The 55468-nt window shown below is 38.0% G+C and overlaps 2 protein-coding genes across 2 annotated transcripts; both read left to right on the top strand.

The window, feature by feature from the left end:
- The first annotated feature begins 821 nt into the window (after positions 1–821).
- Positions 822–27470, top strand: CSRP1 (cysteine and glycine rich protein 1). Its single transcript, XM_070941588.1, has 6 exons — positions 822–966; positions 15386–15498; positions 22718–22886; positions 23756–23885; positions 24888–24981; positions 25620–27470. Exons 2-6 carry the CDS (start codon positions 15387–15389, stop codon positions 25694–25696), a joined length of 582 nt encoding a protein of 193 aa, XP_070797689.1. The 5' UTR covers positions 822–966; position 15386; the 3' UTR covers positions 25697–27470.
- A 7857-nt stretch (positions 27471–35327) lies between these two features.
- Positions 35328–38806, top strand: PHLDA3 (pleckstrin homology like domain family A member 3). Its single transcript, XM_070939884.1, has 2 exons — positions 35328–35798; positions 38658–38806. The coding sequence occupies exons 1-2, from the start codon at positions 35435–35437 to the stop codon at positions 38804–38806; spliced, it is 513 nt and encodes a 170-aa protein (XP_070795985.1). The 5' UTR covers positions 35328–35434.
- Positions 38807–55468: the final 16662 nt, after the last annotated feature.

The raw sequence follows: 55468 nt of genomic DNA, 5'->3' as shown, positions 1-55468 counted from the left end.
GTACTACCCCATTTCTGACAAATGGCAGTCCAATCTCTTGAAAGTCTCCAGTGATGAAGCTCCCACAACTTCTGAAGGCAACTTCTGTTCCGTGGGTTGATTGTTCTCACTGTTTAGTTTAGTTTATTTGATTTGTATACCGCCCTACTCCCGAAGGACTCAGGGCGGTGAACAGCCACAAGATAAAAACACATAAGTGCAAAATTTTAAAACAGAATAAAACCGAATTAAACAATTTGGCCGAAGACAGATTTAAAAACACCCCAATAAAATTAAAAACAAAATTTGTGTTTTAAAAAGGAAAAAGGGAAAAATTAGGCCAGGCCAGTCAGAAAATTTCTCCTTATTTCTAGGTTGAATCTCTCCTTGATCAGTTTCCATCTGTTATGCCTTATCTGGCCTTTGGGTGCTTTGGAAAATAGCTTGACTCCTTCCTCTCTGTGGCAGCCCCTCAAATATTGGAAGGCTGCTATCATGTCTCTCCTGGTCCTTCTCTTCACTAGACTAGCCTACCTAGTTACTGCCCTACCCTAGCAGCAGAGAGTTGTAGTTTAGCAATTCAAGAAAGCCACAGGTTCCCCACCCCTTTTCAGCTTCTCCGACAAGCGCAGCTACCACTGGAAAGTCCTTTTAGGTAAAGAGGCGCGTTCTGAGGAACCGTTTTTGAAGAGGCAGCAAGCCCCGCCTCGTTGCTCGCCAGCCCGCTTCGATTGTTGCTTCAGGAAAACACCGGAGGCCCTTGTGATGACATCAGCCCGTTTGTGGTGTTGAGTGCAAAAAAAAAAAGGGGTCAACCCTAACCCAACCCGGCCCTCCCTTTCGAGCCTCTTCGGGCTGGCTGTGGGCGCTGCTCGGAGACCCGCCTTCTCCCAGGGAGAACAAAACAACCCTCTGCAGATTTCTGTGCCACGCCAGCTCGGGTGCCCAGAAACAGGACGTCGGAGCGACCAACGCCAGCTTAGCCAGGTAAGGCTCGTCCTTTTGCCAGCTCTATTAAACGGGATCAGTCTCAGCTGGGAGCGATCCGTGCAAAAGGAGCGCCGCCAATCTCCTCCTGCTCCCTTTGCCCGATTTAGGAAAATCCCCATTTGAACGCGCCAGGCCACTTGCGCGACTTTCACAAGTTTACCCGCCCTGTTTAAAAACAAAACAAAACCGGGGAGTTAAGTTACTGTTAGATTTTCGCTTCCACACCCCTTGAAAAGAGTTATTTTGCTGCGTGCCTCATCAGACGCCCTGCTTTATTTTAAAAAAAGAAAAATTGACCCTCTGCAGCAAAAGCCCCGACGAACCCGGTTGACTCTTATCTTAATATAGAGGGTGCCTGAACCGCAAATTTATTCTAGTTACAGTATTTCCTGTTTCCCCCTCTCTAAGCATATGACTCCAGATATTGGCAACATTTTGCAGTCCAGTGAAGTAATAGTGTAGGGTGCGTTTCCTACATGTGTTTGCCTTTGTATTTACCACTGTTGGATGTCATGCCTCTGTTCAACAAAGAATACAAGTTCCCTGGAGCCTTTCTTGATATATAGAGATAACTGGACAGAGTTGGGAAGGCTGTTTGTTACTAGCATTCTTAAATGAGAAGAATGTTACAAGCACTCCATACTTTGGGTGATCAGAGTCTGTGCACTTTACTTCCTTCCTGGTGCTTGAGATTTATGGGAATTGCACTCCCGACACAGTTGGAAGATGTCAGGTTGGGGAAGGGCACTAGAGTATGTCCTAAAATCATTGATTGAGTTGTAAGAGACAACATAGTTTGTTTGCATTTGGCTAACCTGTATTGTGAGATTTTATTGTAGTTGTAAACTGTAGTTTGCTTCATCTGTGTGATCTAGGCTACCATGGCTTCATCGATAAACCATGACTAAAAATACTGGCATAGGGTGAGAGGCACATTTGACTATTTAATTGGTCGGCACCAGCTAACTTTCTCTTGCTGAACTCTGTTTAATGCAGTAACTTACAAATAAAAAAGATGTTTGAGAAGATTATTCTATCAAAGGAGAAAATAATCAGCTATCTGCCCTGTAGTCCAAAGATTCCAAGGCCAAACTTCTTTTATTTGAGAATTTATTTATGTTCAAATGAAATCTGTACTGTATAGTATTTTAGTAGAACCCAACCTACTTACACTATTCTAGATGAGATTTTCACACTGTCATGAAAAAATAGTCTTTGCTAGTTTTTAAGGTATAAAACAGTCTAATAAAATTTTAATCACCTCAGGTGTTAGGGTTTTTGGTAAAATCCTGGATCTTCATAACACAAAAATATCTTCTGTTCTTTAACAAAATGCCTTAAGGTTATTATTTCTAGTACTTTAATTACAAATTGTCAGTCTGACTGATGACTTGATTCGAGCTGACAGACAACCTTAGAATCATCCTTTCAGAACTGCAGAATATGCTGCACACCCACTGAATGCTGGCTTAAGCACTGAGGATATTTAGTCTGTGATTGCGTCTCCATTTCTCTGACTTTCAAGGTGAATGCACCCTGTGGGTTGAGTCCATATCTCATTAAAGATATGATAAAAACTCCTTTCACTGAAGTAGAACTATATTTTTATGTGAGAAAGAAGAGAATATTAGGAACTGGGGGAAAGTGGAAATAGCCTACAAAGATAGCAATGTGCCATGCTGTTTTTTAAATAAATAAATAAATAAATGGAAATGCTAGTGTAAATTGCACTTTGCACTTAACTCCAGCCCCTATATTTATAATGCATTACGATCATTTACATTTTATAGTTTTTCTAACCCTCCGCTTTGTTTTACGATGCATAAATGATACGAAGTCCAAAATCATGAGACTCAAATTTTTATCAGAAATGAGACTTAAGTGCTAATTTCTAGTTTTGTATATTATGCTAACTTGGCTTACAAGTCATAATAGCTAAGCAAGCAACAATATAATTTAGCCTGCTATATAAACTTTGTCAATGTGTTCACACATTTTGATAAACCATGGATTGTTTTAACCATAATTCATTGAATAAGCCATAAATGGGACCATCAGCATTGCAGGCTAACTCTGCCGACTGCCAAGCAGTTCGACCTTGACCGGCTCACGGTTGACTCAGCTTTCCATCCTTCTGAGGTAGGTAACATGAGGACCCAGATTGTAGGGAGCAATATGCTGACTCTGTAAACTGCTTAGAGAGGGCTGTAAAGCTCTGTGAAGCGGTATATAAGTCTAAGTGCTATTGCTATTATGCCTGTCGGGAAAGGTCCTAATTGCAATACTGCTGTATAGTAATAGTGTCAACTTACTTGGTCTAGTGCAGTACTTCTTAAGAATTTGACTCATCTATAATGCTAAAGGATGTCCATTTATGGTAAAGAATTCTGTTACTCAATAGTCTTATCAGTGACTGTTTCCTCTGCATTAGAGTAAACTTTGAAGCTTGCTAAGAGCAACAGACTGTAAACTTTAACATGTTGACATAACAACCAAAGAAAACAGTTTTGCTTCTGATTGTGTTACATGGATTTCATTTCTTTTTTAATATTTAAATGATAGCTGTGTTTGTGCACAATTTTGTCTGACAGAATGAAGAGGCTACCTGAAATTAGATGGCAAATCTCTGACAGGATTGACATGTGCTCTCCTATACTTATTTGAGTTTTGTTGAATTGGCTGGTTTCACGCAGTAGACTAAGCTGTAAACTATGGTTTCAATGCACAATGATTATATTCACACAAAAAATTAAGTCAAAATCAAACATTTCATTTCCTGTTATAGTATCCTTTCAATATCAGTTTCTCATCTGTACCATGAAAACATTAATTATATGTCTTTTTGTGAAGGAGACCAGAATAGAAGTGTGAGGAAGCAAATTTAGATGCTTCTTAAATGAGAAGTACTAACTAATAATCTGCCTCAACATATGGCAACATCTGTTTAATTTTCTGAGTTTAGAAGTTAACCCATATGATACTTGGATGGGATATTATCAAGGAATTGCAGGGCTATAGGTTAGACTCAAAACTTGAATATAAGCTAGAATAAGGCAATGGTAAAGCGTTTTTGTATTGCTTTTAAAAAAACCCTATATGAATGTGTCTGAAGTCTTCAGGAACAGAACTGGATTCCAAAGTAATTGGCTTTTATTAGCAATTTAAAAGTAACACAATCCAGCAATTCCTATTTATTCCCAAAAGATGTAAAATGAATTTCTAATTTTCTCCACAACTGCAATAGAATAAAACGTTGCATTTGCCTACACCAAAAAAAACAATAAAGCAAATATTCCCTATATAGTGGGGAACATAGCTTATTTAGTCCAGACCTAGATTTCCCTTATATGTGAGTTAGCATGTTTCTAATCTTAAATGAGGTAAAAGTAGAATATACCATGAGTCAAACAATCCCTGGTGATTACATGAACCACACCCATGTACTTTTCTTAGTAATAATGTGGAGGGTTTTTTTGCCCTATTGCTTCCTTTCTTCATTTAGTCTAATCTCTCTGAAACCAGAGATTTCCTTGGCTTTCTCCAAAGAAGTACTAAACTCCCCAATATTAAATTTCTTGTACTGAGATTTATCTTCTTTCTTATTCATACTTCTCTGGTATTGCAATATCTACGGCTACTAGTTCTCATCTTCTCAGAAAACAACTTGAGTATAAGCAGCTAAAACTTTAGAAATGTTTTTTCTAAAAGATGAAAAAGAAAAAGATGGATAGGCTGCAGATAGTGTATCTTTAGAAGTACAACAAAGAACTCTTTCTGAGTGCTTAAACAGTATGATTGTCACAAGGCTACCAATTTTTACATAATCTCATTCTGATCATTTTTGTTTCCCCAATTTGTATTCTCTCTAACTGTAAACTGTTTCCTCCTGGTTTGCTTTTAGCTCACTGGCTGCAGATTTGGCCCATGGGTCCTGAGTTTGACATCCCTGTATTAGTCTAAAAAAATTGGGTTACTAACAGTCTAATACAGGGATGTCAAACTCAGGACCCATCTGGCCCATGGGGCTGACTTGGAAACAGTGAAGGTGTAGCCCATGGCGCCTCTGCCAGCAAAAATGGAGCTTGGGAGGGTCATGTGCGGCCCTCCCAAGCTCCATTTTCACTGGCAGAGGGTTGCAGCAGGCTGTCACAGCCGAAAATGGAGCTTGGGAGCCCATTTTCATTGGGAGAGCACTCTGGGCTGCCATAGGTGCCCCCAACACAAGTGACGTTGAGCTTGCCACCCTCACCCTGGCCACACCCATCCCGGGCCCCCAAGGTCAAACACAAGCCTAATGCGGCTTTCAATGAAATCGAGTTTGACACCCCTGGTCTAGTAGAATAACAAACTTGTTTCATCACGAGATGTTGTATCATTTTGCCTTGCCTCTAAGCCACCTTGAGCATCCCACAATGGAAAGATGGAATATACAATAAGTCAGTGGGTAAGTAGTCACCGTGGTACAATAGTTAATATGATTGACTTGTACGAGAGGAATCCAGATTCACGTCCATCCTCAACCATGGAAGGGCAATGGGTGACTTTTGGTCAGTTACCTTTCTCAGCCCAAGCTACATCTCATTGTGGTAGAGGTAAAGAGACGGAGGGAACACTCTGTACACTACCTTATGCTTTTGAACAAAAGGCAGGTCATAAATATAAATAAAACTGATACAGATTACATGGACAACTAAGTGGACCAATAGGATCCTTAATAAAACACAATGGTATTACTATTTTTATGTAGGTGTAGTCAAACAATTTTATTCTCATAACAGAATAATAATTGAATATAACGCAGTAAATAAAACTTTCTGCATGGGATGGAGTAATCAAAAACTTGCATGGTCTCAAATGGAACAGATACATGATTGTCCTTCAGAAAAATATATTTGCCACCAATTTTATGTTAACATTTGTACAGGTAATTACAGCCATTCATTTAGTGACCATTCGAAGTTACAACAGTGCTGTATAAAGTGACTTGCAACTGGTCTTCACATTTTCAACTGTTCTAATGTCCCTACAGTCACCAGATCAAAATCTGGGTGCTTGGCAACCAGCATGTATTTACAATGGTTGCAGCACCATGGAGTTGTGTGATCAGCATTTGCAATTTTCTCGACAGACTTCTGATAAGGAAAGTCAATGGAAGAAGCCAGATTTGCTTAATATCTGAAGCAAAAAAAAAAAAAAAAAGATTGTAAAATCAGGCACAATTCACTTAATAAGTGATGGAAGTTCCACTGAAATTGTAATAATAACTCAAGAACTATCTCTAAATCATTTTGCTAATAAATATACATGCCCACTTCAGATAAGTAATTTTATGTAGAGCACAGAAAAGCAGTAAGAAATAATATGCCAAAATATGCCAACAATATTAATGGCACGAGATAAGAAATAGCTGTATCATTCCTTTTTTTTTCTGTCCATCCACTCTTCCTTCATACATTTATTCTACAACCGTATCCTCATTTTAGGACTAAGTCAACTCAACTTGGAGTTCTTTTATAAAAGTCTTCCACTTTTGTATGAAATCCACATTCATTCAAAATCCATCCTTGATTCCAGCTTTCCTTTTTTAAAACCACCTATACTTCTTAACTAACATATTGGCGTTTTACATTTCTCTTGACATGTTCAGTTCTCCCTTCCGTATATAAGAAGTACTCTTATATACCAACATTTTTGCTTCTTGCAATTACTTTCATTTTCGTAACAGACTATGCAGTGTCTTTCTACCAGCATTTGCACATTTTAAAATTTCTCCACTCGGTTCCTTTATTTTTAGCAAAAATTATATTAAGAGGCAAAAAAATCATCTATTTGCTCTACCTTTTTGACATTTATGTAGATCCTGCGATTGCATGCTCCATTTTCCTTATCAAACACAAGTATTTTTGGTCCTTGATGCACTAATTTTCATTTTTAAAAATAATTTTATGAAAAGTTTTAATTACAATAGCAAAAGATAATACAAAATGAAAAAAAGGGGATAAAATGTGCAAGAAAACAAAAAGAAAAAATAGAAGAAAAAATTCTAAGAAAGCGACTTTCCTATTCTTGTCACATCAAATGTAAACAATTGTATTATCTTTTCACCTCCTCTTAATTAGCAAATATAATCATAGCTCAAATCTGACCTACAGGCAAATCTAATTTATAGTGTCTTCTCCAATCCAGAGTCAGCAAGAAGTCCAAGGAGAGTCCTAAATTAATATTAAAAAATGCAGAGCTCATCATTCCATATTTCAACTCTTAACTTGTCATTGTACATCATGTATACAATGAAATTGGTTATAAACAAATCCACATTTAGAAGACATCAAGTGGTCCCAGTACCCTAGTATAAACAAAAGGTGGTAATTTAACATGACCAAAAGGGATAATATCTTCTTTAAAGAGAACAAGCTCACAAAGATTTCTTACTTTAAGTGCAAAGACAATTAGATACTAAGACAATGTAGATGCTGTCAGAGTAAGATATATGAAATGGATGTTGAGATAAAGGCTTAAAACACTATGTTAACTGTAAATAAATCCAATACATAATATTTTTCCAGTCTTAGATGTCAGCAAATTCAAAAAGAACATGCCTCATTTTAATCCTGATCAAATAAATCAACTCTGTTCATTTCTATTGCGTAAACAAACTTGCTCTTTTGCATAAATAAACTTACTCCTTAATCCATCCAAATGATCCTTATCTCAAATTTCTTTGAAACTTTTAAAAGCCTCTTTTGTCGATCTAATATGAAGAAATTATTCCAATTACTCTGGAATTGACATTTTTATTTATTTTTAAAACCTCATCTCATTTTTTTGTAGGTCTAATAACAAATTATTTATGTCATCAGATTTAATTGTAAATCCTTTTTTTATAACTGCTTCATCTGAGAAATGACTGTTCTTAAGAACAAACAACAAGACCGATATCAATGATTCAAGATCCCAATGCAATTCCTCAAAAATGTCTCTGAATGCCCTTATAAGTTACTTATCTTGTTATGTCTTTTGTTATGTCTCCAATATGAAAATACTTCCCCCCACAATAATACATTCTTTAGAATTAATTTCCAGCCTTAAACTCAAAATCAATATTCCAATGTTTATAGAGCCCTTAATCTGTTCGGCCAAAACCTTGTGAGGATTGAAGGCACTCACTCAGTATCTCTAGCCTTATCAGTTTGAAGATGTCCAACTTCCTTAAAGCAGTTAATAGTCAATTTCCAAAGGTGGTTAGCAAAGGAAGTATGAACTTAAGTGTCCTTTGGAAGGTTGCAGTTGCAACTGGAGCAAGTATGACAAATCCCTTGGCTTCCAGTTCTGATACCCTCCAGGGACTATTGCCTTGCAGTCTCCTTGTACTCTTTGATTTCCTACAGAGGTGGGGTGGTGTTTTTTTGCCCACTTAGTAAATACTGATTAAAAATCTGAATAGGAAATAAGTACTAATACTATGGATAACTGTGTAAACTTAAATGTTTAAAATAGTGTAGGAAGTTAGCACCCATCCCTCTCCTAGGAAAATGAAATATTCTAGTAAATATTAAAAAGGAAGAATATTATATTTTCCCTAAAGGAAAAGCATGTTTCTAAAGACAAACTCAGAGCCTCAGCTCCCTGTCCCCCCCCCCCCACAACAGATATTTTGGTGCCAACCTATCTACAAGACAAAGGTTGGGCCAGCTTATCTACAACACAAAAGACATGGCCCTAAGGACATGATAGAATTAGCCCTCACTCAAGAGCCAAACCAGGACAAAGCCATTAAGCCATAATAGGAATTGCCCAAAGCCCCTTCATTACATCATCACCCAGCAAGATTCAACCAGATCTGGGGCTCAAGACAACCTACAAAGTTACCCCTGCATAGCCCCATGGGAGTCTGAGAACCAATCAGAGTACATTCCTTACACAGGAACAGGAAGTTCCAAGGCGGGGCCCAAGAGAAGATATAAATAGCTCTCATTCATGTGCTCTTTTTGCTCAGGACCTCAAAACTTGTGGTCCTGTCCACCATTAAACCATCTTTCCAAGCAGTCTCCATGTTTCCAGTGTCTTTCTTCCCACTTGGACCTGAATCCAGATGGACATTTCTTCCAACAATAACATTACCTAAAAGTTACAAAAGAACCTAAATGGGAAAATATTTGAATTTTGGTTCAGGTCTGCTATCTGAAAAAGATCAATAAATGAATCTCTAAAAATGACAGAATGATAGTTGCCTTTTATTCCAAAGAATGATTTCACTTTTGTAATGATCCTGAAGCACTTCAATTGCTTTCTTTAAATTCTTTTAATAGGCACTACCTGTAGAAGAGGAATTGCTTCAGGTATCTGAGTCATTAGGCAGGAATATTACAATCTGAAAACTGTCACTTACTAGGAGAGGAAGTATTTTGAATATTTTAAAAGTATAAAACCAAGGATATTTAATAATTAAAAAGTAAAAAGCCAAGCCACCTAGAGTAGCCCCACGGCAAAATAGGTGGCAAATAAATTTTAACAAATAAATAAGGTAAATGCTCGATTACAGTATATATTGTTGATTGGGATTATGTATAAAATGCCATGGTGTGTGTATAAAAGAATAATCGTATTTGTGCTGTTTTTATTTTTTTGGGTTGTGAACCATCCAGAATTATTTTTAAGATGGATGATCGTATAAATGTCATATTTATAATAATTTCAGAGGAAATTGTTCACTAAACATCTATGCTTTCAGAATAAATATTTAGAAAACTGAAGGTATTTCTGTTTGATTACGCTGATTGTTGTTTATAGTAAAACATCTGATTTGATTAATGAGTTCAACATTTCATTGGGGCTTGACTGGAGTTATTATTATGTAGATACACTTTTTTACTACATAGAGAAAATATTCCCATTAGTCAAGTTTTAGGAAAATATTTAGATTGTGTGCTTTGCCAATATTTCCTGCACTTCTATTCTCAGTATTTGTTCCATATAGAATTTTATCAGTGACCTTTTTTTCATGAAATACAACAGATGACAACCAAAGTCCAACAACCAGATTACTATGCATTTAATCAGGATATTTTACTAATCTTCTCATCCCATCTTACTTTGTGTGCCCCAGAACTGCTATGATGAGTTTCTCATCAAGTTCTCCAATTGGTGTGACCAACCTTTTCAGGAAGTGATTCTTGGTGGTGGACAATCTTAAAAAAATGAAAAACAAAATGCAATAACAAAATAAAAATAAAATAAAATAAAATAAAATACACAATAGCTAAAGGGATTGTCACTATCTATCTTTGTGAACACAACCAAGAGACCGGACCTTCATATACTCAAGCCCAGCACATAACCAAGTATTAAGGGCCTTACAAAAGGCCAGCAGTGTTGGAGTCTTTCTAATCTCTGGAAGGAAATTGTTTCAATTATACACCATTTGATAAATGCTTTTATCTCTTTAACCTCTAAATTTTAGGCCAGTTTTCCTGTATTTTATTCATATCTAACATAATTATCAACTACATTTCCATCTAAAACTCCTCATTGTATTTTCTTGTAAGAGTACAACTGAAGCATGTTAAGGTAGTTTGATCTTATAAACAGAATGAACGAGGATCTAATAGCAAAACATGTAAGGAATAAGTGAATGGGTTGAGAAGAAAAGAAAGATAGGAAAAGTAGTGGTTGAGTAAGGTTAATGAGATTCTCACCAAGAGAAATGTGGTTTAAAGAGAAGACCTGAGATGGACCTGATGGAAGCAAGGATGATTTGCAGGGATTGAAATATATGGAGAGGGGTAGTGAAGAAAGATGGTATAAACTCAGTTTAGGCATATTTGTTTTTATTTACCTCATATCTTAGTTGCTTGAGCATACTGTTTTTTGTTTATTCCTTTCATGCACTTGGCATAATATAGCATGATGAATATATATAGTATACACACTGCTGAAAATAATTTTGATTTGTATTTAATATGTGAGTCATTAATAATCACTTTGTATTCATGTCTAGCGAAACTGAGTCTTCACATGTCTACTATTTTTCATGTTCATTGCATTTTTGAAGAGGTATAGTGTTGGATCAATTTTCTTATAAATAGATTAATCTGGTTAAAGTGAACCCCTCGGTATAAATGAGATTTGACTAGCAGAAATTATTTATCATGACGCCAGAAATAAGGATTGAGTGGGTTCAGTCCATCGCTTTCTGAGATTGGGATTATGCTGTTTCAGCTGATAGCTATCTGTACAACCTTGTCTGGATTCAAAAGCTAAGCAAATTGCGCCTTGTTAAGACTTGGATGATAAATCATTAGAGAATATCAGAACTGTAAACCAGGCAAGGAAGTTGGAAAAAAATCCAAAACAAGGCAAAGGCAAACTATTTACATTTTGTTGGCAATAAAATGATACGGATGTTTTTTTTAAACAACATTGGAGTCACTAATCTTATTACATTCCCAAAAAATATGTTTGGGTTAAATCTAAAGCTTTATCTTAGCAGCCCTGATCAAATCTGTTAAGTAAAAGTACTGATCCAAGTGTTCAGCTTCTTTAATAGTTTTTTTTTAAAGATTTATTAACCCCAAAGCTACAGAGGAGAGAGTCGTATTCATTTTGTACTCATTTGGCTTGGCACAATCAACACTTTCTCTTCTGTGGATGAAACACATACTTAAAGTTCCTTGATTCTGAAATATTCGTTGAAAATACTTCATTTTCCAGATCATCACTCTAATTCTGCTCTCTCAGCAGGGCTTATTCACGTCCATACTTTTATTTTTGTTCTGAGAGAGGCTGAAATAATTAAGTTATAGTGCAGACAATATTTTGCATTCAGAATCCATTCTTTCTAATTTCCATCTATTCTAAAGGATCTCTGAGTGTTACTGGAATTGGTTTGAGACCAAATCAAACAAGGCATAGTAGGCTAAATAGGTGAACAGATTAAGGCAGTTTCCTGTGAGCCTTTATTTTAATTAATAACTTGTAAATATATATGACTAAATATAATTAGACTGTAACCTCCAGAGTATTTGATTTGATTTCCCTTCATTCTCTAGTATCTTACCGGAAAATTGAATTATATTAGCTTATTAATATCCTTTCATTTTTCTATCTGCATTAAAATAATCTGAATTGGCATTAATCAGAACTTTGGCTTTTATATAACAATGGCCTCATTAGAAATAAAACCAAAGCCATGTGAAGATTACAAACTGGCATTAGACACAGCCAGTGCATTTTGGCCAGTGAATTTTTTGTTCAGGCTGATAGTATCTTGCAGTTTGAAAGCTTTCTCCGGATGTATCTTAATTTCATGCATTCTTTCATGCTTCATATTCTCTTCATATTTCATGGCAGTACTATATTAATTCAGATATTAATGGTAACTCTAGTTCTAACAAATACGTATTTGATCTGACATTCAAGGCAACTTCTATTTTTCTGTAGTTTTCTCCTCTCCCTCTCTCTCCTCCCCCCCCCCCCCTCTCTCTCTCTCTCTCTTTCTCTCTAGATATATATATATATATATATATATATATATATATATATATATATATATATATATATGTTTTTCTTTTAGCCAGGTTTTTCCTACGTAACCAAGATTTTTCTACAGCCCTATGCTGTGTAGTATAAACAGTAGTTTATACACTGCTCAAACAACTAAAGGGAACACAAAACTACTGTATGTAACGAACAAAGTATTTAATAAGGCTATTTCATTCATTCGGATCTCGGATGTCTTCTGCTTGTGTTCCCTTTATTTTTTTGAGCAGTGTATATATTTGATATATATATATCATATATATATATATATATATAATCAGAGAGCGAGTATGAGTATGCACACGTGTGTGTGTGTGTGTGTGTGTGTGTGTGTGTGTGTGTGTGTGTGTATACGTATACACACAGAAAAATAGAACTTAAAATAAAATTAGAATATAAAATATTTCTAATCTTATTTTGGAATAACCAAAACCTTTGAATCCTATTGTAATTCGTAACATGCTATTTTTTGGTGGCATGAAAATCAGAGTTCCTTTTTATGAAGGTGATAGCAGGTAGATGAAATAAACTTGAATTCTAGTGTAAAAACCTTCCCTCATCACAGTTTTATTACAATCCAGACATCTTTTGATCAAACCTTGAAAGTATTAGGAGGCATTCCAGGTTATCAGGAAGTAGTTCAATTAGTTTCAAATCCAGAAGAAGACATGTTGAAAAATATATCTCTCATGAGAAGCTACTGAAAATTATTCTTGATCCTGTCTTTCTGATCTCTAGTCATTCTCTGTCAAGATCACATGGAGATTTCTCTGCCAAGGCTACCCACGAGATTTGTTTTATATGTATTGCTTGGTTGCACATTGAAACAGTTCTTTAGGGACACTCCTGCCTGTTGAAAGAAGGGGCTAGCCTCTTTCCTGGCCTGCTTCCCTAGCCTGGGGGGGGGGGGGGAGGGAGGGAGGGAGGGGAAAACCACTGGAGCCCGTCGGCTGTATTTCCTTTTAAGGCAATCTGTAGGAATCCAAGGTAATCTAATGATTTGGCTGAGAGGAACACAAAACACAGCTAGTTTGCAGGATGTTGAGGAAAGGCAGCTGTGGAAAAATAAACAACAGGTTTTGTTTTTAGGTTTCATTTTATACACATCTTTCTCTTTGGACAAACCATAGTTATCTAGTAGTTTGGGAGTAGATGGTCCCGATATTTACAAGATAACTATATTTTCCTCTAATATCACAGCATTTCTTTCTTCTTCTTAACACAGTTCAAGGTATCCATATCAAAAGGAAAATCTTTTGATAAGGATGGACTTCAGACTTCACTTCCTTGTACCACAGACACTGGTACTTCACAGGCAGGCCTAAAGGGGAATTCTGTTTGGAGAAGGTTTTGGAAAGAAACTTGCAGATCTGCCTTGTTTTTATGAGATAGGAAGTCAGGCTTTGCTAAAATTTGTTATTTCAAGTTATAGGAGACCTTTCTTTCTTGTGTATCTGGTCTTTTCCTTACTCAAACCCCTTTTAAACTTGCCATGTATGCCTAGAGATGCTATGTTTATTTATTTTTTCTTTGTCTATTTGGTTACATTAGCACCGCTCTTCAAAAAGCTTCTCTACGTGCCTTTTTTGTTGTTATTGTTAGGGTACTATAATGATGGGTGAGGCTTTGTTTAAGTTTCCTTCTTACACAACTATTAAAAGGTACAGGATGAACAATAGGTTCCTTCCTTATATGAGCTTAGTTCAACATGGGGTGAGGTAGCATCAGGGGGCTGATCACATCCGGTTATATATCTCAGCTCTCTGCCAAACAGGAGATGGAGTAGAAGTGCTGAACCAGTGCTTGAAGGCTGTTAAGGTCTGATAGAAAAGAACAGATTTGGTTTGAATGCCTCCAAATCAGTATAGCTTGGGTCCATGGGCCAGATGTTTCTGGAGTAGTACGATCTTTGGCTCTATACTCCCCCACTTAAAAGTCATGCACAACTTGGGAATCTTCCTGCACTTGAAGCTTCTGCTCAAGGAGCAGATAGAAGCTGTAATTAACAGGGCTCTTGCATAATTACTTCTGCTCCATTAACTGGATCAGGAAGCCATTTTTGCAGTCATTCATACCATAATCACCTCCTGTTTGAATTACTGTATAGTAATACATTCCATGCATATAGCTGCATGGAACTGCCCTTGAAAACCATTCAAAAGCTACACCTGGTATAAAATATGTATGAATGCCCAGACAGCAATGTATGTCTCCCATTTACTCAGTTGATCCCACTATTGTAGAATCTATATTGATTGCCAGTTGGCTTCCAGGTATGATTCAAGGTGGTGGTTGTCACCTTTGTGACCCTACATGGCTCTGAACATGTTTATCTGTGGGGTTGCCTCCTCTTCCTCCGATATTCATCTAACTATCTAATCAGATCAAAAGATTCAATTCCCCCCAGACATCTATCTGAAAACGCCATTGGATATTGCCCCTATGCATTGGCATTCCCTCCCTAGGAGGATCCATTCTGCTTATTACCTCCTGGTTTCAGGAGATGTTTGGCTTTGGTCTCTAGCCCAGGACAAAGCATGTTCTGAATGTTGGAATACAGTGGTAGACACATTGGTTGGTTTTTGTTGGTTTTTTATCCTTATTGTGTATAAATTTTCATTTCCCCCCCCAGTGGGATTATTTATTTTTATTTAAACATTTTTTAAATGATGATTGTTATCTACACAGAGCTGTAGTAAATACCTGAATTCTATGTGGTTTTGTTTAAAAGGCCATTTGGGTAATTTCTCAGTAGAAAGATTTTAACTGGTTGACCCTAAAGCTGTTTCATCAATACAGACAGTTAAATTATATTTGCTTAAGTCCTTCTTGGTTTATTTTTGAATAGTTACATTTATCTCATTTATTTTCTTTACAGGATGCCAAACTGGGGTGGAGGCAAGAAGTGTGGCGTATGCCAGAAAACAGTGTATTTTGCAGAGGAAGTACAATGTGAAGGCAACAGTTTCCACAAATCCTGCTTTTTGTGCAGTGAGTATTCAAGTCCAAAGTTTTATGTCAAGATTTTGTTTTGTTTTTTTACCACATCAATACGCTGTACCCAACTTACTCTTACCAGAATTGTATATCAACAGATTTCTTCAGCTGCCAGTGAAGAGTAAGTTGACCATGGGTTTTGTGCTGTTCCATCACAGAGCAATCTTTGTTTTAATTTACTGCAAAATCAGTTGGAAGAAAAAAATGGAAGGAAAGCTGATGAAAAATATATTTTTTTATCAGCATATTTTCACCAAAAGCATTTATAGTTACATAGCTCTTATCTAATGTATTGCTTTACCTTAAAATTCTTAGATTCTGAATTTAAGGATTGTTAGATTCCTTGGACATTGATGGGTTGAAATAGAACAAACTGATCTATTTTCATAGGAAGGTAAAATACAAATCTTAAATAGTATAGCAACAAAGGAAGAAAAGAGAAAAAAATAGTTAAAGACTATAAGTAATAACCCATAGTAACCCATGTACTATATATATTACAATTGGTACATAAAAGTAATTTTTCAGCATGGAAGTACTTAATCACTTTTTCCATTGTGTTAATAAAAAGCTAGGTCAAAGGCTAAGAATGAATGTTTCTTCAATACAGTATTTTAAAATCCAGAGAAATCGTTTCTAACTATTCAAAATTATCTTCTTTGGCTCTACTCCAATCTCTATTAGTCCAAACTTCTTCCTAAGTCAATAAAATTATTTTCCAAAACCAAGCCTTTGTCCTGCTGGGATTAATGGAAAAACATTAATTTTGCTAAATTAATGCTTTTTCCAGCAGCACATTTAACTTTTGGCTAAAAGAAAAACCAACCCCAGCCAAGTTATCAGAGGAGTCAAGTAATAACTTTTTATCTGTGCACATATTGCCTTTTCCCTTAAAAAAAAAATCACCCATATTCCACAAAGTAAGTCAAAATATAAGCCCCTGGCAAAGTTTAAAATCTGGAAAATTAACCTCTCTGTTACAATTTAAATAGAGAAAACCTATAGATCTGTTTAGTTTTACTTAGGAAAAAAAGCACATTCATTTCAGCATATACGTTCATAGGATGGAAGAATTTATAACAAATGTTTTCTGAATTATAAGCATGATTGAGACTGGCTGAAAGAGCAGAGGAAAAGACATATGAAATCTATAGACATCATCATTAAACAATGATATTCAAAAAGCAGTTCTGAAGACAGTTCAAACTTTGTGTGTACAACAGCTACAATGGGTTTACTTGTCACTCTAAGCCAACATTAGTTACCGTATTTTTCGGACTATTAAGACCCACCGGAGTATAAGACACACCTTAGTTTTTGGGGAGGAAAATAAGAAAAAAGCTGATTGGAGGTGGATTGGCCTCCCAGAATACCCCCAATCAGCTGTTTCCAGAGGTGAACTTTAGCAACAGCTTTGTTGGTTGTGAGCTCTGTGCCTTGCTTTTTTTCCCAGCCTCTGAAACCTCCATTTCAGAGGCTGGGCAGGGCTACATTCGGTGTATAAGACACCCCCAAATCTTCAGTGGGAAAAAGGTGCATCTTATGCCCCCCAAAATACAGTAAGTCACATTATAACTTACCATGATGTATAAACCCTACTTCTGTGTGCATGTGCATTGAAACACATGGTCTAATCTTCAGGTGGGGATGGTGTTCCAGTGAGGAGAGGTAGCAATAGAAAAGGCACAATTCTTGTGTTCCATTGGATAAGATTTTTAATAGTTGCAACCAAGAGCATGTCCCTCTGTTTCACCCATTGAAGCAAGTAGAGAACTTTGAGAGATGTGAATGTATAATGAACCTGAGGGAATACAAGTAGCCAGACCCGCCATGCCAAGTGGTCACACATGTCCCCTCTCTCTGGTCCCTTCCCCTTTATAAATACATAAATAAATGTTATTGCTCTTGTTCTCTAACTCTAATGCAAGCAGAAACGGACAATTCTTACTAGAAGATCAAACTGATCAGTTGCAGCTAGGGCTTTTGGAATTAATGAAAGATTATATAACAGTCAGTTGAAGTTGTATATATTACATTACATTGTAATTTCTGGCCAGGAAGTTTCTGACTAAAGAAAACAGAGAACCGCCTATTTAGGTCAAATGTTGATCCCTCCTTGCCTTTCCATGGGAAAAACAAATTAGAAAGCTCTACTTCCTACGGAATGCCCAGATTTCAAATTAAGAGTTTTACAACTAGTTTTAGATATCCAAGTCTGTTGTCAGATTAAAGATTCATTACCGGTAGTTGTCTGAAACAAAACAAAACAACAAAAATTCTAATGATTCACACAAGAAGGATAAAGGGGAAGGCTGGTTAGTTTCATTCACTAGTTAGAGGAACATATTTTTGTTGACACACTCTTGCGATTCAATTTTGTTGACATACTCTTGCTAAATTACAAGTTTTGATAACACAAAAGCTTGATTTATTGAAAGATACATCACAGCAATCATAAGTGGGAACCAGTGAGCTAAATAGATCACTCCTTGGTCTTGTGTAGAATCACAGCCTAAATAATTTTGCATCCTATTTACTGCTAGCAAATATATTTCAATTGTTACATATAGATTTTTTTTCATTTATTCTGTGTAAAATTATTTCACATTAGCCTCTGATCTCCCTACTGTAGATATTATTGTGATTTTGATCTACTCAACAGTGAACTTATAGATTGTATATCTCCACAGCCACCTCCCTCCCCCAGTGAAGCTGGGAATCTGACATACAGCCTCTGCAGCCAGCTGATGTTTAGATTTTAATAAAAAGCTTTTTGTTCTTATTCACAGCCCCATTATTGCATCCAGAGTTGGTTTGAATTCATGCCAGTCAACTGACCTTTTGTTTTTGCCTTAGGAATCTCATGTATCCTAAGACTTGTTTTGCTTGTTGCATAAGCTAAATGGTAGCTGGTAGGAGGAAATATAACGAATAGTATGCATGACCTGGAATTCCCTCAAAACATTAAAAGGATTGATCTCGTTAAGGTTGACCTGTCACAATAGCTGGAAGCCATGTTTTTCCCAGAAGTGGATAATCGTAATTACCATTGTAGCAAAGATACTGCTCTTGGAGCCTGCTTGACTTTTTAAAGTAATCTTAGCCCTAACATCTATGGATGTACAAATTGGCTCTAATATGATGTAATTATTGCTTCCATTCAGATCATTGTTGTAATACAATTCACAGTACTAATTCAGAAAAAAAAAATCAGTATTTTAATCTGAATGGTTAGCTCAAATTGGCTCAGTTCAGAAAATCAGTTTGTAAGTACCTAACTTGATTCAACATTTGTATGAATTATCAGGCCAGTTCATGTTTTTAAATAGTGTTATTATAGCACTAGCACTTAGACTTAAATACCACTTCACAGTGCTTTACAGCCCTCTATAAGCGGTTTACAAAGTCAGCATATTTCCCCCAACAATTTCATTTTACCCACTTCAGAAGGATGGAAGGCTGAGTTAACCTTGAGCTGCTCAGAATTGAACTCTTGGATGAGCAGAGAGTTAGCCTGCAATACTGCATTCTAACCACTGCACCACCATGGCTCTTATAAGTTACAATTACAAAGAAAGACTAACACAAACTTAAAAAATAAATAGTGCAGAAAAGAAAAAATAAGTACATAATAAAGAAAAAGAAAAGAAATATATAAAGAAATGACTTCCCCCTCGTTACAAGTATAAACAATGTTAACAATTTATCACCACCTCTTTTTTTCCCCATTCAGTCATGACTAATTCTCAGAGGCTGCCTAGAAAAGTCCCTGTGGTTGATGTATTTATTTGAATATTGAGTCTTCTTATTTACCACATGTGTATTTTTCTTTTATCTATTTTACCCTGGAATTAGATCCTGTATTTTATTTTTGTTTTATATTTTTGATATGGTCATAAGACTACTCAATTAATAAGCTATCTATACTATAATCTATATTATACTAGACAACCCGTGACCCACTGGATCGTCCTTTCAGATATATTCACTAGTGCAGAGGGACTGGCAGAGATAGCATAGAATTACCCAAGCAATTTGGGACCTTCCCTGCAAGGTTCCCCATTGACTTTCTTCCTTCAAACTTCCCAAGAGAGCTTCCAGTCCAAGCCTGCCGCCATTTTCCTGCCATCAGCTGCAGTCACATGATCCCCATTGACTTTCTCCTTGCCAGCTTTCCCATTGATTTATGAGTGCAGATATTATATTAGTATATTAGTCCTAAAATTACATATTTAGGATTAAAAGCTGTCAGCTCACAAGCAAGAAGCTGCATTACCAAATGTATCGTAAGAGTGAACTTAGATGAGATAGAGTAAAATTATCATTGTGCTATTTATGATGAAACTTTAAATCCCCAAAAAATAAATTACAGCTTTCATCAGTAAACTATCCAGAAAATTTGGAAAACAGGACGTTCTTAAATCTTTTTTTTAAAAAAAGAATATTGTTTGTTGGTCCTGATTGATCCTGATTAAACTGTAGGGTTAGAGTTTAGTTGCTCAGAATGAGATTTGCACAGTAACTGTATCAAATTTCTTGGACAAAAATTAAGTGGATGATAATTTCTCTAGAAGTACGACTGAACTAGTAATGAATATTACTAAATATTTATTGCATTGATTAAAGCAGAGAGAATTCTGGCTCCTGCTATAGCAAAATAGACACTATATTTCTCTGGAAATGTGCCTATACTACAGAATTGTCAAAGGAAGGGCATCATTGTTTTGTTTCTTTGTAGTTTGTTCTCAATACACACACACACAAACACACATACAAAGAAACAAAAAAAAACCATTGAAGATTATTTTTCTAAGATGGGATCAAGACTTTTGTGATAATAATACAGACAGCTTTGGAAAAATTAGATAACATATGGTAAAACTGATACCTTAAATATGGCTCTTCCAGTGCAAGGCAAAGTTTTATCTTAAAATGCCAATATTCAAGCCACAGTGATTTATAGGATCTCAAGGGAGGGCAAGCACAAACTCCATTCCAGAACAATAAAAGAAGAATTAGCTGTTTCTTTTTGGGAGGGGGAGTTCTTCTAAAGATCCTCCTTTCATGGCTAAATATTTTATTACTTCTCTGCCTGGTGGTTTTCTCAGCCAACCCTTTGCCAGCCCAGGGAGACAAACGCCATATTTGGTCAACAGGATGAGAAATTCAGCCTTCGTCTTTTCCATATATAGAGACTGCTCCTACTGTTGCCTCTACTGCATTCCTGAGAGAATATTTGGTTTTCTGTTTGCATTCCTTGAGAGTAAGACAATTTATTGTGGCTTAAAAGCAAACTCTGGCTGTTAAAGGCTAGCTGTTATGGTCCATCACAACAAGAAGAGAGCTTAGGTTGCAGCCTATGCTGCAGCCAAGTTATTTATTTTTTCTTCCCATTGGCAATTGCTGTTCTAATCATATGTTAATAAATGGACAGAATCCAACCTCTCTGGCCAACACACACATTAAATCTATACTCTGTCTATATTAATATCTATGCCTATGCTCTAGTTCCAAAATAGCCCTATGAATAGTTTGGTCTTCTGTTGCCTGAATTATAATAAAGCAAATTTCTTAGTCACCATTAGCCATCGTGAAGATTGTTAGCTTCAGATGATGTCAATTACTGTCATGAACTGTGGCTTTTGTGTTGACTTTTTACAGTATCTCAGTCTATGTTGATGGGTGGGAGAAGATACTTTAGTCGCTGGCTGATGGCTCTCAGCATCTCTACTGCTTCTTTCAATTTGTCTGATGTTAGTTTACTAGAATCCATGCCTTCTTCCTCCTTCACCCTTAGCCATCTGCTAAACTCACTTTATTCTGATGGCTGCTCCACTTCTCTGCTTCCCCATTGTAAGAATTTTTCTACAATGCAAACTCATCCTCAGATGCTAGCAGTGCTTTCCATTTATAACTGGATAACCAGTTGTAACCAGTTATAACCAGGCACTGATGATGTTACCTAGTTAGGGTAATGAAACATCTGCAAGAAAACAAGAAAGCTCAGAGAGCACCAAAGACCCCTTATAATAGGTATGTCTAAGTGCTCCTTAGGCCACTTAAAGTCCCAGGAAGAAAAAAACAAAGGCAAGACAGAGCTTATGCTGGCCACTCAGCTCAGGCTGATTTAACAGTTTTTAAGAAACTTCAAGCAATATATTACTACTGCTAGTTGTAGAAATCTAAACATACTGCAAATAGAATGCCAAGGAATTGGCCAGAAAAATACTGAGGTAAACAGAAAACTTCATTATACAGGCAATAGAGTAATAAATACAATATATGCCTTCAGGAGTGATCCAGATTTTACATAAAAAACAGAAAAATCATAATGTGGATTGGCCACTCTTACACTTGAGACTATTTCCTTGAGGAATATCAGTTTGGTTGTCTTGGTGGTTTAAATAATGTGGTATTTCTTTGGTATCTACCATTTTTTTTCCTCTGAGTACCTTGCCTGCTGGCCCCAATTCTCTATTTTCTCCCTGGTTTTTTTTAAAACTCAACTGCACAATCTATGTTTGTGACCAAAATTATCCCTATTAATATGATGTTTTACCTCCCCCTGTGTACTTTTTCTAGACATTATATGGGACAGTCTATGATAGGAAAAAAGGTCACAAGTCCAGTAGCAGTTTTTTCAACTAATAAATTTTATTAAGAGGTATAAGCTGTTGAAAGACTCCTGGTTTTCTGCTTTTTCTGTATTTCTATTTGTGAATGGAAGTTCAGAAATAAAATAATACAGTTTATGGCTGACCAAATTGCTCAGGTTAAATTGTTCTGTACAGATCCTTACTTCTAGCTTCTTTGCTCTGTGCCATTTCTCCAATTAGATCCTTTTATCTTTGCCGTGTTAAAGAAAATGTGTGAGAAAAATATTAATTTACTATCTCCAGAGCTATGCCCTCCAAAAAAACATAGAGGTACATTTAAAAAAAGAAAAATGAGCTATAGAACATCCTGATGGATCAGCCTTTTATCCAAATAAATTCCCTCAGTTGTATTGTAGACCAACATTATAAAAGGCACTAGATTGGAAAAGATGGTAATAGATCTTTCATGCCGAAATTTGTTCATCCTATATAATGTAATATTTAGTGGTATTTAATGGTTCCACAAATATCCTAGTTGCCTGTATTACAAATCAGATCTCATACTTAAGCTTGTAAAGGTGCCATATTTTATCTTTGTCCTTCCCAAATGATTGTAGTGGTTTGCAAGAAGAACCTGGATAGCACTACAGTGGCTGTGCATGGAGAAGAGATCTACTGTAAGTCATGCTATGGGAAGAAATATGGACCGAAAGGCTATGGATATGGACAAGGAGCTGGGACCTTAAGCATGGACAAGGGTGAAGCATTGGGGATCAAACCTGAAGAGTGAGTTGTACTAATAAGAAACCGGCAAACTGTGATTGCTTAATGTATTGATTTGAATTTATATCATTATTCAAATACTGTGGTTACGAAGAAAGCAGATGTTGCCTAGATAAAAATCCAATTTCCAGCAAAGTAGGCTATTAAATTTCTTCTGTTATGAAACATAATTCTAAATCCCAAATGCAATTCATTATAAACTTACCTAGATATAATTATGACCTATTTATATGAAATGCTAGATTTTTATTGAACTATAAAAATAGCAGGTGAAAGGTTGATAAGCATGTATACCCAGCATACTTTAGGTCCCTACAAGTCTCGTTCTCGGTTCAAATGTACAGGCTTTTTACTTGTAAGTACAAAATTATGAATTTGTTCTGGAACACATTTAAACCAGCCTGTTATTGTTTTTTTAATATAATTTTATTAAGAATTACAAAAGCAAATACAAACTAAACTGAGAGAAAGAAGAGAGAATGGAAAGGGAAAGGTGAAAACCAGTCTGTTTTGTAAGACATTGTCAATCTTTTTTCAAGTTGAGTATTTATTCATCCATTATGACGGTGATAATAATAATGGAATATAAACAAATTCAGTGTTTATATTACAGTGTTTAATACTGTGATTTCAGAATTATGAATTCTTATTGCTTTCCCATTTACCTTACACTCATCAGCCAAACTAAAATAAAAAAATCAAAACCAGCCTTATTTTTTATGTATATGTGCCTAGGATACTGATGATTTCTTTCTCCTCCCTCACCTCTCCCCCGCCCCCCCCGCCCCCACAATATTTCCTTTCTTGATATTCTCTCTCTATACACACACATGGAAATATGAAATAACTCTTTTCTTGCTTCGGCCCCACAGATCTCACCCCCATTTCCCAACCAACAATCCTAATGCATCCAAGATTGCCCAAAAGGTGGGTGGTTCTGATGGCTGCCCTCGCTGTGGACAGGCTGTCTACGCTGCAGAGAAGGTGGTTGGAGCTGGGAAGGTAAGACCTATTATTAGTAGATAGCAAATATGAGTATACTAGTTTAGGCTAAATTGGGCTTTCTCTTTTTGAGTATATAAAAGTCTGCATGTTACATTTTAGCACTTAGCAATAGCACTTAGACTTATATGCCGCTTCACAGTGCTTTTACAGCCCTCTCTAAACAGTTTACAGAGTCAGCCTATTGCCCACAACAATCTGAGTCCTCATTTTACCCACTTCGGAAGGATGGAAGGCTGAGTCAACCTTGAGCCTCGTGAGATTTGAACTGAACTGCAGCTAGCAGTCAGCTGAAGTAGCTTGCAGTACTGTACTCTAACCACTGTGCCACCTCAGCTCTTCATTTTAAATTAATTTTGCTGACAATACTTGCGTAATAAATTCATAAGTGAATATGTTTATAGGAAAGAATAGAATACTCTTCCTTGAAATTCTATGCTCCTGGATGTCTAAAACGTGGAGAATGTGGTGTCTCTCCTGATACTCTTAATGCACAACTCCCAGCATTCTTCATCACTGGCTACTAGGGATTTTATTCATTAATACACAGGGGGACTTGGTTTCATATCATTACAATAAAACCTAGCAATACAATTGAAGCTAAGCGATTATCCAAGGCTATAATTATTACAAAGAAAGATGATTGGGGCATGCATCTGAATATAAAAATGCTAGAATCAAGAAATAATCACTTGTTACATATGGGTACTCTTGTGCATTATCTGCAAATTTGATGTTGCCAGTAAGTTCTGCGAATTCAGAAAAAACATGCAGAATCCACTTTCTTTCTGAGAAAATATTACAATTGTCTTTCAGAGCAAATGGAATATTTTTATACAGACCAGTATAAGAAATGGGAAACTGATAGAATGGCCGCTGGCCTTTGTACATCAATTTTATGGAGGGCAGTACTTTTCTAGTCAAGCTCCTGTAAGATGTCAAAGTGTCCCTTTGAAGTTATTCACTTCCATGCTAACAACATGTCTTCTTTATTATGCTCAGTCATGGCACAAGGCCTGTTTCCGATGTGCAAAATGTGGCAAAGGCCTGGAGTCTACAACTTTGGCTGATAAAGATGGAGAAATCTATTGCAAGGGTAAGAGCTGCTACTTCAGGATGTCCTCCTTATGTTCATAACTAATGGCATATAATGATTAGTTGCTAGTCAGGTATCAGATGGATGCTAATGCAGGAGATGTTCTCTTATGTAAAAATGTTGCAAAATCTACAAATACTGTTTATGCAATGAGTTATGATTTAGAGGTTCAGGAGAGTGCCAGGCACAGAGGCCTTACATGTTTCTTGTAACACTCGTTTACTTGTTTGATTGCAATTTGATTATGGAGCAGAATGCCTCAGGTTATCTACTAGAGAGATGTTTTCTAATGATAATTGATTGCATTTGGTCGTATAGGATACTATACCTAGCCACAGTTCTTTCGATTGCTCCATTTTGCTGCACTTGGCCAGCGGGAAGCTAGATTAATAGTGGGTATAAATCCCACTGATCAAAACTCTTACTATATTTTCTAAAAATAGCATAACAGGTCAGGTGGGAAAAAAAGTATGCGATGGAAAATGTAGTCAAGTCTTAAAGCAGAAAACAGAAAGCTCTTGTTCTGTAAGCATATGTTCACTGATAACTGTGTAAACATATTTACTGTTTATGGCTCTTCCTGAGCTCAGAGCTGTGTTTAATAGCCGATTGTTTCTTCTCCTGGTTCTCTCCAACAGGTTGCTATGCCAAGAACTTTGGGCCTAAAGGCTTTGGCTTTGGCCAGGGAGCAGGAGCACTTGTCCATTCTCAGTGAAGAACTAGATCCCAGCAGCTTTGAAGCATCCTTCCCAGCACTGAATGCTTTGCCAGCGCTGAGTTTATCCAATCCAATCCTTAACAAGAATAAGGCTATCTCGCCAGTTGTATTAGTAATACAGTAACAACCTGCTGCTCCTTTTTGCTGGATAGGCAATCTTTCCAAGGGCCTTGTTCCACAGGTCCTTTGAAACCATACAGTGGCCTCTCATTTCCCATGGCTCATATTAGAATAATGGCCTCCTTTAACATACATTCATGCTTTCAGTCTTTGTTGACGTTTCACACTGCAACAGAACACATAGCTGCTTTTGAATAGCGAATACTGCAACAGTTGTCTTCCCAAAAATTATTTTTCCCAATCTGGGCCAGCATAAATAATTCTTGTTAGAATATATTTTTTGATACTAAATTACACAGTAACTATGACACTAAGTACTGTGGAAAGTATAAGTGATTGTTACGTGCTAGGATGCAAAGCTGAGAATTAGGAAATTGCCTAGAGGCACAAGTAAAGCACATTCCTCAAATTTTAGAGGAAATATAAATAAAAAAGTCTTAGCTATGAAGTTGAACTATAAATGTTGCATTTTCAACAGAAAATTTATATATTAATCAATAGTCACTAGTTTGAGATGCTTTTGTACATTGGTTTGGTAGAATTCAGTTTGATTTTCAAAATTTCAAAGACCAAATTTCCAGTTTTTGAAGATCCATATGCATCTGGAGGTTTTTTTAACATTCCTAAAATGTTTATGAATTTAGAGATAAACAGAATCCACAACCTTTCCAGATTTCATTTTTTTAGAAAACCTGATTGTTAATGTCCAATTTGTTGCTGCTTCATTTTTGCATTTTTCCACTTAGCTGAATAATTATTGGATTCATATATTGCACTAAACTGAAGTGTAGTTTGGTTGATTTTGGCTTGGTATGATGTATAAACCCAACTATTACCGTTTAGAAAACATGGCTTGGTGTGATGTATGAACCAAGCAAAATAGCCTGTTCACTTAAAAACAAATCATACCTTAGATTCAGTGCCTTAGAATGATGAGTGAATCCCTATTGGTAAAATTAAAAAGATTAAGATGGATTGGAATTCCTTTTTTTTAAACTATGGAAAAAGTAAGCATTGTAGATATCCTTATCTTTGGGACCAGAGTTGACAGTTCCAGTTCTTCCTTTTGTTAAACACAGAGGATTCCTGCTTTCACAATAGTTTCAGTTGGGGTTTTTTTAAGGTTTTTTTTAACTGAAAAACTGTTACCCAGTTCATGGACTCATATTGCGCTAAAGAGTTTTATATGAGCCTAGTGCACATAGTTTTCATTTATAATGCAGCCTATTTAATGTTTAGTCCCCATTCAGTACTTAATATGTGATTCAATTAAAATGCAATAATTCTGTAGACACAACAAGCGAAATTGTAGCAGTAGCATTTTATATTTTTTTCTATTATTACGGTTGTTCAGTGCTTTGAAAATAATTTAGAAAAGAAGCTTCCAAGTGCATTTAGCTACAATAGTAGTAATTACAATTGTCTAAACATGAGTTTCCAAAGATTTTTCTATGGTGGCAGGGAGCAGCCATATGTTCATCAGAAAATATATGGTTACTTTAAAATGAATTAAACAAGTACTACCTTTATGCATCCACGTGCTTTGAAGTTTTCTTTTGAAACTGAATCCAAACTTGTTACAAATATCTGTTACAAACATAAACTATATTCAGAGAAACTTCTCTGCCTTCAATAAAGCAGTCAAAATGAATCTGTCTTACAAACTTTTATTTTTTCAAATTTGATGGACTGTTGGAACAAATTTGTGAGAAGGGACTCAGGGTTCCATGTCTGTCCATCAGCTGGATAATCCTTTGAAAACAGATCAATCAGGCCAAATTTAGTATGGTAGAAGCAGCTGACAAAAGAAGGCTCAAATTCCAAAATGGGTCAGATCCAGTTAGAACTGGGACAGGGGGGGGGAAATCACCCATAAGAATTAATTCATTCAGAGGGAGGCAGAGCCTCTTGATTCTGCTGAACACTCCATTTCAAAGTTCAGCCTTTTCTAATGCTTCCCTTCTGGTCACATAATTATTCCCACTTGCATGACCTGTTGGGTCTACCATTAAGGAAATAGAAACAGTTCCAGGAGCCGAATTTTGTATGCTTTCTTTTAATAAACCTTTTTTTTATACTACCGGTTCTGTGAGCGTGGCTTGGTGGGCGTGGCAGGGGAAGGATACTGTAAAATATCCATTCCCACCCCACTCCAGGGGAAGGTTACTGCAAAATCCCCATTTCCTCCCGATCAGCTGGATTTGGGAGGTAGAGAATAGATGGGGGTGGGGCCAGTCAGAATTTTTATTACCGGTTCTCCAAACTATTCAAAATTTCCGCTACTGGTTCTACAGAACTGGTCAGAACCTGCTGAAACCCACCTCTGAAACCCACCTGTTTTAATCCATGGGACGAGTGCCTAAAGATTTGTAGTCATAATTTACAGTCTGAAACCTGAGCCAAAAGGATGTGGGGTTTTTTCTTGCATTCTCTTCTATATCCCCTTTTCCATTCTCATGCCTGCCCAAGGGACCCAGAGTAGAGCATCTCATTCCAAGAGTCACTGCTGGAAATCATGTGATCCTCCAATTTGATCTCAGGAGGCAAAGTCTAATGAGGAAAAAAAAAGAGAACCTTCTGGAGTATTGGGGATTTTTCCAGATGACCTCTGACAGATATCAACAGGAGAAAAGGCCACTCAGAATGCTTGGGCCTTATGCTTACAACTTCTATGTCTGAATGAGACAAAACTAAAAGTGGTTCTTTTCAGATGAACTTCATGCATTAAAACCCGTCCCTTTGTTTACTTAGTGCAAGTGGAGATAGTGGGCTCCTTCCACTGTGTAATATAAACATATTGTTTTGTCAACATATTCATTTCCATTTTAATTTTATAGTTTTGCCTATCCTGAAGTCTCAAGGCAAATATTTTTTTGTTCCTCATGTCAAAGGAGGAGAATCTATTGGTAATTTTTTTCTGCTCTGCTTTTATTCACTTAGCTGTTTTGTTTTGTTTTTTCATTTCTTTGAATCTGTTCTTAAATTAATTTTCTCCCTTGTTCCTATGGGCTAAAATCTCATCTCTCTCCTTTTTTCAAGGCAGGCCAACCTCCCAGTATGACCATAGTGGTTTAGATTATTTACGTATACAAACACACACATACACACACACTTAAGAACAATATGGGCAACAAGCTAAAAAGTGAAAAAATAATATCTAACTCTGCAATGAGAAATGAAAGTAGAACAAGTAGAAAAATAGATTTAAAGAAAAATATAAAGACAAGTGGCTTTGGATATTCTTCACTGCATTTATAAGTGCAACCGCATTTTTACCTCTCTCTGAAGTAACATTGTGACTTTTTTCCCTTTGGTTTAGAATGATTTAGAATCACTTAAAGTCACTTGATGCAAAATGATTGTGTTCTGAATATAAGCATTTTACATGCAAATTTGCAGCAACACAGTTTTGCTGTCCTGTTGTTTTTGTGCCCTTCCTGTTCTCAAAAGGACTGCTGACCTCTACTGGCAGTATTCTGGATATTACATATAATATCTGCTTTCTAGGCAGACACTGCACATTCCCAGTACTGTATTTTCAAATAAAAATGCCTATCCATGTATGGGAGATAAATGTTTAACTAAGAGAAATGTTTTTAACTAAGTTGGCCAAATTTTTTGTTTTGAATATTTCAGGTTAGGGTCTGTATTTAGTTCAAACGATATACCAGTCTTCGGAGCAAATAAGTCTATTTTTAAATCAAGTCTGGTTAAAATAAGAACAGCTGTAAAACCATTGCTCTGTTAAATGGATTAAATGGATAACAATAAGGCAGGCAGGCAGGCAGGAAGAAGGAAGTTGGGGGGGGGGAAGGGTTAAAGGAGGCAGCCAAACAGGATAAAAAGACAATCACTGTTAAAAGAAAAAAGAACTACGGTAGTATTCCATGTGGCAGTCATTCTATAAGAAAAAACTCAGGGAGTTTTATTAAATTTGTTTAAAAAGATAAATAACTTATTACCTATATGACCTGTTCATGCAATGTTACCAAATAAAAAGTGTTAATTGTCCATAATCAGAAAGTCTCTGAAGAAATGAGAGAATATCCTCCCTCATACAATGCTATCAGGAAAAGATATAATAATAAAGAAAATAACAATGTATATTTATTTGGGTGGGTAGCTGTGAGATGTTAAGGTGTAAATATTAACATACAAAATAAAGTAGATGAAGTTCATTTACTAGCTCAAGTCAATGCTTCCTACTTTTCCACCATAATAGCTATCTGATAAGGCAAGGTGAACTGAGAAGACATCACTCACCCAAAACAACCCAGTGAACTTCTGTGGCTTGGAGATTCTCAGTCATCCAGGTCATGGTTATCCCAAAGGTGCTTTTTCAGGAGACAACTGGACTTCTTTGTTTTTTTCTTTGAAGACATTTCACTTCTCATCCAAGAGGCTTCTTCAGCTCTGACAGGATACGAATGGTGTGGGAGTAGGATTTCAAGAAAAAAAATTGCAGACTACAGGAACCAGGAATACTACTCAGGTGACCCTGAGGACACAGATAAACTTCCAAGTGCTTCAACGGCCCTCTAAAAGGTTGCAAATGACCAGCTGTCTGCAAGGAATATAAATCCTTCGGTTCCCCACTATCCTGTCAGAGCTGAAGAAGCTTCTTGGATGAGAAGTGAAACGTCTTCAAAGAAAAAACAAAAAAGTCCAATTGCCTCCTGAAAAAAAAGCACCTTTGGGATATTCTGTGGCTGAGGATAGACCAGAATCTGGGCCTCCCAATTCTTATTTAAACACCTTAACCACTACATTGGCTTTTTTTTGTCATAGCAGACCAAATAGACCCCATTTTGCAGCAACTGGTTGTAAATGCGAGCCACATGGTTTGTTTAACATGATAAGTGAACCATATGGTCATTAAGCAAATCCAATATATCTAACAGCCATTTTTGTGTCATTTTATGCTAGAAAATGACAAAAAAAATAGCAAATCAGTGTCTCATGACCATGGGATGCTGCAACTGGTTGTAAATGTTGCCTAGTGTCTGAAATGCAGAGGAAAAATACTCTCTGTAGAGAGAAAATTGGATGCTAACTATATGGATTAAAAATGTTGAATGAAAACAAAGAAATCATTAACATAACAAAACAAGCTTAATTTACTGAACATAGCAAAATAAGGCAACACAAAAGAGGGAAACACAAACAAAGGTACAGTATCCTTAATGTGATTTATCAAACTATGTATTCAACTATATTGATATTTCTACATTTATTTATTGAATTTTGTAGTGGATAGCTGTCTCTGTAGGGTCACAGAAGCCTTCTGGTCTTCAGATTTTGGGCCTACTCTGCTTTGGGATAGTAGCAGTGGTGGATTTCTACCAGTGAACCGGTTCAGGTGAACCGGTAGCGGCGGCAGGAGGCTCCACCCACCCGCCAGGATGTCATCACGGACGCTCTGCGCATGCACAGAAGGTTCTGCGCATGTGCAGAAGCGCCCCGCATGAGTGCTCACAGTTCCAAACTGGTACCGAAGGTAAGTGAAACCCACTACGGGATAGTAGCTTGGTAAGCCCTGGGAGTCCCTATCTTCCAACAGGCAACTCACATCTTTTCCCTGACTCGGTTTGTGAGAGATATTGGCAGGCCTGTCACTGATTTAAAGTCAAAATGAATATTATTATTTTAAGAAGGGCAACATCCTCACAACATCCTTGTTTTTGGAAAACAAGCCCTATTTTCTTGAGAAAAAGAAATCTTACAAGAGTTAAATAAGTCCAAACTTTGTTAGAGGAAAAAAGTAAAATGCTTTTTAATGATAAAGGCAATAAAATGTGTAGAACTTTTCAAATTACAGATGGCAACTTAAGAGAAAATTTCAGAATAAAGTACAATCTTCTTAGAAGAGTATAAATGGGTATGGTTTGAATAAATAAAAAACCCTGCAAATTCAGAAAAATCAAAGTTCTAAACAAAATTGTTGTCTAAAAGTTCTACTGATCAAATCACAAATACAACGTGAAATATGGAATAACAGTTGAGGTACACACCATCCCCTAACTTGTATAATAGTGAATTTCTATTGTAATAAAAAACAATTATAATAATTCTTATTGAAATAGGAAATAATAGAGAAAGAAAAGTCCTTGATTTAGCACCACACAGGAAAGAGAAATTGAATGCAAATTCAATGCCAGGCAGATAACTGTATTCTTTTTCTAAAACAAACATTCCTCTGCTTCATTGTCTGGGCTTCAAAGTTAAGAAGTGGTAGCTTTGCTTACTATTTGGATGGATGCATTTCAACACTAGTCTTCCCCCTTGATCTACAACACTGCCTATGAGTAAATCTATCTTAAAACATTAAGTGCACATATTTTGGAAAATAGTGTAAATTGTACTTTATCTCCTGACATATTCCCATCACAACTTCAAAACTGTGTAAAAGGTATAAAGCTTTGCTATATTTTTGTTTTGGGGGGTAGGTTGAAGTTCATCAGGAAATGATTGATAATGTGTTTTGGGGAGTATTGAGGGGTATCCTCTTCCACTCTGGTCTAACCTTAACAGTCTTTGTTCTCTCCCTTAGCACTTTATTTCCTGAATTCCTCTTGCTGCACCACTTCTGATTTTAAATTCTTTTCTCCAGGTTTCCAACAAGGTAGGGAAGATAAGAGCAGAGCTCCATTAATTTATTTGGATAAGCAAATAAAGTTTATGGACATTATTCTTCTTTAACAGGCTCCTGAAGTAATTCAACATTTTTAAATCTGTCTTATTTAAAGGGAAAGTGCTATTTTACTCTTCCACTGATTAGTATTTTGAGAGGTAACTTTAACTTTAGATGCAACAGCTTTGCTTTTCCTGGTTGCAGGAGCCAGAAAATAGCAAGGAATAGTGAACTGAGATTTTTGTTGTTTGTCAGCCTTAATTTCATAGAGGTCCCTCCTTCCACAATCCTCTTTTACAACATTCCTTTTAGTTCTCTTTCGCAAAACTGTTTTCTCTCCACATGCAGAGTTACTATGTGATTTCTGAGTCACTTTAGGATTGCAGTGGTAAAAATAGCAATAGCACTTAGACTTATATACCACTTTACAATGCTTTACAGCCCTCTCTAAGCGGTTTTACAGAGTCAGCATATTGCCCCCAACAATCTGGGTCCTCATTTTACCCATCTCGGAAGGATGGATAGCTGAGTCAACCTGAGTCAAAAATAGGGTAATTAGAGTAATATTGATTTCCTCCTTCCAACCTATCTTCGTCTTCACTAAACTTTCTGTGTCTTCAAGAACTTCTCACATCCCTACTTAGTACATAAAGTATTGGGATATCAATACCTACTCACCCCAAAAATCTGTCAAATTTCTCTGTGTTTGTCAGATATGTTTCTTATACTTGAACCTACTTTTTAAAGGAAAATAGAAAAAAATGATTTGTATAAGTCTGGAATATTGTTCCTGTATGCTTCAATTTCAGGATTACAATCCAGTCTTATTTTTGGACAGACACATTTTACTAAAAGACAAGATTTTTCATGAGTCGCATTTCTGATAAAGTGAGTTGCAATTTTCAGAAACATATACCTTTTAATAAAATGTGTTAGAAAAGTGGATTAGCAGATAGTTTTTTTGCTACCACAGACTTAATATGCTTCTTCTCCCACAGATTTTGGACTGGTGATTGAAAGAAGTAGTTAATAGCTTCAGCACTAGAATAATTACAGCATGCTGCTACTGTGAAGTACATGTTTATTAAAACATCATTCAGTAGGAGCTTAACCAGCAATGCTTAAAACCTAAGGCAAGGTTTAGCAGTAACAGAATTAACAATTTACGCAATATTACTTCTAAAAGTGTGATATTAGGCCTACACACACTTCATAAATGATTCAGAAGACATACAGTGGACCACACACAGAAATGGCCTAAAATTGGGCTGGTCTAATGATTAACAGAGAAGTGCTAAGTATTTCTCATGAATCATTTTTGAAATGTGCATAATCCTAAAAAATATGGTTTAGATAGATGTCCATAGGGATCTATGCAATTTTCTTTCAAGTAAATGAAGGTACAATTGCAGTCTTCAGTTGTGCTAAAAATATCTGGATAGATTCAATAATCGTTTGATCCTTATTGTAAATACAACATTGAGATAATAAACATGAGTCATGTTTTCTACATTTCTGTTCCAGTTTTCATTCCTCAGTTAAGAGCATTCATGTTCCAAGTTGCTTTAAAATAATTTGCATATCACATTTCTAATCTCCATAAATTTGGAGACAACAACTTATTTCATTTGCTATCTAATAACCTATCAGGAGATTCTCAGCGTTGTTTTAGTTCAGCATTATGAAACACCTGCACAATTAAAGGCATGATTAAGTAGTCGCTGAGCTTATGCTCATAATTGCATCTGGGTGTATGTTGCTTAGGGGGACTACATATGACTACTATTCCTCCATTGAAAGAATAATTGGAGACTATAATTTGAAGCAGAAAATGAATAGTTGGGAAAGATTTGCAACTCCTCTGCAAAGGGGAAAGAGAAGCCAGGTGTTTTGCCTTGCAAAGAGAGGATTGTGAACCTCTGTCCTTGTCTTCTACCATTTATTTACTCTTGGTATCAGCCACTGCAAACCATTAACATAACATCTGAGGAGTTGCACAGGAAAGCAAAACTGCGCAGTGCGAGCTGGACTAGGAGAACACGGGTCAATGACCGTGTGGGTACAATTTAATTTCTAGGATATGCAGCAGGAGTCAGTTTTCACAGGTCTAGATTTTCGCATTACTTCCCCTTTGGGTAGGAGAACTTCCATTCTGCTCCTAAAATAACTGTTCTCATCCTACTTGTGCCTGTGTCAAACAATCCGGTGACAATCATTTTTTACTCATGTGTCCCTCCTCCACAAATCCTCTCTGCATAATTTAACCTGCCTCTTTCTAAACCTGTGCTAAGCCCCAGCACCACTTCCCTACTGCAAATCTTCCCTTCCCGACACAGCTGCCAACTTTGGTTAAGCACATCTGCATGCGAGGCCTAGTTTGGACCACAGCAGTCAAAGGAAGGGACTTTTAGAATCAGGACTATATGGGATGCCCCTACCCACGGTGTCAAACTCTGGCCGCGTACGAACGGTGCCTTTCACCCCTGCGCGTCTGCTGCTTTTTTGGGGGTGGAAATGAAAGCAGGGACCTTCAGTCACCCTCCTAGCTGTTTGCCCGAGTCGCCTCGTACGCCCGTTGGCGCGCGAACGGGTCTTCCAGCCTCCTCAGCAGGCAGGCAGGCAGGCAGGCAGGCTTCCACGCCGGGCCGGACCCCTCAAGGCTTCCAACGGAGCAGTCCCGCGTTTGGGCGTGAGCGCCGTCTGGAAGGCAAAACTGGGGCGAGGCTCTGGCTGAGCAAGAAAGGAATGCGAGTGGGAAGCAGAAAGAGCCCGGCGCAAGCAAGCAAGCGGGCATGTAGCGACAGATCCCGCCAGCAGAGAGGCGCGGGGAGCCGAGCCGGGGCTCACGCGGCAGAGGGCGGGCTTTCGCGTTCTCCCGGGGAAAAGCCGGAGGAAGAGGAAAAACGCGGCTTCGCCCGGCGGACCACGCGGCCGTTTCCACGGGCAGCGCGCCTCCCGGCCGGAGCGTCCCGCTGGCTGCCCCCATGGCGGCGTCGGAGAAGGTGCTGCGGGAGGGGGTGCTGGAGAAGCGCAGCGGAGGGCTGTTGCAGCTCTGGAAGAAAAAGCGCTGCCTGCTGAGCGAGAAAGGGCTGCGGCTCTTCGAGGCCGGCAGCCGGGGTTCCACGCGTTGCAAGGAGCTGCCCTTCGCCCACGTCAAAGCCGTCGAGTGCGTGGAGTGGAAGCAGCGGCACATCTACTTCACGGTGGTGACGGACGACGGCGCCGAGATCGACTTTCGCTGCCCGCAGGAAGACCCCAGCTGGAACGCCGACATCACTCTGGCGCTGGTGCGCTTCCAGAACCAGCAAGCGGTGCAGATCGTGCGCGCCAGGCACAGCTGCAGGGCGGGTGAGAGTCCACCCGGGGGATGGGGGATCAGGGCAGGGGATGGGCCAGGGGACGCTTAAGAAGTTTGCGCCCGTCATGGGGGGTGGGGGTCTGCCTGAATTAACCAACCCGGAGGTATGATCTCTAGGGAAAGTGTGGAGTTTGTATGGAGGCGGATTCTAATTCATTCCCCGGTACCTCTAGATCAGAGGGTCTTCAAACTTGGCAGCTTTAAGACTTGTGGACTCCAACTCCCAGAATTCTCCAGCCAGCTATGCTGGCTGGAGAATTCTGGGAGTTGGAGTCCACAGGTCTTAAAGCTGCCAAGTTTGAAGACCCTCTGCTCTAGATGAATCTGTAGTGGCAAAATTAAGGAAGATTTCTGCCTGCCAGAAGGACCCGATGGCCGCTGCCCGCCGCCAGGTTAAGCATAAGCAGAGCTGGGATTCTCTGCAGAGGCCATGCTGGCTGGGGAATTCTGGGTGTTAAAGTCCACACATCTGGTAGTGGCCAGGGTTGAGAAACGTCCGTCTGGAATAGCTCATGTTGTGGCTCAGTACAAGACTCTTTAAGAGCAGTCAGCCATCATGATTTGCTTTATCATGGTTTATTGAATAAACCATCAGTTGGCTGAATTAATAGATGATATTAAGATGTATGTGTGTGTGTATATATATATACATACATACATACATACATACATACATACATACATACATACACACTGCTCAAAAAAATAAAGGGAACACAAGCAGAAGACGTCCGAGATCTGAATGAATGAAATAGCCTTATTAAACACTTTGTTCGTTACATACAGTAGTTTTGTGTTCCCTTTAGTTGTTTGAGCGGTGTATAAACTACTGTATGTAAAGAACAAAGTATTTAATAAGGCTATTTCATTCATTCAGATCTCGGATGTCTTCTGCTTGTGTTCCCTTTATTTTTTTGAGCAGTATATATACCATAGAGAAAAACAATCAGTGATTGAATTCTCACAGCATGTTAAATCACACTTAATGTGTGAACGTTATCTTTCTGGCATCTAAAATTCCATGCGAAGAATGGGATTATTAATCCCTAGCAGATGGAGTAGGATTTCTACCTGAGATAAGTAAAGTGAGGTAGGCAAAGTAAGAGGTATTGAATGATAGCCAATCCTGATAGTTGCAGTGTGTGGATATATATAGGGCAATCCTATATACTATGTAGAATTAATTGTATGAATGTCTTATTTTTATCAGAGATGCACATCACAGGGCTACTGAAAATTTTGCAATGTCCCCCAGAGCTCCCCTGAAAGTTACATCAGTTTATAACTGTTAAGATGCTGGGCAGATTTATTGTAATCATGAAGATCATAATAATTGTATAGGTTTAATGTATAATTACATTTATATTCAGTGGGGTGGGGTTAGTTTTATTTTAGTACCATTAACACTTTGGACAATATTAAGCCACTCAAAAGCCAGCTCACCCCCCAAAAGAATTGTGCATCCTTGAGGTGGATATTTACTGCTTTGGACATTGGACAACTAAATTACGGAAGTAGAATCTGGGGTTGAAAGAAAAGAAAGTGGAAATAAAGCTTTTCCTGCAGAGAGAAGAGCAGAACAGAGAAGAAAACCTAACACCCAACAGAAGAAGGCTTGCAGATGAGTTTGTTTAGAGACAGATCACTAATGTATCAAGCCCAATGCTGTTGACAGTAGCCTTTCACTTTCTCCAGGCCACCCTGAAGATGACAGGAGTTGAATTTAGAGTGGTTTGCATGCAAGGAAGGGCCTGAGTAACTGAGCTGTGCCCTCCTCTATTCTCAGCCCAACTAAAAACAAATGAACAAACATGGCTGAAACACTTCTTTTTTTAAGCTGGAGGGTCAGAGGTTCAGGATAAAGTAAAATGGAAAACAGTAGGAGAGAAAGGCTAGAAAGGAAGTAAATAAACCACACAGCATTGTTTGTATCCGCTCCTTCTCAGCAGGGAAGATAATGTTCAATGAGGCTACACACATCTTACAGAGAATTTTCCATTAATGACTCAACTGTACCCATTTTGTGCTTGTAGCAATGTTTAAGTTCATTTTTGTTTAAATATTTAAACAACAAAGGTTGAGTTAGCAGCTGCATCTCCCTGTGCTTGGATTATTTTACCTTTACTCTAGAACAGCAAATATTCTCCAGTACAGGATGGCTACTTTGTTTCCTCACAGACAGTTTCTTCTCAGATATAATTTGATAGTCTGACTGATCAGGAGGACTAAACTGGAGATGTGCCATTTCTGCCATTTTATTCTTCGACTGCATTTAACAGATGTGCTTTCTTAAGGGGAGAAGGGGAAATAGTTCAGAACAATCTTATCCCCTCACCACTTTCTGATCAAAACAGGTAGCACTCTCCAAGGCCTTACTTTCTTTTTATATGAACCTCGCCAGAATCAGGAGGGAAGAATTTAAAAGGGCATATTGGTAATTTGTATGCCTTTGCCTAGCTGTCTGCCATATGAAATATTTTTTTTTTCTGGAGTTATGCAGAACCAATTCAGCAAATATGATTTTTTTTTAATATGGGGTACTTTGTAATTCTAGATACATTGTGGTGTGGTGGAATTGCAGTTGGGCAAATACAGTATACTGTTAGGGAAAGGTATTGTTTTAAAATCATTATTTTTATGTCAAGAATGTTGTTGTTTATTTTATGTTCACTTCTATAGCATTTTTCTGTCTATGAAGTGATTTATAGTATTTTCTCACAGATCTGTGAGAATGGCACATTTTAGTCCAGCATGATTTCTTTCTTGCAGTACAGTTAGGCAGTATGCATGATCTCTTGTATGGCTTAACTCCAGTCTAACTGTTGATTCTCCATCCTCCCCCTTTCTAGCATTTCAACAAGGGTCAACTCCAACCAGCCAGATTCTGGTGAATGGGTCTAAGAAATCTGACTCTCAGCTCAACGTGGAGAGGGTGGAGGAATTTATAGCGGTGACTTCACCTTCTGGTGGACCAAAGGCAATTTCTAGCTGCAACTGAACGAAAACCTCTACTTTCTTTGGTGAGGCATCTCTGCTGCAAAGTGACATAATGCCTGGTGAAGCCAGCAAAATATGTATCACAACAATGGTTAGAAACAGCTTTTGTTTTTCTCCTCTGTTTTTGCTATGATACTTAAGAACTTGGTCTTTCGATAAGGCATTGAGAAAGTTTCCTATTAGACTGACAGTTTGCTTTCTACTGTCAACAGTCTTACTTAAAGTGATGGAGACCTACTGATTCAGAAGACAGTTGCAGCAGCTATGACAAAAAGGAATCATTCCATCACTCAGTGTGCCACCAGCCTAATGCTGAGTGAACAGTGCCAGAATAAGATGAACTCTGTGAGTGAGGAGCGTACTTGCTATTGAATCTGAGCATGTCAGACATGCTATGGCACTAATTTCTTGGTTAAAAAAGCAGAGAACATCTGTCTTCCGTTAATCAAGTGGCTCATCTGGAAGGCACAATTGTGAGCCTGCCCCTCTGACCTGAGAAGTCACAGGTTATGAGGTTATGCTGCTGCTGGAGTAGATGCAGAGATTTTTTTAAAAAAATATAAGCACCTTAAGAAGCAACTCAGTGGGGTTTGGGAATCCTGAAATTTCTATAAATGAGTTGGTTGTGTGTCCCTCTGCTTTCTGCCACAAAGTTAACGCTCACTGAGCTAGCGTCTTGACAATCCATAACTTCAGCTCAGTGAATCATATCAACATCTAGGATTATGTAACATTGCTAAGTCCTTTATCCTTTAGAATTCTTAGGTACTAGGTTGCAAGCCTCAAGATAAGAATTCATATGCAAGACTGAAGGCTTCTTTATTTCAGTCTCTCGAAGACTGTGGCATGCCACCATCTTTTTCTTCCACTGTCCCATGACTTATTTACTTACTTTGGAACATGGGGAGAAAGCAGAAAATAGAACGGTAAGCACTTGCATTGCCTTTTGAAACATAATTGTGAATCCAACATGGAACTGAGAATGTCCTTATCCCTTCTGGTAAGAAGATGGAGAGTGGGTGCACACTCATCCACCAAAGAGGCCATTTTACCCTTACTCAGGAGTTATGCCTAACAAATAAAGCAGTGTGAAATAGGAGTATGCACTGTCCCCAATATTACTATTCCTGCTTTCTCATTTCCATTTTTTCATCTTTGTGGAAACTCCCTATTCTCGTGAGGAGCCTGCTAATTTCCTAATGTTCAAATGACTGGTTGCTCCTTTTCAGTTTTTCTAATCAACACCAAAAAACAGAATAGGGAAGATCTGGGATAGGTCTACTGTATTTAGGACCCTTACCTTGCTTGTCTTGATCTCTTCAGACCAAATGCTTAAAAAGGGCTTGTGCACCATAGAATTGGAAGAGACCTGACACAGGAAAACTATTAGTATAATTATTAATAACATTTCAAGAAAAATCAATGTGCACAGCTGCCTTGTTTTTGAAACATGCTTTTTAAATCATTCTTTCCTAGCTATTGTATGCTCATTACTTTGTAATTATGCAGATTTATACCAATTAGGAGCATTGATATAAAAAATGACTGATCTTAGCTACATGAAAGCCAAAGGAAAATTATGGAAAGTCTGTCAATGGTAGAAAGTTTGGACATTAACATGAATGTGAAAGACATACCCTACATTTAGTTTGATATGTATTGATCATGACGTGCAACTTCACAGTCTAAAAATCTGGATCTGTACATTGTCTGAAGCCTTGCGTAATGTCTGTAGCATCATTTGCTATAGATGATGAAAATACTGTTCTGTTGTGTCAATCACTCAATCTCCTCTGCTTCTCTTTGGTCCATGACAACTATTGGTGGCATTCTATGTTGTCAATCTCCACTGCTACTTCCATTTCTGGGCATCACCACTGTTGTTTAAATAATGTTGATCAACTGTAATGAGCAATTATAAATCTGCTTCTGACAAGCTGTACCCTCCAAAATTTGATAAAATGATTAAGGATACTGTAACGCTTAAAAATAAGGAGTAAGAAAGTGGGTATCCCGCTGATTGCATTAGGAGTTTTAAATTCTGTGATTGAATCTCATTTTCCTGTTCAAAAAGTAATTCACCAGAATGTTGAAATAAATGAGGTCATTACAATATTTTTTAATATCTAGCATCTTAAAAGTGGTTAGATTTTATGGTGCTATAAAGATTCAAGGATGTTTGTCTTTTATCCTTTCATTATAAATAATTTGAATAAATTTATTAAAAAACAATTAACATGACTCTGGTTTTAATGTTATGAAATGTTGCGAAGACTGACTTGATTTTAAAATTACTTGTAGGAAAGCCTCCCCAAACTACAATGGGATTTCTCTTATATGTCACCTAATCTCTTTGCATTGCAAAAACGTTGCAGTGGAAGTCCTAATGCACATGCTTACTTTACATAAAGTACAGGTAAACATTTCTGGTATTGATGGGTATTTCCCATCTAAATGGATTATTCATCCTTTTGCATAGAGATAACTCTCATCTAAGACTGTGCTACTGAGGATGATTAGAGCAGTAATAATAATAATAACTTTATTGTCATTGTACGTGTATACACAGTATACCCATACAACGAAATTCACTTAACACCCAAAGACCAGGTCCAACACACATAACAATCCCCAAACACACTCCTACCCACCACAATTCCCCACCCCTAAACCACCCAAACATCCACACAACAGACCAAGTAATACTGTCCAACAGTTCACTGATGGTAGCCCTTCAGTTCATTGTTGAGTAGCTACACTGCCTTCCAGAAAAACGTGGCCCTCATTTCTGTTCTTCTCTAAAGGAACCAATATCATCTTACTCTAATTTTTCATAGAGTGGTTAGAGTGCTATGCTAAGATCAGAAACTTAACAATGCTTTTTCACCCAGTGTGTTTGGACTTCTGAGCTCCATTTCTGATCTACCTCGTAGACTTAACCCACATTCTACCTTTTTAGTGGCTAACACATTCTGCACTTTCAATACATTGTTATTACAACTTTTGTAAAGTAAGGAGAAATCCGTTCTATTGGTTTATAAGATAAGGTAGGTATAACTCTTTCCATATCATGTATTCAAGTACCTTGTCAAGAAGATATTATTGACCTGTGCTTTCATACAGGCTCATTGTGCTGCAGTTGCCACATCTTCAGACCTTCCATGTCCCACACTGCCTTTGTTAAAACTGAGCCAACTCTGGCAGACTTTACGCCAGAAGTCAAGATGATCCGATGTGGAAATGAAAATTAAATCAACATGGCAGAAGAATTGGAACCTCAAGTCTTTTCTCTCTCTCAACCCATTCTTGCGTTTTTGTCTCTACATATTAGTGCTAAAATCAGTTCAACTACATTTCTTCATCTACCACAAAATCCTTCTCCAAAACACATCAAGAAAAAACATACAGTTTGTTCTGCTAGGTCTTACCAAATGGTTTTGGGTGCCACAACATTGATTTTCTTCCCACTCCTATGATAATTCTTGAAAGGGTTGTGATCATACTTTGCACATTTCTTTTCCATGGCCTGTGAGGCTTATTCACTCCTCATTCTATCAGGCCATCTTTTCCTCCACTGAAACTTGTGCAGATCATGATACTCAATATTTCCAAAATACTATCTGAGATGAAAAAACTGCAGGGATGGAAATCATTTTTCTCTCTGCCTCTATGGGCTGTTGTTATTATCTAAACAAGAAAGGATAAAGTCAGTGGATCTTCTATGTCTCATTAAATTTTGTGTGGACTTTGTGATTGTATGTAGATGTTCTGTCCACATTTTTTTTTTTTTGTAATTTGTACTTTGAAAAACATATAGTTAAAAAAAAAAACTGAACAAATTGATTAGCAAAAGCCAGCATGGATTTGTTAAAAACAGGATGCTAGACAAATTTTGTTGCTTTCTTTTATAGCATGACTAGATTAGTAGACCAGGAGAATGCTGTGGATGTAGCGCCCTTAAAACTTCAGAGAAGCATTTTACAAAATAGACCATTGCTTTCTTTTTGACAAACTGCAACAACATGTGATTGTCACTGTGTGGTCCCAATGGATTTATGTCAACATGGAAGGAGATATGCAATGGTATACCTCAGGGTTCTGACCTGGCCCAGTACTTTTTAACATCTTCATAAACAACGTAGATGTAGAAATAGAAGGAATGAGCAGTCCTTAGTGCTTCCTGAACTTGGTTGTTTTCTTGCAGACATTTCATTACCCAAACTAGCATCATCGGTGCACTGATGATTTTAGCTAGTTTGGGTAATGTAGCATCAGAAAGCACCAAGGACCCCTCATTTCAACCCTGAGCTACAAGTATTCTCTACTGATAGAAGAGACACACATACATTTTGTGGATGATAGCAATTTATAGATAGCAAATAGAATTTGTTCAACAAAATATTTTTCATTTGTGAGAAATGTAGGATTTTGCACTTATCTGGGAAAAGCTAAATGCAAAGGTACAGGTAGCTCATCAGAAGTATTTGCGAGAAGGATCTGGATGTCCTGATAGACCACAGATTAAGCATTGTGCCATAGCTATTATAAGAGCCAATGTAGCTTTGGGCACATCAACAGATATATAGTGTTAAGAACATGGAAAGTTTTAGCAATATTCTGTGCACCATGGATCAGACCATACCTGAAATAGTGTGTCCAGTTCTGGTCAGCATAGTACAAAAAGATGCTGAGAAATGAGGTTGTTAAAAAAAAGAGTGGTAAAGGATTTGGAGGCTAAATCCCATGAACAACAGTTAAAGGAATTTGGTATGTTTAGCCTAAGGAAATCTTAGGGCAGAAGGCAGAGGGTGTGGATTTGTTCTCTATAACTCCCACAAGTAAGACAATAACCAGTGGGTGGAAGGTAACAGAGAAAGCTCCAGACTTGAAATTTCTTTTGTGATAATTATTAAACAATGGAATAGCCTGCTTCTTAAAGCCATGAATGTCTATCACTGGATGTTTACAAGGTAAGATTGGACAGCTATTTGTCCACGATAATATATGGACTTCTGCTCAGAAAAACAGGTTGGACTAGAAGACCTCTTAAGTTTCTTTCAATGCAATGATTCTATGAATTCCCAGTCCTTTCGGTTGCCTTCAGCCATCAAGATGTCTTGAGCTGATTTTACTTAAGAGCCTGCTTGCTTCTTGCCAAAGAAAAAGCAAGAACAAATGCTTGTCTCCTTGATATTCCACAACACCCAAATATATTTCCCTTACTCCTTACTAGAAGGAGAAAGGAGGCTTTGCTATTGATTTATAAATCTTTCACCCATATGAGCAGATACACCACATCTCATGGTGTCATGCCAGTAGTGAGTTTCAATTTTGTTCGCTACTGGTTTGCTCGTGGGTGTGGGTGTGCAATGCTTCTGCGCATGCACAGAAATGTCTGGGCGGGTGGGCGGAGCCTCCCGCCACTGCCGCTACCAGTTTGCCCAATCCGGGGTGAACCAGTAGCAACCCACCACTGTGTCATGCTTTTAATTTTCTGCCAAGCATTGGTACAGAAGAAAATATGAACAATCTATTCCCTTTTATTGGGAGTTACTCTCCTACTTGCATGCATGTTACATAAGGACCCTCTACTAGATGCATGGAAAGGAATTATCTCTGTGTTAGAGGCTGTCCAAGATAAGATCAGAGGTTGCCCCCACCCCAAGAACAAGTAATCTGTTTGGGATAGGAAGGTCTGATACTTCCAACATGCAGCATAGCAAGAAAGAGATGAAACTCTGAAACCACAGGTTCTTTGGGAAAGAAAAGCTGTTCTGTTTTGCCAGAAAAGTCTGAGTCATTTGCTCTTGAACTATGAAGAATAAATCCTCTCTGCTGACCTTTAAAACTTGGATCAGCTGCCTAAAAATGTCTGGGAAGAATTGTATAAGAATAACCACATGTAGCATAGCACTGACTTGACTAGCTGGAGAAAATATTGTCCCAGTAAGGCAACATTCTCCAGGCTCTTCGTTGAAGCACTTCTTCTCTTCCACTTCTCTTTTCTCTTTTTACTGGGATTCACCCTTCCCTCTTGATTACTGTATGACATGTTTCCATTCTTGGTCTGACTCCGGTGAAATCAGAAACCAAGCTTTAGCAGGCTTTAGGCTAATATCCCAAATTTCTTTGAACTAGGAAGAACATGGGGCATTTTGACACTATATTATTATTATTGTTGTTGTTGTTATTTACTTTATTCATTAAACATGAAATTCAGTCAACTGAACATTCAAGAATGCATCACAGATACCATTGACTAGTGCTAATGGTTGATATGGGTTGCTGCCAGCGTCCTAGGTATCAACCAAGTACCTTCTTAAGATGTACGATGTTCCAAATAGTGCAATTTTTTGCAGTTCTGCTGGTGTTATTGCAGGAAGCTGCAATTTGTTGATGTATCTTATAAAATTCTTGGACATGATACCAAGTGCCCTGATAACAATGGGTATCACTGTTACATGTTGTTGTTGTTATTATTATCTCTTTTTCATTAAACATGAAATTCAGTCAACTGAACATTTAAAAATGTGTCTGTCAGGTTTCGATGCTATCTCAAAATAAATGAATTTCCAAACTGCTGATCTTTGAGGAAATTTTCTCTTTATTGAGCATAGTGATCTGTCCCTGGCTCTTTCGCGGTCAGCACTGACCTCTGCCCCCCAAGCCCTCCCTTTCCGATCCCCAATTCTCTGCATCTCATTGGCTATCTTCCAAGCCACTCTCCTCATCCCATCTCTGTCAGATCACAGGAATGTCCCCCCTCCTCCCATCTCCGAGGAAACAGAATCTTCAAAGGAATTAAATAGGCAAAAGTTCAAGCTTCTCCTCTCCTTTCAATATGTCAGTGCTGGAACGCTGACAGTGTCACAAATACAATTGACTGGTACTAATGGTTGATACGGGTTGCTGCCAGCATCCTAGGTATCAACAAATTATTATTATTATTATTATTATTATTATTATTATTATTATTATTACAAAATGTATGTCTCAGTGGACATGGTCAGTCTAAGTTTTCTAGAAAACTGGTGAGGCTGTCCACTAGCGCTCGTTTCTGCCACTGTCTTCTTATTATGTTTGTAGATTGTGCTGTTGCATCAAGGTGCAAGGAAATCTAGGTAAATAACAAGAATTTTTTAGATTGCATTGCATACCACACTGAACCATGAATGTCCACTGTTCTTACTGCTTTCATCCAAATGAGAAAAGCAGTATTTCATTGTCACGCCCATTTCATATGCATATGCCATTGCACTGAATGATAAAAGAGTCACTTTATATCTATCTATCTATCTATCTATCTATCTATCTATCTATCTATCTATCTATCAGAATTATATGGCCACCCAACTCACTGTAACTCCAGGCAGCTTACAGAAATAAAACCCTAAATAAATAGAAAACCCAATAAACTGTGACAACAATCAAACAAAACAACCATATCACCTTGGACTGCTTCTGTATGAAACAGCAAATGGAATTTTGGAGAAACATTATGACTTATATAGATGCATTCAGTATAATTTCATCAGGCCATTTGTGAAATGCAGTCTCGATTTGTCTAGGTGAATTTTTGAGGTGATGTTCCACTGAGGTATTTCATGCTGCTCCATCTGCTTCCTCTGGCACATCTAATAGTTCACTATAAATACAGTATTTTCTTCTGCATGGACCAAAGCCTCTTCAGATTAATGTATATGGAAGATTAGGCAGCTGGAATGATACAAAGTGAAGCAGTTTCTCTTTTTAGAAGGGGTTCATTCTAGTGCTTTCATGAAGATGTTCTCAACTTCTAACTGGTTGCTCACATAGCTCTACTTTGAGGCTACTTATGATTTGAAATTCCAACGGTCTCTCCCCCCACAGCAGTCACATGATCAAACTCTGGGCACTTGATAACCAGGGCACATTTATGGGCATTTAAAGTATTCCATAGATGCATAACTGTTTTTTACAATGGTTTTGCCGAAAGCCAGCATTTACTTCCAGCTTTTGGCAAAACCATGCCCATAGTAAACCATTAGTTCACTTAATGACTGCAGCATTCACTTAAGGACCACTGCAAAAAAGGTAATAAAATCAGGGTAGTCATGTGACTAACCTGTTTTACAATTTACAATGGTAATAGGCAGGTTCCATTATGGTTGTAATTTGAGGACTATCTATATCTTCAAAGGAAGTGCTGCTCTTGAAGCATCATCAGGAGAAAGCTTTGCACCACCCTAAAGTCTGTTAAATAATTAGGGAAGCTGCACATCTTAACTCCTTCCCAAAAGTCTAAAAACAAACTGTGGCTGTTGTAAAATTTTGACTTGAAAATCTATAATGACATATGAGACTGACTATAATCTTTGCAGTTATCTGCTGCAGATAATCCTGATATTGCATTCAGTTTTCCCAAGGTTTTGAAGTATGAGTGAAAATGAAAATGTTATATTCTTATCTTAAACTGAAAGGACTTGCTTATTGAATACTTTTGCTGTACAAACTGCTGTGATTGTCAGTCTAATACATTGACTGAAAATACACAGGAACAAGGCATAAAATTATGCAGTGATAGGTTGCTCTTGGTTAGATGTTTTGCACTTACAGAAACGAATGAACATTTCTTCAGCAGATTTATTAGCCTGAGACTTTAACCAGCCTGCAAAGAAATTTTCTATAATTCAACTAGAGAATTGGCTGATATGAAGTATAAGATCTCATGTAACATGGAAGAATAACATGGCATAGGTCCACCAATTCTTCATATTTGCTTAGGTCCACGCATTGTGCTAAGGCATAATATGGTTTAGGACCGTGATGGCGAACCTATGGCACATGTGCCACAGGTGGCACACAGAGCCATATTGGTGGGCACGCGAGCTCAGCTCTAGTATGCATGCGTGCGCCGAGCAGCTGATTTTTGGGCCTTTCTAGGGAAACAGGCTGTTTCCTGCCTGGAGGGTTGGGATAGGCCTGTTTTTTGCTCTTCTCAGGCTCCAGAGCCTTTCTAGGAGCCTGGGGAGGGCAAAAACAGCCTTCCTCACTCCCCCCAGAAGCCCTCCGGAGGCCGGAAATGGCCCATTTGCCAACTTTTGGTCCCACTGGAAGTTGGCAAACGGGCTGTTTCCGGCTTCTGGAGGGCTGGAGAAGGCCGTTTTTGCCCTCCCAGGGCTCCTAGAGGCGCTCTGGAGCCTGGGGAGAGAAAAACAGGCCTACCAGGCCCACTGTGCCAAAAGCAGGGGGAGCACTGGGGGTGGAGGTTGTGTGCGCATGCACAGGGGGCGGGGCGCATAGAATTATGGGTGTGGGCGCATGCATGCACGACCCACCCACGTTCCCCTCACTTTTGGCACGCGATGGCAAAAAGGTTAGTCATCACTGTTTTAGGATGTTATATAATCCCAGACAATCTAAATAAATATAATTCATAAATTAGCATGTCCCGCAAAATCATATATACATATAAAAATAATTTTGTATGTATATATGATTTTAAAAACAATGATTTTAAAACTGTGGTTTTATATGATGTACGAATCAAACACTTAAACTGTCATATTCCAGTTCTCCAAATCTGGGAAGGCAAATTAGCTGCAAATTGTTTGCAAATTATGTAAATCAAGGGATAAACTGAGAAAGTGATTTTGCTGCTGTCCTCAGGATTCTTAGGGATGCAGTATAAAGAATGGCAGGACCAACACAACATGGAAACAGGCATCATATATATGGCTCATGCAGGCTTAAAGTGTATGTATAACCTCTAATAAACAGCCTAGATAAAGTAATCCAACATCTGATGGTTTCTTCAAGTGAACTTGGGATGGCAACTGCAAGATCTTTTTCCGATGAATTGTCTGCTGTGTTAAGATGTCTGAATGCTTTGAATATTTTTTCCAAGCTGTTCCTAAAAACAGATCTCTTCCGTTTTCCAGTTCAGCCTTCTGGCACCAGGTGCTTCTATGAAGATGACAGGCATTGTGAGATACTGTATACAGTTTTCTACTGCATTGCCTTTTGCATCAAGGAGCATTTAAGAAGAAATCGATGTGTTAGAATATGAAAGATGAGTAGCTAAGAAGTCTCATCCATAGTCTGGATGTTACTTGGGAGATAAATTCCTTGATCAGAGGCCTGGCGTTGACTTCTTTAAATTTGCCACAGTTATCACTCCCCATTCATTTGCCTTGTGCATCTAACCCTCCCCCCCACACACACATTGCAGTCAGGAGAGGACAATGCCACTGATCACCTCTGTAGAGTATGAAGCTAAACCTACTAGTTTTTGCCTGTAACTGTTTTCAGCTAGCTTCCTTTGTGATTACTCCACCCTTCCATAGTACAGTATTGTTTTTCTGTTGCCAAGAATGTGTTAAAAACATATCTGAGGTTATGAAACCATCAATAAATTAAGTTATTGAGGGTGGAGTTTCATTCTCTGAACTTGTGATTTGGTTTCCGAACTTTTCGGCTAGGTAACATCTTCAGCAGAGTTTAGGGGATGTCCATGGCAGTGTTCTTCTGATTACAAGGGCTTAGTGTAGTCAGTAGGTCTTGTGATGGGAGGGTCACATCAGGTGTGGATCATTTCAGGTGAAGGTCTTATGATGGGTCAAGTGTGGGTCTATTTTGGGTATTTGTATTTTTGCAAACAACTCATTTCCTTGTTATGACAGGAGAGAAGAAATAGCAAACATGAAAGAAAGGTCAGGAAAAATCTTTGGTTTAATTCTGAAAGGCTTGCCATCCTTAAAGATCACCGATTTGCAGTATAACTACTCCTGATCAATTTTACAGGCTTTCCTCCAGGAGAAGGAATACAATTATGGGAGTAAATAATTGAATGTCCCTTCTTAATGATAACCTCACTGAACTCTGTTGGAGGATTGATGGATCCTTCAGAGCGGAAGTGAGAACAGGAAAAGAAGCAAGGAGAAATTGTTGCTCTTCAGATGTGCGGAGAAATTTTGGAAAAGATATAAGAGCAAAAGAGTACTGGAACATCCATGCGCCTGGCACAGTCTGTTCTGGGAAAAGAATCAGAGAATATCTTGGCTCAGAACTTGTTTGGTTTTGATTCTTCTAGAAACTTGCTAGAACAAGCTAACTGGTATTGCTCTCAAAAAAAGTTGAAGTTTTCTTGCAGTAGGGTAAATTTCCTTGTTTATTTTTCTGTCTTTTTACTAAAGTACTTGTGCTCTGCTTGATTAATTAGGGTTCTTATAGCCAAGGCCAGTGATCCTGGATTGGAAACTGCTTTGTTCATTTCAATAATTCTATTACTACATTCATATGAGCCTTTTACCTCTTTATCATTCTATAAAGAAATGTGCTTATTCATTTCATATTTTGTATGATTCATTTATTCAGTTTTGGCACTGCTTATCTCCAGAATGACTCTATAATCAATGCCATGAGTTACCAATTGTCTAAAAATAAATATATTTTTCCTATTTAACCATATTATTGTGCCACTAATTTAAAACTATCCACAACTATTTATAGGCATATCCATAATTGCAATTATGTTTTGGTGAGCCAATGTAGTTTTTATGGAAAATTCTAACATATGCAAGGCTTAAAGGACTAAAAGAGGAATATTGTACTTTCTATTTTCAATAAGATAATTGGATCTGGGCTGCAAAAATAAGAGCAACTACTAGCTGGCAGCAAGCAGATATGCATAGTGCTAATGTGTGGGCCAAATTTGCTAGTAGTATGAATTATTGACTGAGCGCCCACTTCTGAATAGTGGTAGTGATGAATTTCCAGAATTAATTTAAAAGAATGGGCTATAGTGCAAGCAGAGAAAGCGATTAGGCATATTTGTATTATTTTTTGGGGATCCTCCAGACTGATATGATAAGATCAGAAAGGCAAAAGTTGAAGTTTGGTCTAGTGTTTAAAACACTAGATTAGAAACCAGGTGACTGGGAGTTCTAGTTTCACCTTAGACATGAAAACCAGATGGGTGACTTTGGGCCAGTCACACCCTCTCAGTCCAACCTATGCACAAGGTTGTTGTGAGGAAAATAAGAGGAGGAAGGACTGTTAGGTATGTTTGTTGCCGTGAACAAACATTTTATTTGCCGTGAACAAATTTTTTATTAAAAAAAATACTAAAGGAAGAAAATAAATAAATAATAAATGGCAGAAGAAGCTCAAAAGATGAAATCTACTGGGAAGTTCTGCCCCAAGTTACATGAAAGTTAAAATTCTTTTATTATAGATCTCTGAGATAATATACTGATTTCTTTCATCAGACTGTTGTCATGATACAGTAGTCTCTACTGTGGTATTTTTGAGGTCTCAAAACAGCTGGAAGTTTAGGAAAATTTGCTACTTTCTTTTTCATTAGTAAGAAACTGCTTCCAAATCAAGAGTGACCCCTTGTGGCCAATCTGAATGCTACAGAAATAGTAAAATACACAGAAAAAAAATGACTTTGTTGAGATAGACTAATGCCATATAATAATAATTATCTCTATCTCACATTCTTACCCTGTACTTACAAGCTAGGATCATGCATCACATTCACTTGGAATTTGTCTTGTTTGGTCTGGTTTATAACCATTTATGACTGTTTAATTAAACAACCCGACAACCAAAAATGAAACCTAAATTATGAACGAGACCAGTAAGTTAGAGCTTTGGATTTGTTTCAAATAACCAAACTCTGCTTTGAATAGAGTTTTGAGGAACTGCCTTTTTATCTTCCAACCATGTTTTGCCTAACAAAAAGCAGCTGCCATGCTATGACACACTCTTTAGGCAGTTTCACTACCTTATCACAAACAGATTTAAAAAATTATTTGACACAAATTATATGGATGAAGGTGATAGCATACTGCTACATGTGAACAGGTCACTTTAGAGAGAAATCTGCTAGAAGGAATCCATTCAGAATGGCATCTATCTGGCCCAGTATTTCCTAACCCTCAATAACTTTAAGGTATGTGGACTTTAACTCCCAGCATGCTGACATGGGAATTCTGGGAGTTAAAGTCCATACATCTTAGAATACAGAATAACAGAGTTGAAAGGGATCTTGGAGCAGAAGAGGGTTTCAGCAGGTTCTGACCAGTTCTGGAGAACTGGTAGCAGAAATTTTGAGTAGTTCGGAGAACCGGTAAATACCACCTCTGACTGGCCACAGCCCCATCTATTCTCTGCCTCCCAAGTCCCAGCTGATTGGGAGGGAATGGAGATTTTACAGTATCCTTCCCCTGCCACCCCCACCAAGCCATGCCCACCAAGCCATACCCATAGAACCAGTAGTAAAAATTTTTGAAACCCACCACTGCCTTGGAGGTCTTCTAATCCAGTGCCCTCCAATCTTTTGGGCACCAGAGACCGTCCGGTTCCAAGGAGAAAGATTTTTCCACGGACCAGAGGGGACATGGTTTCATGTGCTGCCTGCATCCCATGGATGGGGCTTTGCTTGCTTGTGGGGCCCGGTTTCTGGCATTCCGCAGACCAGTGCCAATCCACAGACCAAGGATTGGGGACCCCTGTTCTAGTCCAATCCCCTGCTCAGTGCCATATACAATTTCAGACAAATGGTAAAGCTGCCAAGGTTGAAAAGCACTCATCTGCCCATTAATTTATACACATTGGTCCTTTTTAAACCAATTATCTATTCAAAACACCTCTTTTAAGGTGGCTTTTTTCTAAATTGGCCTCACCCAGATTTCTGCCACTGTGGTCCCTGGATTCCCTCCTAGCATGCTTGGAGGGCCATTGATTTCATTCCTTCTCTAACCAGCTCTAGAGCAAAATGCTTCTTGCTATCTCAAAAGGACTTTCTTGTTCTATTGTCTATATTCTACTTGTTTGTTAATTTTAGTCTTATCTTGTCTTTCCTCTTTTTTTTAATCCTTACAGTGCAGGGGTGGGTTCTACTTACCTTTACTACCAGTTCGCATCGCGCCCGTGCGCACTCTTCTGCGCATGCACAGATCACCTATGATGACATCCGGATCAGTGGGTGGAGCCTCCCACCAGTTTTACTACCAGTTCTTGTGAACCGGTCCGAACCGGGGGTAACCCACCACTATTACAGTGACAACTTTATTCAGTTGGCTGAGCTGAGCAAATATAACCAGCTCTGCATCGTTTGACCACAGATTTGAACCTGAGCGTCCTCAATTCAAATCCAGCTCTCTACCACCATCCCCTGCCACGTCTCCAGCAAATTCATCAAGTGCTGACCTGTTTTATCCCGTCTACTTCCTAAAAGAGAATTTTGAACTGAATTGTGATGTGCATCATATACTGAGCTTCATTGCTCTTAAACCTGGCAAGTTGATACAAGTTCCCTTCTAAATTAATACTAAATGCATTCTTGCAGCAGCAAGCAATTCTTTTGTTTCTTTCTTTCTTCTCATCCCATCTTGGCAACAAAGACCTGGAAAGGCTTTGATCAGTTAGGATGTGATTTTTTGTAATGTATGACTTCTCAGGAGAAAAATTCCTGTCTTTGGCAGGGCTTACTCCAAGCTGTGAGTGCCTAGAACTGGAGTCTCACAGTGAGGAGAAAACAATGGTGTACAAAGATTTTAGCAACAATATAACCCAACCTAAATCAAGAAGTTTAGCATCCTTCATCACATGGACAAATGCATTGAAATGAAATTTTTGTCTTTTCCAAACTAGCAGCCTATAAAGCACCCATCTATCAATACATTACTGATTGGAAACCTCAATGGTAATATACATCTACCTGAAGCTGGGAATAGACTCAGCTGCTTTAAAAAGTTACAGATAGGCAGGATATCTTTTGCACCCGTGCACCTGGCAAACCTTTTTAGAATTGAATGCATAGTGCTGCTCAACAATACTATATATTGCTAATATGGAAATGCTATCATGATTTTACAGAAAACACTAATTAGTGTATTTAGCGTAGACCAACTCAACCCAGCTTGCACCTGAGAAATGTAGTTTTTGATCTGAACTTGAGAACTTTGGCACTTATTTGAGAAGCACATGATGAAAATTAATATTTCTAGTGGTTCTGGCAAAGGGTGAGAAAACCAAGGTTCAACTCATGAAGCCCATTTTCTCTGTCTTTTCCGCCTCACAGGGATGCTGTATAAAACAAAAGAACCATCCATGCTTTCCAGTTTTCCTTGAGGTATAAAATTTGACATAAAAGCAAATAAGGTAAAGGTAAAGGTTCCCCTCGCACATACGTGCTAGTCGTTCCTGACTCTAGTGGGTGGTGCTCATCTCCGTTTCAAAGCCGAAGAGCCAGCGCTGTCTGAAGACGTCTCCGTGGTCATGTGGCCGGCATGACTAAATGCCAAAGGTTCACGGAACGCTGTCACCTTCCCACCAAAGGTGGTCCCTATTTTTCTACTTGCATTTTTAAATGCTTTCGAACTGCTAGGTTGGCAGAAGCTGGGACAAGTAACGGGAGCTCACCCCCTTACGCGGCACTAAGGATTCGAACCGCTGAACTGCAAATAAACATATATAAATAGAATGATGTCATTTGTTGGTGGAAAGGAGGAATAAAGATTCTACAAAAAATGAACAAGTGTTGCCTGTACTACACTATGTATCAGAGCATATAACTTTTTCTTAACTTCCAGAGCTGTTGATATTCTCCAGAGATTTTCACAGAACAACAATGTTGAACAGAAAGGTGAAGGGCAGAGGGTCCTTTATGGACTGGGAGGCAATCATACCTCCGGAAGTAGCCTATGTTACCATGCTGCAGGAATGAAGCTGGAGAGAAAGGTTGCCGAGGAAGACAAAGCCATTTTACTTTCCTTGGCTTTTGGTCAAGAATCCTGCAGCTGCTTCTGTTCTTCTGGGATGAGAACACTCCGTGCCCCAAGGAGAGACATTCCTCTGGGCTGCATCCCAACTGGCAGATGCTCCCTTAGCTGCTCTTTGTCTTTAGAGGAGTTGATCCTGTCTACCTTCCTTTTCTTAAGCTCTCAAACAAGAGAAAGGTAGATGTCATATATGTCATGACCTCCTATATGACATTTAGGAATGAGAGATTTTCTATTTTTACACAGTGTATATCCTGTTGGTATTTTTGCTGTTCTTTGCTGTCGTCTAGAGACAACCTTGTCTCTAGAGGACAGAAAAACTATCCTCAGTTTTGCAAAACCATGTAAAACTGAATTCTGTGTGGATTATTTATACTTAGCATTGTTAGTAGTATCTAAGGTCAAATGATTACAAATGGGAGAGATGTAAGGGTTCAAAATTTCTAGTTTATTACTAATGTGGAATAACAGAGTTGCATAAAACAACCAACATTAACAGAAACCCGACACAAGATGGAATTAGTGCTATCAGATCAGGCATCCATCTAACTCAATATTGTCAGTTCTGAATAAAAGCAAATGCCAAGAAATATCGAAGGAGTAAAACTTGGATCTTTGTGTGCAAAGCACATGATTTATCACAAAGCTACAAACCATCCTGAAGACAATTATTCAGCTTTGGAAACAGAATTATTGGGACAATAACAATTAGTTGATAAAATCATTTGGAGGGAACCTGATCCCTGAAATTTTATGACATGGTTTCAAGAGCCTTGGTGGTGCAGCAGACTAAAGCATTGTTAAATAACACCAGCTGCCTGCAATTACTGTAAATTCAAATCTTACCAGGCTCAAGATTGACTCAGCCTTCCATCCTTTCGAGGTAGGTAAAA

Source organism: Pituophis catenifer, unplaced genomic scaffold, assembly GCF_029215685.1.
Source record: "Pituophis catenifer annectens isolate HBS135680 unplaced genomic scaffold, rPitCat1.0.hap2 SCAF_3, whole genome shotgun sequence".
In the NCBI taxonomy this organism is placed as follows: domain Eukaryota; kingdom Metazoa; phylum Chordata; class Lepidosauria; order Squamata; family Colubridae; genus Pituophis; species Pituophis catenifer.
This window is presented reverse-complemented; position numbering and strand designations above follow the sequence as displayed.

Bases quoted from the DNA above. Each gene is read 5' to 3' on its own strand.
- PHLDA3 (XM_070939884.1), top strand. From the start codon at position 35,435: ATGGCGGCGTCGGAGAAGGTGCTGCGGGAGGGGGTGCTGGAGAAGCGC. The intron at 35,799-38,657 runs GTGAGAGTCCAC...CCCCCTTTCTAG, and splicing joins CAGGCACAGCTGCAGGGCGG to CATTTCAACAAGGGTCAACT.
- CSRP1 (XM_070941588.1), top strand. From the start codon at position 15,387: ATGCCAAACTGGGGTGGAGGCAAGAAGTGTGGCGTATGCCAGAAAACA. The intron at 15,499-22,717 runs GTGAGTATTCAA...AAATGATTGTAG, and splicing joins CAAATCCTGCTTTTTGTGCA to TGGTTTGCAAGAAGAACCTG. The intron at 22,887-23,755 runs GTGAGTTGTACT...TCGGCCCCACAG, and splicing joins TTGGGGATCAAACCTGAAGA to ATCTCACCCCCATTTCCCAA.